Below are 57205 nucleotides of genomic sequence, written 5' to 3'. Positions count from 1 at the left end.
GAAGTTTGCTGATGATACAAAGTTAGGTGGACAGGTAGTACTGAGGAAGTTGGGATTCTGCAGAAGGATCTAGACAGTTTGGAGGAGTGGTCCAGGATATGGCTGATGGAATTCAATGTGAGCAAATGCGAGGTCTTGCATTTTGGAAAAAAGAATAGAAACATGGACTACTTTCTTAACGGTGAGAAAATTCGTTAAGCCAAAGTACAGAGGGATCTGGGAGTGCTAGTTGAGGTTTCTCTAAAGGTAAACATGCAGGTTGAGTCTGTGATTAAGAAAGCGAATGCAATGTTGTCAATTATCTCAAGAGGGTTGAAGTATAAAAGCACTGTTGTGCTACTGAGACTTGATAAAGCTTTTGGAGTACTGTGTCCAGTTTTGGTCCCCACACCTCAGGAAGGAGATACTGGCACTGGAGCATGTCCAGCGGAGATTCACACGGATGATCCCTGGAATGGTAGGTCTAACATACGAGGAACGGCTGAGTATCCTGGGATTGTATTCATTGGAGTTTAGAAGATTAAGGGGAGATCTAATAGAAACTTACAAGATAATACATGGCTTGGAAAGGGTGGACGCTAGGAAATTGTTTCCGTTCGGCAAGGAGACGAGGACCCGTGGACACAGCCGTAGAATTAGAGGGGATAAATTCAGAACAGAAATGCGGAGACATTTCTTCAGCCAGAGAGTGGTGGGCCTGTGGAATTCATTGCCGCAGAGTGCAGTGGAGGCCGGGTCGCTAAATGTCTTCAAGGCAGAGATTGATAAATTCTTGATGTCACAAGGAATTAAGGGCTACGGGGAGAATGTGGGTAAGTGGAGTTGAAATGCCCATCAGCCATGATTGAATGGCGGAGTGGACTCGATTGGCCGAATGGCCTTACTTCCACTGCTATGTCTTATGGTCTAAAAAGAAAATCTAATTTTTAAAAATATGCTTATATTGTCAGGATTGTGTTCTCAAAATAGAAACCCTTGGAAATTAGTTGAGAAACCCTAGCTGAAGTTATGAGATTTTGTTAATTAAGCTAGTTTTTTCAAGCAGGCCTTATCAGTTTGAAAAAACATTGTAGACATTTCGCAAATAAAAGTTAATCTAGGAATGAATTGTTATTGTGATTTACAAAAGAAAATCAAGGCGTAGTGGAGCTGCTCAATACACCTGCTTGATATATAATCCATCAGAGCAAAAGCTACTTTGCCACTTATTTAAAAAGAACCAGGATCTTTCCCTAAGAGGAGTGAACTCTCCTTAAAAACTATGTCTCTGACCAAGCTTTTGGTTAAAGGAGTCCGAATATCTCGTGCAGTTCAGCATCAAATTTTATTCAACAATACTACTCCAAATTGGATACTTTTATCGCTGCAGCTGATGTTACCCCTGGGCAAGCCAGATCCCAGAATTAAAGCTTTCCTGACAAACTGATTCCTATGTACTTCTCAATACAATCACCTAACAATTAATTAAAATCCAGAGAAATTTCTCTTCCCTATCAAATCTGTAGCTTTGACTTAATTACTTTTTCTTGGGCTCCTATTCTGAGCTACAAAGTCTTTTCCTGTATATTCACGTAACCGAGATCTTAGCAACATTCTCTCTAATATTCTTACCAGCAGCATGGATTTCCAAAACCTATGCACAACACTGACTTCTGGATCTGCACAGGCAGCCACACAGCTTACAGGGAGAAAACGCTGGATCTTAGATTTTCTAAGTCCTTCAATAGCCTATGGAGTTCCAATTCAATATTCCTGGTCTAGATGTTTTCACAAACTGAAACCCTTACTGAGATAACTTACTGCTATAACCGTTCTGAACAAATCTTTTTCTCAGAGAAACTATTCTTATATCTGACTTCAGACAGATCTCCAAACTGTCTTTTCTATATTTTCTTTAAAAGAAAATGCTTATCCAAGCTTCTACAAGCTAATGGCTTAAGCAAAACCCCACATTGTCAACAACTTTCAATTAACCTTCCAGGAGGCCTCCAGTTATTGACTTTGACACGTACCAGTTTAAAATAACAGTTCCAAAAAGACAGACCTAAATAATTATTAAACCCCCTTACAAAAAAAATAAAACCAACACATCACCAGTCTGAAGTCCAAACTTTAAAAAGATGTTATTTCTATAGATAAAAATCTCAATTTTCATCATGGTTGCAATGTAAACTGGTGTTAGTAATTTATTATGGACATCAGATGCTGCAAACATCAGAGCATTGCAATGTGGGCATACAAGTTGTTTATTTTTATTCCTTTTGTTACATGGAGTTGTTAGAGGATATCGTTCAGTAGTGACTATTGCTTTCCAGTACTATATTTTTGCTGAAGCAAATCCTTTTAAAGATTCCCTAGAGCATGGAAACAGGCCTTTCAACCCAACAGGTCCACACCGATCCTCCAAAGAGTAACCCACCCAGACTCATTCCCCTACATTTACCCCTTACTAATGCGCCTATCACAATGGGCAATTTAGCATAGCCAATTCATCTGACCTACACATTGTTTGGAATGTGGGAGGAAACCGGAGCACCCAGAGCAAACCCACTCAGACACAGAGAATACACAAACTCCACACAGACAGTCGCCAGAGATTGGAATCGAACCCAGGTCCAAAGCACTGAGGCAGCAGTGCTAACCACTGAGCCACCGTGCCATTCTTCTTTGAATGTAAGCAATATGAGCAAAACAGCATTTATTGCTCAACCTTGATTACCCACAAACCGTTAACTAAAGTTGCAGGACTAGAATCACATTGATAGCAGATTCTTTACTCTGAAGAATGTTTTCTGTAGTCTACAACTCAAACAGGTTGATTGGCTTAATCAGTGCATGTTGCTGTTTATTCTCCATGGCAAGCAGTAATGAAACTCCTTTTGAACCTATTTATTAGTGTTGGCATGGGCTGATTAAACTAATGTGAAAAGTTTTGAGTTTCTAGGCTAGTCCCATCACGACAAATTATTTATAAATAGTGTAGTGGGAGTTTTAATTAAGTCCTTTTCTGTCTATCAATCATCCATGGCTGTAGAAATTAGTGGTCAAATAGATTAATTCTGCAGAAGCGGCTTGCTTTCTAGGTTAAGGATGGTAGCGCTTACCTGTTTGGTAAAAGGCTTACTTAAGGCTCTAATCTAGAATTTTATTTTATGCAAGAAGTGTTTGTAGCTCATGATAATATTTGGTCCAAGTGAGTCATTTCAAGGTATTATAAACTGGAAAATCAGCTACAATTATAATAATTTTTATTCTTTAAATATGGCACAAAACTGAATATCCTTGAAATTTTTTAAATTAACTATAGATAAATGATGCCATCCCCATCGATATGCTCAAAACATTTGATTTGAACCACTTGGAGCAATTACTACATTTCTGTTTATGAACAAGCATAGTTGTATTTACATGCAATATAATTATATATTACAAGCAATATAATTGGGGTATTGATTTTAGCTAAACTATACATCAGTATAAAAGTACTATTGTTGTAAATGAAAATTTATCACACGTTTAGTGTTGTGACTAACTTCACCATTCCAAGGAAATGGGGAAACTGTTCCTTTCAGCTGTAGCTTCCTTTTTTAAGATAAATGTTTAATGTTTTCTTAACAGGCTTTTTAAGATGCAGCAGTCTCACTTGTTTTTCACCTCAACAGTGGAAAACAGATTACCCAATTCTGTAGTTTGCAGCTCTCTGATTAGAGGGGCCATGACTACAAGAAATATTCATGAAATGCAGTTTCTCTGAATGCATTCCCTCAAATCTATTCAGCTGTAATACAGATGATCTGCAGTCTTACCCATCTGGTCTAAATACCTAAATTTCCTAATCAAATAAAACCAATTGATCTTGCAGTCATAGACTTTTTGGGAAAAGGTGAGAGATTTTAACCTAGCTCTATCCTAAAGTTGTGCACATTTGTTCTAAATTTTCCACCAGAGGAAATAATTTCTGTATTCTATGTAATTATCTTTTAAAACACTGCAATAATATCATCCATAAAACTTCAAATTGCAAGGAAATACAAGTTTATTAAACATATCCTCCATGTAACTCTTTAATACTTTGTATTATTCTATTAAAACTGTACTCTACCCTTGTCAAAACTACAAGCTTATGTATGCATAACTCCTCTGCTGTATCTGAACTCTCTCAAAGTCACTTTCATCAATCACCTCTGTACTTGCTAACCTACACTGATTTACTGACCACAAGTTCAAATTTCTTAATTCTCTCCATTGCCTCTTATCTCCTCTCTTTACATTTCTAACTTCTTCCAGCTCCGCAACCCTGTGATAATGGTTATCTCCGGTTCTTTCACAAGTGGTGCTGTGCCTTCAGCTATCTAGCCTTATGCTCCAGAATTCCATCCTGAAAATCTCTTTTCTTTGCACATTTAGGCCAAATTATTGCCAGATTACACTTTTTGCACATTTGGCATCAATGTATATACGTGTACATTTACAGTTAGTGATTTCTGAACCAGTCTATCCAAACCCTCTTTACTATTTCACACAAAAATATTTGGATTGGTTAATCCTGGTTCCAAAGTGGATGACCTCACTCTTAATTCCATCTGCCACTATCTTATCCAATCATCTAATCTGTCTGTTCTCCTATAACCATCTGGAGTCATCTATGTTTCCTGCAATTATCATTTGCAAATCTAGATAAACAGTTGTCTATTCATTGATGCATATTGTGAAAGGGTAATGCCCCAGTACAAACCCCTATTGGACATGCCAATAATTAGAAAATAAATCCTTTATTTCTCACAACATCCACCTCTCAGGATACCTCCAGTTCCATTTAATTTTACTTCAACTCAATCTTCTGCACAGAACTTCTTCAAATGCCTTCTGAAAGTCCACCACAGACAACATCCAGAGACATTTTCCTATCTAGCATACTAAAAAGTTTCTCAAAATAGTTAGCTAGATTATTCAGATATCTAGAATCTCTGATCAGCTCACTAAAGTCAGACTGAAGATTTGAACAAATGATAGATTCCAATTACATTCCTCATAACTGTCATTAATTTAGGTGACTTTTTGGTTTCTGTGAACAAATTGACATTTCCAATCCAAAAGGCACAAAAAAAGGGGAAAACTTTGGAAAATTGATTCTAATATCCCAAAATGGAACCTCTCAGTTCTTGGTGATTTATTGATCTGAAGTTGCATTTATTTACAGTAAATAAATGGGAATGGTGACATCACATTCCTTTCCAGTAATAAAAATTGTTATCCTACTATAAAAATCACATGAATAAACTCATCATTCAAGACACTATCACAGCACAGACTCAGACCTTTACCATTGTCTATCTGCTAGTGTCTCTCTCACTGACCTTCACACACACTCTCTCTTCCCCCTCCCCCCATGTGGCTTTCACTCTCTAACTTACTCTGACCATTATCCCTAATGTGCAATTGCTAGGTTTAAGGGTGAGAGGGTAAATGTTTAAAGGCGTGTGGCAGTTTTATTTTTAAACACATGGTGGTAGGAACCTTGAACACACTGCCAGGGGAGGTGGTAGAAGCAGATACAAGAACAATATTCAACGGACATTTAGACAAACACATGAACGGGCAGGGAATATAGTGATACAGACAGTGTGCAGGCAGACGTAATTCGTTTAGATTGGCATCATGGTCAGTGCAGAAGTGATGGGCTGAAGTGCCTGTCCCTGTGCCATACCATTCTATGTTCTAATATCACATTCTTCAGCCCCAAAACTGATTTTGCATGTACTTAAACAGGTTGGTCCCCCTTTCCAGCCATGACATGCTATACTGACATGAGTAGCACTCAGCCTTAAATATTTCATCCCACAAATGCACATTTTCTTTTACTGGTATCTTTTCCCTGGGCATAACCAGACAATGTTGCAAAGACACTTGGAAGTTTAAGTCATGCCCGCTGCATTAAATGCCAATCACATTTGAAAATGACCACAACCATGCTCGCAGTTTAATTATACTTTGGGCATACAAGTCAAACCCACAATTTTGAAGCTTCAAGGTTGACCTACACCCCAAAATGTACAAATTATTAAGTGTGTACCATTTAATTCCTTTATTAAATAAATTACAAAGTTTGGAAATTGTAGATGCTGTTTGATTTCAGCACAAAATTTACACCATTAAAATGTTTACCTCATTCATGTAATTTTAAGTTCCGTTATACCATTATTCTTTATAGTTTATCCTAGTTTATGTGGAAAATATATAATATTTGTTTAATAATTCTACCTGTCTAATTTCTTTCATATTCCTTTATTTCCCCAGTCTTGCTTTTTCTAGTTCTCCCTGTCTACTGGATTTCCACTTTATGTCTGTGCAGGGTTTTTCTTTTAGCTTGATGCCATCTTTCTCTTCAGTTTACTGGTCTGAATCTATCATGATAGCATACAGTTGGATGCATTGTTTGATTATCAATATACAAATTGGACTGTACTTGACACAAATGTGGGTTTCACAATGACAGTCTTAAAATTAAAGGCAGTGTTATTTCACAATGATTCTTGTCATCAGGAAATCCATTTGATCAGTAAGTTAAAGGACCAATCTGGTCATTGTTATAAATGCAAGACATCACATTTTATACCAGGAACAAAAATTGATATCTAACCATGGTCAGCATGAATAGTTGGACCAAAAGATCTGTTTCCATGTTGTATGACTATAACTCTATAATAATGACTAAATAGATGATTTTTCACTAATAGTCTATTTTATTCCTTTATTAACCAATTTATGGACAGTTTCGAAAGTTGTACATGTTCAGTTTCAGCATTTAAAATTTGCACAAAAATACTTTGTTAACTTTTTTTAAAGTAGAATTCATGGATTAAGCATGATAGGGGGATACAATTAGATAATCTGCTAACTATTGTTGGCAGTAAGAAAAGAAAAGATCAGCAATGTAAAGGACAATGAGTAAGTCCAGGTCACATGGCAATATAACAATGGACAGAGGCACTTTTAGGTCACATGATTTAAGTACAAAAGGTCACAGGCAAAATATTTAGTTATTAATTGCCCAAGACTGGATTTCACCTTTTCCAAAAATGGTGAAAAACACAGCACCAAATATATCAATAGCAGCAGCAATGTAGAATACAGTTCGCCATTGTGCAATTGTATGCTGTGGAGTAAAAGAGAAAAGCAAAAATAAACACTAATTCTGATTAAGAAAGCATCTGCAGAATCTATTAAATTTAAAATGAACAGGCAAATCCTCTTGTCATTAGCAATGTTAGTTTGTGAGAAGACAGCAGCATAATCCTTATAAGATAAATATATTATAAACTAATTTTGTGAACAGTTTGATTTCATAACAGTGTAACAGTGACTTCATTAAATACAAAGGAAATTTCACTGGATGGTCTTGCATATTATCAAATTAGAAGCATTTCTTTATGATAAATCATGCTGCTTTATTCAGGACAGTTCTACTTAACAGACAAATATGATTTTCTAGCTCAGTGACTCAGCATTTCAAACTGCTAAATTGATAACATTATACAATAATTTCCACGACTCGAACTAAATTCTAAAATTATGTAAATAATATTTATTTGAAAGAAGATGCGATGTTTTGTTTGCCCTGTGATTTATTTGAAACAACTGTTTATTTCATTGTTTTCAAACATACAAATACAGGCCAAAATAGTTTGCTGAACGTGGAAGTTCACAGTGCAAGATTTCTCACTTGGTAAGCATACAGAAATTTATACTTACACTGTATGTCAAGGTTTTGGCAATAACTGGTCCTACCATTCCTGGTATAGTAGCAAACGTATTTGTGATTCCAAGTAAAATTCCTGCGTACCTGGTAATTATTAAGTATCAAATTTAATTTCCATAATAAATGTGTATTCAAAAAACTGCAAAAGTTAAAGATTTTCTGTTCCCCTCCAAAACATTACTCAATAATATATTTGATGACTGGAGAAAAAGATTCCAACGCCAGATTGGTTCTGTGTTCAACCAACAACAAACTCTGGACTGGGTAGTACAATGGTAGTGAACACTGGAACACTAATCACAATGATCAAAGTGGTAGTGTAAATCTTATTACTTCAATCAGCTCCTAATATATGCGATGCTGAACAGTGAATAACTAAGTGACGGCGATTTGGTCATCCTAGAGAGAGAGAGAAGCTTGCGGAACTATAAACTATAAACACAAGCAGGCTCTGTCCTAAACTCTTATCACAGAAATCAGAATAAAGTCATCCACCTCAAATATTTATTCAGTTTTCCTTAGACAGATACATGTATAATTGTCTGTCCCTCAATTGCCCTCCCTCTTCCCCCCTCTACCCACCTTCCCCCATTTCCCTGGAAAGGAAAATAATGCATAAAGAAGCTTGAGGTTACAAATGTTCCAAAGTGCAGATACTACAATGTCTCTTCAAGTGGAATTTTAAGACAATATATTGAAAAATTATCATATAGTCTATTTTTGGGCAGCCTTATAGCAACAAACAAAGGTAGGGAAGAAACAGCAGTTGTGTTTTTTTATTAAAAATCTTAGAAATTTCAAAAAAGTTATAGGTTTGGGGCATTTGTTGAAAATGGAGAGGAGAGTTTTCAATAGCTCATTGAAGTGGTTGATACCTAGGCGTTGTATTGGATGAAAAAATTGCCATATTCGAGATATTTTGGGAATATCAATGACATTAATGAGAGCCTGGCAACTATATTTTCTACAGGTGTATCTTCTAAATGGTGTGATCACTAATCCTTGTGTGCAAATATGTACCTTCCTGTTAATAATCAACATCCAGCTTAACGATCTCAGCCTCTTTCAGGTAAAGTGAACAATAATCAGGTTGAAAATGGCAAAGACAAAAACAAAAAAGCGTAAAAGTTGAGAGTTTAGGGATTATGTAGTTACAGCATTTGTCTATAATGAAATACAAATGCATTTGGGCAATTTCAAATGGGATAGTTATACACTAAGCGGGTCGAGATGTTAATTTTCCCTTTGTTTGCCTATTACCATCATAACGGTGTACCAATGCATTCATAATAAAATCACTCGTGACCTCAGCATTTCAGCATTCAATGCAGAGAGAGTGCAAGTAGTACAGGATGAAGAAAACATGACCTTGCTGGTTTACGTACATGCAAAGTAAAGCAAAAGGCTATGGAAAATTGTTTGCAAAGCATTGTCAATGTGACCCTATTTTAACTCACCATCAGCTTTAAGAGCAATTTGGGATGGGTAGCAAAGGTTGGCCTTACTAATAATAAACATTTGTTAATGGGATATAGCTAAGGAACTTGCACAAAAAAATATTGTTTTTAAATAACAAACATGACCACCCGTTGCCAGCAAAAAAGTGGTGCAGTAAAGTTTGATCTGTATATTATAGATTAACACATGCAATACATAATTTAAATATGAAAATCTGTATGTAATATACTTAGTAAAAACTTTATGTATTCACACAGGTTTCAACCAAACTGTTCATTATTCCATGGTGATGGACTTAGTGAAGCCTTCCTCTGCTACAACCAAACATACCCCTCTACCCAACCAACTTCTCCTCCCCTGCCCCACATGCCCACACTCACATCCCATCAGCTGTACAGACTGACTCATATGCTGTTTCTCTCATCACCACTCAGCAAGATACACCAGGACAGAGAGATGATTCGTAGGAAAGGCAAAGTTACAGTGATCATGGGGGATTCAAAATGTAGGTGGACTGGGAAAATCAGGTTGGTAGTGAATTGCAATAAAAGGAATTTGTGGAATGTCTGCAATATTTTTGGAGCAGCTTGTGGTGGAGCCCACTAGGGAACAGACAATACTGGATTTAGTGTAGTGCAACAAGGCAGACTTAATAAGGGAGCTTAAGGTGAAGGAACCCTTCGGGGCAGTGATCATAACATGATTGAATTTACTCTGCAATTTGAGCAGGAGAAGATAGAATCAGAGGTAACAGTATTACAGCTGAATAAAGGCAACTACAGAGGCATAAGGGAGGAGCTGGGTAGAATTGACTGGGAGAGGAGCCTAGTACAAAAGACAGTTGAACATCAATGGCAGGAGTTTCTGGAAGTAATTCAGGAGACACAGCAGAGATTCATTCCGAGGGGAAAGCAGCACGGTACAGGAAGGACAAGGCAACTGTGGCTGACTGGAGAAGTCAGGGATAACATAAAAGCAAAAATAGAAAGCATATGTGGTGAAGGGCAGTGGGAATCCAGAGGATTGGGAAGCCTACAAAAACCAACAGAGAGCAACAAAAAAAAAAGAGGGAGAAGATTAAATGTGAGGGTAAGCTAGCCAGTAATATAAAGGAAGACTGTATATCTAAAGAAACTCTAACAAAGGGCAAAAGAGAGGCAAAAGTGGACTTTAGACTGCTGGAAAGTGACACTGGAAAGATAGTAGTGGGGAGCAAGGAAATGGCTGAAGAACTGAAGAATTACTTCACGTCAGTCTTCACTGTGAAAGACATGAGTAGTAGCCCAAAAATTCAAGAGAGTGAGGGGGCAGAGTGAAATATGGTGGCCATCAAGGAGAAGATGCTAGAAAAACTGAATGGCCTGAAGGTGGATAAATCATCTGGACCAGATGGACTACACACCAGAGTTCTAAGGGAGATAGCTGAAGAGATAATAGTGGTGTTAGTGGTGATCTTTCAGGAATCGCTAGAATCAGGAAGGATCCCAGAGGACTGGAAAATGGCTAACATGACACCCCTGTTTAAAAAGGGAGTAAGGCAAAAGACAGAAAATTATAGACAGATGAGCCTAATCTCAGTCATGAGTAAGATCCTGGAATCCATTGTGAAGGTTTAGATTTCTGAATATGTGGAAGTGTACAATAAAATAGGGCAAAATCACCATGGTTTCTAGAGGGATGTTGTGCCTAACAAGTCTGTCAGAACTCTTTGAGGAAGTAATAAGCAGGTTAGACCAAGGAGAGCCAATGGGTGTTACCTACCTGGACTTCAAGGAGGCCTTTGACATGTGCCGCACAGGAGGCTACTGAGTAAAATAAGAGCCCAAGGTGCCAGAGGCAAGGTGCTAGCTGGATAGACACTTGGCTGTCTGGCAGAAATCAGAGAGCAAGGATAAAAGGGTCCTTTTCAGGACAGGAGCTCGTTCTGCAAGGCTCAGTGTTGGGACCACAAATTTTCACTTTATACGTTAACAATCTAGATGAACGAACTGATGGTATTCTGGCTAAGTTTGCCAACAATACAAAAATAGGTAGAGGGACAGGTAGCAATGAGGTGGTGGGGAGGCTGCAGAAGGATTTGGACACTTAGAAGAATGGGCAAAGAAGTGGCAGATAGAGTACAAGTGAGGAAGTGTGAAGTCATGCACTTTGGTATAAAGAATAGAGTCACAGGCTATTTTCTGATGGGGAGAAAATTCAGAAGTGCAAAGAGACTTGGGAGTTCTAGTCCAGGATTCTCTCAAGGTAAACTTGCAGGTTGAGTCATTAGTTAGGAAAGCAAATGCAATGATGGCATTTACTTTGAGAAGACTTGAATATAAAAGCAGGGATGTACTCCTGAGGTTCTTTTCATATCATATTTGTAGTATTATACAGAGTTTTGGGCTCCATATCTCAGGAAGGATGTACTGGCCCAAGAGTGTTCAGAGGAGGTTCACAAAAATAGTCCCAGGAATGAAAAGCTTAGTGGAGTGCCACAAGGATCAGTGCTGGGTCCTCTACTTTTTGTCATTTGCATAAATGATTTGGATGCGAGCATAAGAGGGACAGTTAGTAAGTTTGCAGATGACACCAAAACTGGAGGTGTAGTGGATAGCAAAGAGGGTTACCTCAGATTACAACAGGATCTGGACCAGATGGGCCAATGGGCTGAGAAGTGGCAGCTGGAGTTTAATTCAGATAAATGCAAGGTGCTGCATTTTGGGAAAGCAAATCTTAGCAGGACTTATACACTTAATGGTAAGGTCCTCAGGAATGTTGCTGAACAAAGAGATCCTGGAGTGCAGGTTCACAGCTCCTTGAAAGTGGAGTCACAGGTAGATAGGATAGTGAAGACGGCGTTTGGTATGTCTCCTTTATTGGTCAGAGTATTGAGTACAAGAGGTGGGAGGTTACGTTGCGGTTGTACAGGACATTGGTTAGGCCACCGTTGGAATATTGCGTGCAATTCTGGTCTCCTTCCTATCGGAAAGTCAGGCCACTGTTGGAATATTGTGTGCAATTCTGGTCTCCTTCCTATCGGAAGGATGTTGTGAACTTGAAAGGGTTCAGAAATGATTTACAAGGATATTGCCAGGATTGGAGGATCTGAGCTACAGGGAGAGGCTGAACAGGCTGGGGCTGTTTTCCCTGGAGCGGAGGCTAAGAGGTGACCTTATAAAGGTTTACAAAATTATGAGGGGCATGGATAGGATAAATAGACAAAGTCTTTTCCCTGGGGTCGTGGAGTCTAGAACTAGAGGGCATATGTTTAGGGTGAGAGGAGAAAGATATAAGAGAGACTTGAAGGGCAACTTTTCACACAGAGGGCGGTACGTGTATGGAATGAGCTGCCAGAGGACGTGATGGAGGCTGGTACAATTGCAACATTTAAGAGGCATTTGGATAGGTATATGAATAGGAAGGGTTTGGAGAGATAGGAGCCGGGCGCTGGCAGGTGAGACGAGATTGGATTGGGATATCTGATCAGCATGGACGGGTTGGACCGAAGGGTCTGTTTCCATGCTGTACATCTCTATGACTCTATGAGGAACATTTGAGGACACTGGGTTTATACTCAATGAAGTTTAAAAGCATGAGGGGGACATCTGATTGAAACATACAAAATACTGAATTGCTTGGACTGAGTGGATGTTAGGAAGATGATTCCATTGGTTGGACAGACTAGGATCCAAGGGCACAGCCTGAGAGTAAAGGGAAGACCATTTAGAACGGAGACAAGGAAAAACTTCTTCAGCCAGAGAGGGTGAATCTGAGGAATTGATTGGCACAGAAGGCTGCGGAGACCAAGTCATTGAGCATATTTAAGACTGAGATAGATAGGTTTTTGATTATCAAGGGATCAAGGATTATGGGGATGAGAAACTTAACAGCCATGATTGAATGGCAGAGCAGGTTTGATGGGCTGAATGGCCTAACTTCTGCTCCTTTATCTTATGGACTTAAATCCGAATCTTATATTGGTGTTTTCATAGACAGATGAACAAATTCTGATTTAACCTAAATATCAACAAATCAGACATTGTTTCTGCATTAAAAGCAGAATAAATACATTTAAACGATTGAAAGGATGGCTGATGCTGCATGTGATTTATGCACCTCACTCCATTGAGTGATTGATCATTATTGTTAGAAATCTGCTAATAAGATCATAAGATATCAGAGCATAATTAAGCCATTCAGCCCATTAACTGTGCTCGACCATTCGATCATGGCCATTATATTTCTTAACCCCATTCTACTGCTTTTTCCCTGTAACCCTTGATCCTTTTACTGTCAAACAACTATCTCGGTCTTAGATACACTCAATGAGTGCCTCCAAAGACTTCTGCAGCAGTGAGTTTCACAGATTCATCATGCTCTGGCTGAAGAAATTCCTTCTCATCTCAGTTCTAAAAGTTCTTTCACTATGAGGCAGTGCCCTCCGGGTCCTTATCTCTCCTACTAGTGGAAACATCTTCTCAATGTCAACTTTATCTTGGCCTTTAAGCTTTCTGCAGGTTTCAATGAGATCTCTCTTACCCTTCTAAACTGGATGGAGTGCAGACCTAGAGGCCACAAGTGCCCATATGGCAAGTCCTTTATCCCAGGATCATTCTTCTAAACCTCCTCTGGAACCCCTCCAATGTCAGCACATTCTTCTTTAGATACGGGCCTCAAAATCTCTCATAATATTCGAAATACGGTCTCACCAGAATGTTATACAACCTCATCAGTACATGTCTGCTCTTGAAATAAATGCTAACATTGCATTTGCTTTCCTAACTGCAAACTGAACATTAAGAGAATCCTGAACTTGGACTTCCAAGTCCCTTTCTGCTAGAGATTTCCAAAGCCTTTCCCAATTTAGAAAATAACCTTCACTTCTGTTCTTCCTAGCAAAGTGCATGATCTCACTTTCCTACATTGCATTCCATTTGCGACTTCTTTGCCCACTCTCCAAACCTGGTCAAGTACTTCTGCAGCCTCCCTGCTTCCTCAACACTACCTGTCCCTCCACCAATCTTTGTAACGTCTGCAAACTTCACAACTATGCCCTCAGTTCCTTTATCCAGGTTGTTAATGTATAACATGAACAATGAATAAAGATAAAAGAAAATAAGATGGACCGCTCACTTGGGTAACTCATGCTCATGTTCAAACTGGAGAGAAGGCAATTTCAAAAATTATTTTTCAGAGATTTCTTCATATTAAAAGGAGACACTGAAAGATTAATTTATTTTTCAGCAGAAGATTGAAAACACAGGGTCAATAGTTTCAAATAGTTCACTTACGATGGTGCAATATCCAAATGATTAATATTGAAACCAGATGTGCTGAAACCACCCAAGGCAGAAGATATTGAGAGAAATAGCACGGCCATTGTATAGTTACACCCCACATATCCTGTAGCAACTAGGAAAATTGCAGGTCCGACCATACCTAAACAAAACAAAAAAGATTGTTATTGTAATTATACCTACTTGCTGAAAAATGTGTTGCTGGAAAAGCGCAGGTCAGGCAGCATCCAAGGAGCAGGAGAATTGATGTTTCGGGCATAAGCCTTCCTGAAGAAGGGTTTATGCCCGAAATGTCGATTCTCCTGCTCCTTGGATGCTGCCTGACCTGCTGCGCTTTTCCAGCAACACATTTTTCAGCTCTGATCTCCAGTATCTGCAGTCCTCACTTTCTCCTAGTTGATTATACCTACTTGCCAAAACCCCTTACATGAAGGTCTTGATTTAGTTATATAGTGGATAATCTTATTGGATCGAAAAGGAAGCTGGTGTTAGCTGAATTGGTTCAGTCATTCCATTTGATTGAAGGCTGACAGCTCATGATGAAATTTCCCATTGTGATGAAAGCTGCTGGATAGCATTACCTTGGTTAGGCATAGATTCTGTGCTCTCCAACCCAATTGGATTTAAATATCTCAATTAAATCAGCGGTTCTCAAACCGACCCCCAGGAACCTGTGGAAACTTTCCAGGAGTTCTTCAAAATATTAAAATCTTTGCCTAATAGGGTTAACATTAGGGGTTAAGGACCATCCATAATACCATGACTAAGAGTTGGTGAATGGGTGCTGTTTCTAGATGTTGGTTGCAGAGTGCAACTGCAACGTATACAGCGTTAAGTGGGTAGGTTCCTTCATAGGAGGACATCGATAGAGGATTGAAACAGAAACAGAAATTGCTGGAGAAACTTAGCAGGTCTGGCAACATCCGCAGAGAAAGCAGCGTCAACATTTCGGGTCCAGGGACCCCCGACAGTGTCACAGATGTACAGCACGTAAACACACTCTTCGATCCAACTCATCCATACCAACCAGATATCCTAAACTAATCTAGTCCCATTTGCCAGCACTTGGCACATATCCCTCTAAACCCTTCCTATTCATATACCCATCCACAAGTCTATTAAATGTTTTTAATTCTAACAGCCTCCACCACTTTCTCTGGCAGCTCATTCGATACATGCACCATTCTGCATGAAAATGTTGCCCCTTAGGTCCCTTTTAAATCTTTCCCTTCTCACCCTAAACCAGTGTCCTCTAGTTCGAGACTCCCCCACCTCAGGGAAAAGACCTTGTCTACTTACCTTACTCATGCGCCTCATGATCTGATAAACCTCTAAAGATTACCGCTTAGCTCTGGTGCTCCAGGGAAAACAGCCTCAACCTATTCAACTTCTCCCTATTGCTCCAACCCTGGCAACATCCTCGTAAATCTTTTCTGAACCCTTTCAAGTCTCAACATCTTTCCTATAGAAGGGAGACCAGAATTGTATACAACACCGGTAGACCTGCTATCCAAAACTAGAGGGTTCCCAGGAAACCTTTTGTAAGCCAGAAATGGCATAAAAGCGAAGATGCACAATTTATTTGGCAAAAAGTACACAGTTTTTCTTAAAAGCAAAACTCTTCAGATTCGCAAAAACTAATGTAGGGCTTTTCTAAAATCAAAATTGCGTAAAGCGAATGTTTGAAAAGTGTGGGTTACCTGTATTCCAAGTGGCCAACCAACATCCTGTACAGCTGCAACATGACCTCCCAACTCAATGCACTGACCAATAAAGGAAAGTATACTAAGCACCTTCTACACTATGCTATCTACCTGCGACTCCACTTTCAAGGAACTATGAACCTGCACACTTTTTTAGCTACACTTCCCAGGACCTTACCATTAAATGTAACAGTCCTGCCCTGATTTGCCTTTCCAAAATGCAGCGCTTCACAATTATCTAAATAAAACTCCATCTGCCACTCCTTGGCACATTGGCCCATCTGATCAAGATCCCTGTGTACTGAGGTAACCTTCTTTGCTGTCCACCACACCTTCAATTTTGGTATCATCTGTAAATGTACTAACCACACATCCTACGTTCACATCCAAATAGTTATATCAATGACAAAAACCAATGGCCCAGCACCAATCCTTGTGGCATACTACTGGTCACAGGCTTCCAGTCTGAACAGCAACCCTCCACCACTACCTTCGGTCTTCACTCTTCGTCCCAGTTCTGTATCAAATCGGCTAGTTCTCCCTGTGATCAACCTTGCTAACCAGTCTACCATGAGAAGCCTTGTTAACTGCCTCAAGTCCATATAAATCACGGCCATCGCTCTGCCCTCATCAATCCTCTTCATCACTTCTTCCAAAAACTCAATCAAGTTTGAGAAACATTATTTCCCACACACAAAGCCATGTTGGTTATCCCCAATCAGTCCTTGCCTGTCCGAATAAGTGTAAATCTTGTCCCTCAGGATTCCCTCCACAACTTATCCAATGTCAGGCTCACCAGTTTAAAGTTACCTGGCTTTTCCTTACCACCTTTCTTAAATAATGGCACCAGGTTAGCCAACCTCGAGTCTTTCAGCACCTCACCTGTGACTATCAATGATTCAAAAATCTCAACAAAAAACCCAGCAATCACTTCATCTTCCAGGTGAATCAACAATTTACTGCAATTGACTCCAAATTCACTGCTCACAATGTGGTCCTTGCTACACTGGGTAGATGAACCACAAACTGGGTGACTACTTTGCAGAACACCTACAATCTGTCCACAAAAATGACCCCAAGCTTCGAGTTCTCTGCCATTTTAACAGATTGCTGGTGTTCCCTGGCCCACATTTCTGTCTTGGACTCACTGCAGTGCTCAGTGAGGCTCGGTGCAAGCTGGAAGAACATCTAATTTTCCACTTGGGGACCTTGCAAGCTTCAAGACTTAATATGCAGTAATTTTAGGGCCCGAATACCTCACTCCATAGCCTTTACCCCAGTCCCATACCATGGCCCTGTCACCACATGGGCTACCTTCATCATAGCCAACCCATTCTCACTCCCTAATAGTCCCTATTATCAGCTTTTCTTTCTCTCCAGCTCACCATTATTCATCTCTTTGTCAGACCAATTATTGTTCTCTCCTTGTAGGCTCCATCTATCGTCTACTCTTTTACTCCCACCTGTTACTCCTCCTTTAGTATATATACTTTTTGAGCAAATAGTTTTGAAGGTCACTGGACCCAAAATGTAAACTCTGCTTGCTATCCACAGATGCTGCCAGATCTGTTTGTTTCTCCAGCAATTTCTGTTTTGTTTCAGATTTCCAGCATCCACAGTTATTTATCTTTTTGTTTATATTTAGAGGAGTGTGGAGAATGGCACCAAGACCTCTAAGCAGACCTGCAATTAGCTGGTAGCAGACACCAAGTGAGTTTAAATTTGTTTGAGAGGATATCTTTTAAAAAAATTAAATACCACATAGTTAAACACTGGGAAAGGATGCCAAAGTACAAGTTTAAACAGAAAGCCATTTTTTCTTAATTTAGTGATTTTCAATCCATTCAAATAAGAGGCTTCTGAACAAAGACTGTTTGAGAATCATTGAATCAGAATATCCCACAGCCTTCTAAATTTAAAAGCAATACAAGCTAAAATTATATAAACCATCCTACAGTTACACAGAAGCAAAGAAAAGAGGAGTAGGCCATTCAATCCTTCAAGCCTACACCTCCATTCAATATGGTCATGGCTAAACGTTATAAGTATACACTTTCATCCAAATCCCCTTTGATGTCTTTGGCCTCAAGAACTAAATGTAACTCCTTGAAAACATTCAGTATTTGGCCTCAACTGCTTTTGGTGGCAGAGAATTCCACAAGATCATCACACTGGGTGACAAAATTTCTCATCTCAATCCTAAATGGCTTATCCTATATGCTTAGACTGTGATTCCTGGCTCTGGATTCTCTGGTCATTGGGAACATACTTCCTGCATTAATTCTGTTAAAGTTTTATAGCTATTAGATTCCCTCCATTCTTGTGAACTCCAGTGAATATAATCCTAACCAATCAGCCTCTCTTCAGTCCTACCATCCCAGGTATCAGTCTAGTAAACCTATGTTGCACTCCCTCCATAGCAAGAACATCCATCCTCACATAAGGTGATCAAACCCCCACACAATACTCCAAATGTGATCTCACCAAGACCCTGTATAATTACAGCAAGATATCCCTGCGCCTGGGCTCTAATCCTCTTGCTATGAAGGCCAATATACCATTTGTCTTCTGCACCGCCTGTTGCACCTGCATGCATACTTTCTGCGACTTATGTACAAGGAAATTCAGCTTTAGTTTACCTTCCTTTTTCCCAATTTATCATCTGCCTCTTTTGCTTGCTATCAAAGTAGATAACCTCACATATATCCACATTATACTTCATTTGCCATGCATTTGCCCAACTTGCCACTCAAGTCCAAACTTAACTCTTTAAAAACTTGTATCTTACACATGTATTTGCAACCATGTGATATCAATCATGGATGTAGGTATGTCACCATACTAGGTAATATCAGTGAGCCTCCGGATGAAGCACTGGTGCTATGGCCCACTTTTATTGGTGTTTAGGTTTTCTTGGGTTGATGACATCATTTCCTGTGGTGACGTAATTTCCCGTTCTTTTTCTCAGGGGGTGGTAAATGGGATCGAAGTCAATGTTTGTTGATTGAGTTCCGGTTGGAATGCCAAGCTTGTTGGAATTCTCGCATGTATCCCTCTTTGGCTTGTCCTAGGATGGATGTGTTGCCCTAATCAAAGTGGTCTCCTTTCTCATCTGTATGTAAAGATTCTAGTGAGAGAGTGGGTCATGTCTTTTTGTGGCTAGTTGATGTTCATGTATCCTGGTGGCTAGTTTTTGGTATCAATCATGCAAATTGTTCTACTGGATCAAAAAGAGACAGTGAATGGGTCATCCCTGCCCATTCTCAACATCTGTTGATCCAAACCTTCCCAACTTCACCAAATTGCTGCAAACTAATTTATGTTTTTAATTTACAAGTTTTCCTAGATAGTTTAGTCCACAGATTTATGATTGCTGGTAAAGTTTCAGCTGAGTTCTTTTCCAGTTCCTAGTCAATTCTGGTCAAAAAGCAACCAAATGGGACCTGACCAGTGTCATATAGAGAAACAATATTTACTTTTTTTCATCAATACTTTTAAAAAACGCTTGCTAATGCCAAATTCTTTTACTTATAAAGAAAACCACAGCCTAACAATGCTTAACCAATTTTACTCACAATAAACCCGTGATCTCTGCTGAATTACTGCTTGTAATTATTTGCTTCTTCACTTCCTTGCTCAAGCTACACACTGAAATCCAACTCCAACCAATGACCAATCATCTCAAAGATCCAAAATGTGGTCTTTGTTATGCATATACACTATCTTCTATTTATGTAATTTCCTATTTTAAATCAATTACCTAACCAATAACATCCTTTGCTTCGTTTTACCAACTAACTGTCAATGTGGAATCTATCTACATACCCATCCATATAGCTATTGCATTTCTACTGACACTGTATATCTCAACTTTACCTCCAAATCCCATAAAGCTTTGGTGAAGTCCCCAATACCATTACATTCTAAACCAATACGTTTACACTATCATGGATTTCTACATCAGAATTTAAAAGTATATTTCTCAAAAGTGTTTTCAGCCACAACAAATTAAAATTTAAAACATCTTACCTATAATGGTAAACATTTTACGCACAGCAGATGTAGTAAAATTGTGATTTTTTATCAGGCAATCAGCAATGAACCCAGTAGTAATCATCACCATCCAACAGAAGAAATACGGTAGGGCAGATAAAATGCCATTCTACATAAACAAAGTAATTAGCTATATTGCAGTACAAACTTCTGCACAAATTAAAGCATGAGCACAAGAATATAACAATAAATAATGTTTATCCATTGACCATTGAAAATTTACCCACTAATGGACTTCACCCCTAACAATCTTTGAAGGGAAACTATTTCTGAGAAGCAAAAGTCTGGAATTGTAACTCAAATTACACTACTCAACACAGACTGAGATGAAGGGGCTATATAAATTGTTTATGTAGCAAAATGTCTCAAGGCACTTCAAGATTGTTAATTAAATTTGTCACCATGCCATAGAAGGAACTATGGGGACAGATGACTAAAAACTTGGTCAAAGTAGTAGATTTTAAGGACTGCCTGAAAGGTGGAGCAAGCTGGAGAGTTTCAGAGAAGGAATTTAAGAGTTTAGAGCCCAATCAGCTAAAAACACAATTGTCAATGATCAAGGCAACTAAGACGACAGATGTGCAAATATTGGTGGATCTCAAAGACTTTAGGTATAGAGAAAGTAAAAAGGTGGCGAAGGGTGGAGGCGCCATGGAAAATTTTGAAAGAAAGATGAGTATTTTAAAAATCAGGCAATTGTCAGGCTGGAAGACAACATAGGTCAGCTAGTACCAGAGAGTGACGCATGAATAGGATTTGATGATAATATGAGCAGAATTTTGGATAAACACAAGTTTACGTAGAGATGTTGTTCCATGAAGAATTATTTGGATAGGTGTATGATCTAATTTTCAAGCATCAACTGCCTTTTGCTCAGTAAGAGAGTGTGGGCAGCAAGCTGGCATAGTGGTTAGCACTGTTGCCTCAGCGCCAGAGATCCGGGTTCAACTCCTGCCTCAGGCGACTGCCTGTGTGGAGTTTGCACATTCTCCCAGTGTCTGCGTGGGTTTCCTCCGGGTCCTCCAGTTTCCTCCCACAATCCAAAAATGTGCGTAGTGTTAGGTGAAGGGGTAAATGGGTCTGGGTGGGTTGCGCTTCAGTGGGTCAGTGTGGAATTGTTGGGCTGAAGGGCCTGTTTCCACACTGTAAGCTATCTAATCTAATCAAAGAGCTTGCTGATTTAGCACGTGCATCTTTCAGTTCCATGATCATTTAAAAAGCTTTGTTACATTTCCAATATGAGGCTAGTCCCGTTTAGGATCAAAGTCATTAAGCTTATTTCCTTTAATTGCCCAGCCAATTTAATTTTGAAATCACTGATCAAGTCTCACTCATGGACAGAGTTCCAGATCACTGCCATTCAACTATCTTACAAAGTTCTTCCTCTCATTCTCTGTATCTCTACCCCAAAGCTTCTCCTTTGTCCTTACACCACCAACTAATATAAATAGCTTCTCTTCATCAACTTCACCTAAGCCTGTCATAAACTCATATACTGCTATCAGATCCCCCAATCTCTGTTGCTCAAGAACAAACCATTATCCCTAGAATCATTCTGGTAGATCTCCTATACATCCTTCCAAAAGTCTCTCAACTAGACATGACCTTCTAGTTGTGTTCTAACCAGTACTTTATTCAAGGTCCACCAAAGCCTCCCTGACTTTGAACTCAATTCTATTAATGAAGCCCAAAACCCACATGCTTTGCTAACCATTCTCTCAATATACTCCATCACCTTCATAAATAATTGAATTTGAAACACCTTAGATCTCTATATTCTACAGAATTATGCCATAAAACTGCCTCTCCCTAACCTTTCTGCCAAAGTTCATCACCTCACACCTCCATTTTTACAATTTGTACCCATTCTGCCTAACAATGCCACCTTGTAATTAATGGGTATTCTCACTGTTTACCACAACTCCAAGTTCAGCATAATCAGCAAATTTTGCAATTTTATTGTATTCCAATATTCAAGTTGTTCACATCGTATCTGTCATTAGAAAAGGACTTAAAAAGATAACAAAAAATACTAACAACTGCAGATGCTGGAAATCAGACTAAACCAGAAATTGCTGGAAAAATTCAGATCTGGCAGCATCTGTATAGAGAAAACAGAGTTAACATCTCAGATCCAATGACCCTTCTGCTGAGTTATTTTCAGCAATTTTTGGTTTTGTTTCTTAGAAGTAATTGCGCTTTCCAAACTTGAAATGCTTTTAATAAAAGGATATTCTTTACCATTGATATTAATTACTCACAGGATATTAAAATATCATGGATAGGCACAGAATTCACAAGGAGACTAATGTCATGTAACACTTTTTATCTAGAGGACTAGAACACAAGGGGTAGAAGTTAAACTAGTTATACAAAGCCCTGGTTGTGCCACAGCTAGAGTACTTAGTAATTTTGGGCACCATACCTTAAAAATATACTAGCCTTGGAGAAAGGGCACTATAAACTTAATCAAAATGATATCTAGACTTTAAGTCTGAGTGTGATTTTCTTTTTCCTCACTAGTTATATGTATTAAGGGGTATGGAACAGGGATGGGTATAAGTCTTAGATTAACTTGGCAGAACAGGTCCTGGGTCTTAGTACCTACTCACATTGTGTTTTTTTTGTAAACTGAATACCCTAAGAAATCACTTAATTTTTAAAATGTAAAATTATTCTGTATCTACAGTGACATCTTAAATGTGGCAGAATCAAAAATTTCAAAATCATAATATAACCAAATGAAAGCTCAAAGCAGGAAAATTATGATACGGACAACCAACGATAGGTAAAGGCATTCAAACAGCGCCGGGTTAGTGGTGAACTGAATTAGTGTGTCTATGGTATGATTATAGATGTTTAGATGATGGATTAAAAACAAATTAGTCTTGGATACAACAAATGCCACATGATTAGGAATGTTTTAGTATGGGCTCTTTGTTGTTCCAGCCTATTCTTCTGTTTATAAATCTTTAAGTTCTTTTTTGAAAAATATGTTTATGGCTTGTGTACATGGACACACAGAGGTCTCTCTGCTCATCTGCACTTTTCAAAATCTTGCGATTTGTGGTATATTGTTATCCCATATGTTATCCTACTCTGAAAGTGCAGTACGTCACATCTCTGCATTTAAGTCCATTTATCAGCTTCTGCACATTTCACCACCCTAAAATTTCCTGACATTTAGCCAAGTTTTAGACAAGATGATTTCAAATTACAGCTACACCCTGCACTAAATCTAAGTTAATTTAAAAAAAAATCTGAGTCAAGAAATTGCCATTCACATGGCAACATGCAAGTTAGATCCGAGACTGAAATCTGACTTAATAGATATTTCGTGTGGTTTCTATTTAACACGTGGTCTTTCACTGAAATAAAACTAAAATTAATGAAATAACAATTAAGCAATTAAACAGAAGTTTATTATGCAAAAGCACACAAAGAAATAAACCTGAACTATTTACATAGAACACAAATGGAAAAATTTTGAAATTCAGTAAGAAGTGGAATCCCAATCATCTCAACACTTTACAGTACTCAAAATCGAGAGGGATTTCTGCTCTACCACGTCTATAGGACTAACTGTTTCTTTCAATTCCAAGTCTTGACGGTTTGGTAGCCACTTCCTTAAACTGTATCACAACTGAGCTTAGACTCTCTCAACTTCAAATAATTCCTTCACTTCAGAATTCTAATGAGTTCCAGTCCAGAATTTTCAAACTAAAATCCTTCCATTGAGGTAAGTTATTTCCTGGCAATTCTATTCTATGTCCTTTCTTCAGGAGAATCTGTTTCTTGGATCCAAGTTCCACCTGGACCACTGCAAACTAAAATACACAAGTTTTCCAAGCTATGGGTCCAGCCTCACCCCAACACCTACATGTACACAGGCAAGCACAAAAGAATTCCTATCCTTCCAAACAGAAAGGAAGTTCATGCTTCTCAATGTTTACTATGTCCAATTGAAAAACACACCCAATACAAACAAATCCGTATCACTACAGGACTTTTTCTTCTTTATCTGAGTTTTTAAAAAAGATCTCAGCTCCAGAAATTAAAACTTCTCACATATAGACCAGATGTCACTTGTTCACAAGGAGGAATTTCTTCACTCAGTAGTGAATCTGTGGAATTCTTTATTACAGAGAGCTGTAGAGGCTGTGTCATTAAGTGTATTTGAGGCTGAGGTAGACAAAGTTCTAATCAGTAAAGGAATCAAGGTTTGTGGGGAAAGAGCAAAAAAGTTGAGGATGATCAGATCTGCCATGATCTCATTCAGTGGCAAAGCAAACTTGATCGGCTGAATAGCATACTTCTGCTCTTATACAAGTCAATTTGCAGAAGTAATTGATGACACTGAACTAAGAATAGTATCTGGTGCAAATCCTGAAACTCTATGAGGGGGAACAGCCCCCAAATTATAAGCTTCTAATATTTGCCAGCCGGTGTTGGAATGATCTAAGGTAAATAAATAATGAGCATTATTACTGGCATTGAAGAGTGGTCATGATCATATTTTTAGCAATAGCATGATTAAAAATAATTTTCATGAAGCCACAATCTGCAACATATTCTAATATTTTACAAAGCAACTTAAAAAGACTGGGATAGACTATTTAGTTCCAATTTGATGGTTTCTTTCAAAGTTATCGTAAAAAAAAGACTAAGTTCTCAATAAGCGAAAATAACAACCTTGTCAGACTTACCTCTTTAATGTCAAATTGTAGAATTTCTTCCATGTATGTTGGCAGTAGGGTTAATAATGTGTAAAAAGTCCAGTTGTAGCAAAAATGAGGAACGATTATAGCCCAAAGTGGCAAAGATTGCCATAGAGATCTCCAGGGTACATTATTATTTAAAGAATGCTACAGAAATGAAACAAAACAAAATGCAGACGTTATTAAAGGAGAAAGCAACCCAAATGCTAATGCTAGCAGAAAATGCTACAAATAAATCAAACTGAATGTTATTTTTGTCTATGTCCTTATGTTTTATCAAATAAGTTTTACTGTTAAGTTTAAACAATGTTGATTATTTTAAACCTTGTTTTGTATTTTTACATATCATTTTAAAACTACTCTTAAAGAACAATTAAAATTTAATTAAGTTTCCCCACTTCATGATAAGCACAAAAGCCTCATTTCAATCTTAGAAAGATTGTTCAACTACCTGTTCAAAACAAAGTACACTTTGGCTTGTCTACTTTACTCTTCAGGATCAATAGCGAACAAATTATTTCCAAATGAAGGAACTTACTATATTGAGGAAGCAAGCTTATTTGGAAATGTAATTTGAAAAGCCTGAAAAATTATGCAGATGTGTCCTGACAAAGAGTCAATCAAGTTCATTTCAGTCAAATATTCCCAATAATCACCATGGTGGTGGAAGGAATTGTCCACAGTGCTAACAAGCACTCACTCAACAATAATCAGCTCACTTATTTCAACTTTAGGTTTTGCAGGTACTACTCAGCTTCAGACTCCATGATAAACAAAATAGCTGAATTCCATAACCACTACCCTGGTCATCAGGCCTGACACAAAGACAGACAATTGTGATTGTTGAAGTTTAATGACCTCAGTCCCTGTAATTCAATGCAGGGTTTCACAGGGCAGCATCTATGTCTGAACAATTTTCAGCTGCTTTACCTTACCTCCAGCATTAGATCAGAAGTGGGATTATTAAAGAATTTGATAGGGCACGTACATAAACATGAGTGAGAAGGGGAGTCAAACCAGAATAATATTAAAATAAAAGCTAGGATGTTTACAGAGGTATTTTCTGACCATGGTAGTGAAAATGTCCCTTCCAGAGTCTGTGAATGTTGAGTCAATTGAAGTTTAAGATGGAAAATAGTAGGCTTTTGTTTGGTACTAGTTCAATCAATTACCTTTGACTGTCGTCATCTTACCTGGCCACAAAGTGAATTCATTATATACACTCTCTCAGCCCTGGATATAGTTTTGTGGGTTTCCGGTGTGTCACTAATCATCACAAACCATATCAGGCACCAGGCCACTCCAAATGCACCTGATTTTTTAAAAAAAACAAGCTATTAAAAGGCAAAATGCAGAGATTTATACAGCAGAATAAGTTATATCTTAAAATTCTCACAAATTGGTATGCATAATTGTGAAAACTATTTCTACATACAATAATTGATAATGGCCTGGTTTATGCAATGCAGTAAAATTAAAATCATCAGTTGTCCATGATTTCTTCAGTAATTAGCAGAATTGCAGATTAATGCTGAAACTAAAATTTGCGGTAAATGATGGCAGTCTTCCCTACAAGTGTCCTGCTGAGGCATCCCCACACTGCAACTAAAGATTTTTGTAAAATGCTGAGAATAGTTCACTCAAAACAGTTTAAGGATCATTCACGTGGAGTTCAAAGTTACAGTCAGTTGGACAGTGCAACAGAGAAAGAAGCAGGATTGATGCAGAAAAGTGGTGTGGTTAAGCTGTGTTCCTCAGAAGGCTGTGTCAGTGGGACTCAGGAAGAGGTTGGATAGCTTTGTGCAGTTACGACTCAGGGGAAGCCTAGGAGCCAGGGCTCTCAAACTTTCTGGAAGCTGTGAGGGGCTCAGAAGAAGTCTCTAATTCTTTAGTGTAACTGTCTATGGGAATTGAAAAGCCCACAAGCAATACTGTTGGTACAGTTGAGCAAGACGAAAAACAATGGGTAGTACAGGTTCAGTGAAGCTAGCAGTCTGTGGAAGGCTGGAGTTGTAGCTAAGTAATGGATTACAGTTTCCAGAATTCACAGCAGTCTAGACCTAGAAAAGGAAAGTGAGCTACCAGATGAGCACTGAAGTGATCTGAAACAGTGGCATTTGAAGGAATTACAAAGCTACATCTTCTAAAAGAAAGGAATTGGAATTCCTTGTACCGTCATTAATGTTGGTCTGTATACAGTATATGCATTGGGTGATGCCATTTGTCTTAACCGCATTCACTTTTGAAATGCTGAGAGAGATGTTCTACCATAGTTTGTCTCTTACCCACATCAGCCTCAACAAACAAAAAGTTTGTTTAATCAAAACAGTGGAATATTGTGGCTTGATTCTTTTAATAAGTCCCTGGAATCTAATACTTACTTTAAAAAAAAAACTGATCCCAAAACAAAACCAAATTTGGCAGTCTTCCGGTAAGATGTTGACAGGGTAGGGCTGCTGTGGCCAGGGGCTCGTCCAGTCCATCCACTTTTCTTTTCTTTCCTGCTTTTTTCCCCTTGAGCCTGTGCTGCTGGGCCCACTCGAGCCACTGCACAGGCTCGAGTGGGCCCAGCAGCATGGACTTGTGGCAGTGGTAGGTTTGGATTATCAGGGCTTCTACTTCATCAAGATGGTCCCAGCGCCAACTCATGGCTGCTGCTGCAGAGGCAAATTTAGTTTCCTGACTATGTCTACATCCAGTGTAGATCCATGGAGGCAGTGGATTTGGACCCAGTACGAGACCTGGCGTTATCAGCAGCATTAGTGACGTGGGCCCAAAGTGGACTCATAGCAGCAACAGAGTTGAGATTAGTCCAGTGGTGTTTGCACTGGCAAGGACCAGCAAGAAGTAAATGGCGAGGGTGTTAGTGGAGGAAAGATGGCACCTAAGAGTGAAAACTTTCATTCCAGCAGCAATGGCTCAGCAAAGGGGACTCAAACCTGGCCACCAGGCCCATGATGGAACACTTAAGAAGGTCAGTAAAGTTGGACACTTTCTTTATTCATTTTCCTGCCTTTATATTTGATGTTTTAGTTTATTTTTGTTTTAAGATGGCATTAGAGAGTGGTGATAGTATACAACACTTTTCATTGTACTTTGTGACATGTGACAATAAATAAATCAAAACAAATCAATAATACATCCACCAAATGGATTTAGTTCTATGTTTACATAGCTTGACACAATGAGACACCCATGGAAAAACCATTGGTCCCTACTGTATGGGGCCACCTCAACAGGCAGCTCTGGATATGTTCAGGATGAAATTTAATGACAAACAACCTTGTAGCTAATTTAATTTTAATTTGCTGGTAGATATCCAAAGCTATGAATAGGTAAGCCTCCACAATTATCAAAATGATATTACAAGCATTTGCATCCAAAAACAATGGTTACATATGAGAATTTGTCATAAAGTATGGCATTGCTTCTCAATGTCCTGTATGCAATTAACAGCATTTTAATCAGACTAAAGGTCTGAAACCAGCTGCAGAATTATATGCACCAATAATGAACTTTCTACACGTGGCCTTTCTCCTATGATAAAGATTACTCATCATTTTAATTACCTTTACTACAAACAAAGCACTTGTATCCATATTCTCAAAAAAAAGCATAGCCACATAATTACAGGTGTCAAGGTGTGTCACGAGAGAATTTAAATTTTCACCAAGGATTATTAGAACTCTTGTTAGGACAAGAATAATAATTTCATTTCACATTGTACAGCAGCATACAGACCAGCAATGTCCTGAGTGTAACCCCCAAAGATGGCTGCTTCTGACAAGGGCTGCAAAGGGATACTACCAGTGTCAATGGGGGATAAAACTGAGTGGGTTCTCCTGGACAACGTACAATGAGATCAGCAAAAATGGCAACTGAGGTTAAATATTTACAAACACAGTGGCCTTTTTACTGATAATTGCACCAGCTTCCTTCTCTCAAGATTATTAAGAAATGAACAGGGAAAATAAAATATTCCTTCCTACTTCACACATGCATATTCCTAACTAAACAGGAAATATCAGTAGACATTTGAGATAAGAGTGTAGAAGGAAAGCAAGACAAATAAAATATCGGAGAATACTTTGCATGTTAGACAGTTTATAGTCATCAATTAGAAAATCTTACCAAATATGTAGAATACATATGACCAATCTAAGTAATAGCAAATCATTCCAGACAATGGGAGGGAAACGACTGTTCCAAATTGAGCACCTAGAAAGTAATAAGATTCCAGACTTAGAAACCACCCCACTACTTGATAAGTATTTTGGGTACTAAATGGATACCCATATCCAAATTAGTATTCAGTTTCAATAGTCATTTAAAACAGCCCATCAAATGAGAGTGGACATCTACCCCACAAATCTCACTGTAATTTTACATAAATTGGACACAATATTTCCCTACAAATCAACAAGTTTATTGTAATGGCACTAGAAAAGTTCAAAACTTTCTTGTATATTCCAAGAACAAATACTGACATAAAGAGGTTAAAACCAGATGCAGATCATTACATTTTCATTTAGAAACACATGCAACATGTGAAACATAACTGAACATTGTAGATCAGATAATGAATGCAACTTGATCCAAGAACGGACTGGGCAGAAAACAAGAGAGGAACCTCTGAAGAATAGTGTTTCACAATCAGGATCCCTTTTAATACACAAACCATTGCAAAAAACAAATGTCAATGATTTTGTTTTGAGATTTGTTTTGTTTAAACACCAAATGTTTATATTATCAGGATATTGATTTAAAAAAAGGTGAATAAATCAATGAGTGGGTTGAATATGAAACTGACAATGACACTTTTATTAAAAAATATTATAACTAATGTTGAATCCACTCACTCAGCACCACCTTTGGTAGGTTCTATACAATGGGCAGCACAATGGCTCAGCGGTTAGCACCATGGACCCAGGTTCAATTCCACCCTCAGGCAATTGCATGCGGAATTTGCACGTTTTCCACGTCTGTGTGGGTTTCCTCCAGGAGCTCCTGTTTCCTCCCACAGTCCAAATATGTGCAGGCGAGGTGGACTGGCCATGCTAAATTGCCCATTGTGTCCAGTGATGTGCAGGCTGAATGGATTAGCCATGGGAAGTGCAAGGTTACAGGGGTGGCATGCTCAGTGGCAGTGTGAACTCAATGGGCCAAACGGCCTGCTTAGACATCAGAGATTCTATGAATGAACTCACCTGCATATGATAAACTGAGGAGTGTACTCCGTTCAAGAGGGGGTGCCCATTTAGCCCACATTGCATGCATGGCAGGGAAGGTCACACCCTATTACATAATCAGAATAGACACAAGAAAAAGTTTAATCTTAAAAGCTAGTGACAGCCAAATTGGAGGGAAACTCCATTTCTTTAAACTCTACTCACTTGTCAACAATTTTATTCACATCCCCAGCCAGTCAGGCTGAACTAGGCCCATTCAAAACCTTGTCATTCTGTTAGACCAAACTGTGTTCGTAACCCCATATTGACCCATCACCAAAGCAGCCTTCTTCTGCTTTGGTAGTATTGCTCACTGCTACAACCCACCTGTTGCTGAAATATTCAGTGATGTCTTTCTTATCACCAGACTCAACAATTACAAATGTTAGCGATGTAGGAGTCCAGAGAATTCAGTTTTGCTCAGATTCAGCTTCTCCCACCCAACCATTCATGGCAGTATCTTCATGTATTGAATTCCCGAGCCATTTTCACCTTAAATCTCTCTGCTTCTCTCGTTTAAGATCAACCTGTTTGAAGAAGCTTTATTGTTTTTCTGTATCTTTGGCTTGATTTTCTTTTTTTTAAAATGGTGTTGGAGAATATTACAATGTTTGCTGTTCTTACTATGTATGTAGTTATAATTAAAACGGCGAGTAACCTAAAACATTAACTGTTGTTTCTGTGTCTCCACAGATGCTGTCAGATGTGAGGATTTCCAACACTTTCAGTTATTTTAGAAAGCAAAGATTTTTTCTAAACATTGCATATTTACACTTATCAAATGCTACTTTTCAATACTATATATCAGTAAACATTAAAATCATAAAACTTTATGACAATAATATTTCTAATGACAAAGGTTTACACTTTCCAAAGCATTCTGATTAGGGAATTTTTTTCTGTAGTTATAGGTGTTCAAAGTTCTATCATTAGATAAATTCTATATTAGGGGAAGCCCATTTGTCATTTCTTCATATGAAAGCTTAACTAAATAAGTACAAAAAATATTAACTTGAAAATCCAATATTTGCACAGAACCAGGAGGCCTTCAACCTAAAATGTTAACTCTTCTTCTCAACCCACAGACGTTGCCTGACCTCCTCAGTTCTTTCAGTACTTGTTCGTATTTCAGACTTCCAGCATCTACACTATTTTGTTTTTGGACATGGCGAGTACTAAATCAAGGCTGTCCAAGGATATATTCAAATAATTTCCATCATTCAAAAGGATACACTTTGTAATATGCTGCAGCTTGGAACTTTCTTTCCTCATCCTCAACTTTTATGTCAATATGACCTTATCAACAGTCATACGTAATTTGGACAACAATGATTAATTATTGACAGCAGATAAACGAGTAGAAATTCAGTAAACTAGTTACAGCTAAATAACTACAGAAAATTCAAAACCATTCATCACAATTTAAAAACCATGATGTTTTAAAATAAAAACTCAAATTGTGCCAATTTCACGGTCTTCCTTCCCAGTGAAGATCTATACTTCCTGGAATCATGTAATCCAAATAGTCAAAAACAGTTAGTCACTATTGATTTATAACCACACCTGAATGTTTGAATTAAGTAAAATGCTTAAACGTTTGGAAAGGAAAACTTACACCATACCTCTCCCAGACCTTCAAGAACCCTCAATATAATTACACAGTAAGCACTCAATGCTGCTGCTGGAGGGGTCAGGAGGGTCAAAACTGAAGTGCCCAGTATGCCAAAGCCAAGTAACAGCTTCCCTCCAAATCGACCTGCCAGATATCCACCTGGTATCTGAGTAACGATGTAACCAAAGAAGAAAGAGCTAAGGATCCATCCCTGTATGTCTGAATTCCATTTATATACCTTGCCCTGTTAGAAACAGAAAAATTTCCAGTAAAAATAGTACCTCTCAAAATTGACCTTATTTCAAAATTAAGAAAAACATCCTTAGGCCAGTTGTGTTATAAGTGCATAATGTGTAAAACATTTAAACTTCTATAAATCAATAACACATGAAAAGGTCCAACATCTAGTTAACATACACATCATTTGGAAGAAATATTTCAACTATCCAATTTCCATTGAACGTGCAAATTTCTGTCCAGACTTAGGATATGGTTAACACTGGCAAGACGACACATTCGTTACCAATTGAAGTTGCACTGAGAAGGTAGGTGGCCCTTCTTGAACCTTATGCTAACGTTGCCATCATATGGTTAGCTAAGGTATTCCAGTGATAATGAAAGAAAAACATTAATGTTCTTTTTTCATGATACTCAGTGTCAGAGACATACAGCATAGAAACAGACCCTTCGGTCCATGCTGACCAGATATCCAACCCAATCTAGTCCCACCTGCCAGCACCCGGCCCATATCCCTCCAAACCCTTCCTATTCATACACCCATCCAATTGCCTCTTAAATGTTGCAATTGTACCAGCCTCCACCACTTCCTCTGGCAGCTCATTCCATATATGTACCACCCTCTGCGTGAAAAAGTTGCCCTTCAAGTCTCTTTTATATCTTTCCCCTCTCACCCTAAACCTATGCCCTCTAGTTCTGGACTCCCCGACCCCAGGGAAACGACTTTGCCTATTTACCATATCCAAACCCCTCAATTTTGAAAACCTCTATCAGGTCACCCCTCAGCCTCCGACACTCTAGGGAAAACAGCCCCAGCCTGTTCAGCCTCTCCCTATAGCTCAAATCCTCCAACCCGGGCAACATCCTTGTAAATCTTTTCGAACCCTTTCAAGCTTCACAACATCTTTCACAACTCAATACTCTGACCAATAAAGGAAAGCATACCAAACGCCTTCTTCACTATCCTGTCTACCTGCGACTCCACTTTCAAAGAGCTATGAACCTCCACTCCAAGGTCTTTGTTCAGCAACATTCCCGAGGACCTTACCATTAAGTGTATAAGTCCTGCTAAGATTTGCTTTCCCAAATGCAGCACCTCGCATTTATCGGAATTAAACTCCATCTGCCACTTCTCAGCCCATTGGTCCATCTGGTCAAGATCCTGTTGTAATCTGAGGCAACCCTGTTCGCTGTCCACTACACCTCCAATTTTGGTGTCATCTGCAAACTTACTAACTGTACCTCTTATGCTCGCATCCAAATCATTTATGTAAATGACAAAAGTTAGAGGACCCAGCACCGATCCTTGTGGCACTCCACTTGTCACAGGCCTCCAGTCTGAAAAACAACCCTCCACCACCACCCTCTGTCTTCTACCTTTGGGATACTGTGCAACTTAAGAGAAAAACTCAATGTTCCTATAACATTGCTAGTTTTTTCTCTTCTTGTTCAGACAGGCCAGATGGCAGGGAGCACAAAGAAGAATGAAGAAAGCCAAATTTGATTACCTGTTAGCACAGGATTGAAAAATTCTGATTGAATTGAAACCTGTACTGCAAAAACTCTGAATCATAGAGTGATAATAACCGGGCAATGTCACTTGACTGGGGCAAAATTATGTTAACTTTAAAGTGGGTTATTTGGAATGCTTAAGTCTGGTATGTGATCAATGGAAAAAGTTTTAAATTTTTAAAATAGCCTCAAGTTGCTTGATTAATTTTATACTTACAAAAATTATCTTAAAAAAACTTTGAAGTAAAATTCAATAATAAACCTGTGACGGAGTACAACAATCCATTATGATGGAGAATTTCCTGATTCATATTGCTATGCCTTTGGATTTCTCCTTTTCAGGGTGTTATTCTAACTTGTGTGACATAGATACCCTTAATGAAATGTACATACTATTCAAATTAATATTAAAGTACATTCAATTTTCAAATCAAATTACAGCTTGCAAAGCACAGAATCGCTAGCGCAGGAGGAAGCCTTCACATCTACATCTGTTCTCAGCACTTTAAATGAATGCCATTCTCATGATTTTTTTTCAAAACCTCTGCACGTTGCTTCCATTTTGAAAATTTGATTATTTTGTAAACTTATTAGATTTTTTCTTAGCTTTCTCCACTCCAAGAAAAACAGTTGCAATTTCTTCAATCTTGTCTCATCCCTCGAACCATTCTCCAATGCACTAATTCCTTCCCAAGTGTGCCATCATGTGGTTAACTACGGTATTACAGAGTATTGATCCAATGATAAATGAAGGAAAAAAACATTAATATTCTTTTTTCAAGAAACTGTGCAACTTAATAGAAGAACTTGGTCTTCCTTAACACTGCTGGCTTCTCTCTTCTTGGTGGGAAACCTGTTCCTTTTATTCCACGACCTATAACTTTCCTGACAAGTCTGTTGTGTTGCACTGTATCGTGTCTTTTGCAAGTTATGTACACTATATAAATTGGCTTGCCTCATCAACCCTCTATATTGCCTTTATGAAAAGCTCCAGCACATTAGTTAGACTCAATTTTCCCTCAACAAATCCATGTGGAATTTTCTGAATCAATTCACATTTTTCCACGCGATTATTAAATTTTATCCCAAATAATAGTTTCTAGAAGTTTCCCTACCGCTGAAGTTAAACTGACTAGCCATCCAGCCTGGATCTATAAATCTTACCACCTACTCCAAATATGAAATTAAATTTCAACAAGACACTCCCAGAAGTATACCAGTCCCAAAACTAGTTTGACTGCCAATGGAATGGAGGTAGGGATGGGGGAAGCTGAGTTCATGTCTGAGGGAGGCAGAGCACTTCTTTAAAGTGGGTATCCTTTGAAGAGATTTCACAGTGGTGTAGATTTATTTAGAGTCAAAAAAAAACTGCAGATGCTGAATTCCAAAGTAGAAAAGCATGAAGCTGGAAGAACACAGCAAGCCAAACAGCATAGGGAGATGGAGAAGTCGACTTTTTGGGTATAACCCTTCTTCAGGAATGGTGGTGGGGGTAGGGGGAGCCAAGTTCGCATCTGAGGGAGGCAGATAATTTCTTCAAAGTGGTCAAAACTAAACATTTATGTTTATTGAGTGACTGACTAATGGTGTCGGCACCTCTTCTCCCTAAATTCTTGAACTCCCTTCTCTGCTGACTCTCCATCTCTGAAGGTTGAATTGCATTTTTTTTTAAACTCTTTTACAGAATGTGGTTGTCAAGCCCAGCATTTATCACTTATTCCAAACTGCCCTCATGGTGTTACTGGTGACAACGGAATCCTTACTCGGCCATTTCAAACAGCAACTAATCCACAGCAGTCATTGGACTGTCATGTCCAAATGTTAAGTGAAAATAAGGAACACACCTTCTCCTTTCATTAGGTAGTTTAATTTTGAAATGTTTGTTAACATACTAAGCTGAAGAGGAGATGCTATTTTAGGTTCCACACTGCTGTTTCAGTTTTTTTTTGTTACTAGAACAATGAACACACTACCTGCTCTATATCTCTTCTTTGAGATGCAAAGTTCTTGAGGGCTGGTCACAGAACTTTGACCTTGATCTGCAAAATCAACTTTCAGCAAAAGAAAGCAATATAATGTGCGAATAGTTAATTAGCCTGTTAGCCAAAAAAGGTAGCTGAAAATGTGTTGCTGGAAAAGTACAGGTCAGGCAGCATCCAAGGAACAGGAGAATCGACGTTTCAGGCATGAGCCCTTCTTCAGGAATCAGGAATCAGAAATTCCTGATTCCTGAAGAAGGGCTCATGCCCGAAACGTCGATTCTCCTGTTCCTTGGATGCTGCCGGACCTGCTGTGCTTTTCCAGCAACACATTTTCAGCTCTGATCTCCAGTCCTCACTTTTTCCAGCCAAAAAAGGAAGGCAAATTATCTGAATGATGCAAGATTAACAATGTGGGAGGTGCACAAGATCTGGGTGTCATTGTACACTAGATGCTGAAAGGAAACATGTATATGCAGCTGGTGGCGAAAGCGGCAGATAGTGTGTTAGCCTTTATAGCGAGAGGATTTGAGTACAGGAGCAGGGATATCTTGCACTTGTTCAGGACTTTGGTGAAACCCCATCTGGAGCACAGAGTGCAGTTTTGGACTCCTTACCTGCTCTGACTTTAGGCATGGAACATAGGTTTACTAGACTGATTCCTGGGATGACTGACATAGGAAGAGAGTCTGGATCAGTGGTGCTGGCAAAATCAAAATCCGAGGACAGGCAAAATCAAAATCCTCGGATGCTGCCTGAATTGCTGTGCTCTTCCAGCACCACTGATCCAGAATCTGGTTTCCAGCATCTGCAGTCATTGTTTTTACCTCATAGGAAGAGAGTCACAGAGTCATAGAGATGTACAGCATAGAAACAGACACTTCGGTTCAACTCATCCATGCCGACCAGATATCCCAACCCAATCTCGTCCCAACTGCCAGCACCTGGCCCATATCCCTCCAAACCCTTCCTATTCATACATCCATCCAAATGCCTCTTAAATGTTGCAATTGTACCAGCCTCCACCACTTCCTCTGGCAACTCATTCCATACAACCTCTGTGAAAAGGTTGCCCCTTAGGTCTCTTTTATACCTTTCCCCTCTCACCCTAAACTTATGCCCTCTAGTTCTGGATTCCCCGACCCCAGGGAAAAGACTTTGTCTCTTTACCCTATCCACACCCTTCATGATTTTTTAAACCGTTATAAGGTCACCCCTCAGCCTCCACCATTCCGGGGAAAACACCCCCATCCTATTCAACCTCTCCCTATAGCTCAAATCTCCAACCCTGGCAACATCCTTGTAAATCTTATTTGAACCCTTTCAAGTTTCACAACATCTTTCCTATAGGAAGAAGACTAGAATTGTACGCAATGTTCCAACAGTGGCCTAACCAATGTCCTGTACAGCCGCAATATGACCTCCCAACTCCTGTACTCAATACTCTGACCAATGAAGGAAAGCATACCAAATGCCTTCTTCACTATTCTATCCACCTGCGACTCCACTTTCAAGGAGCTATGAACCTGCACTCCAAGGTCACTTTGTTCAGCAACACTCCAGAGGACCTTTCCATTAAGTATATAAGCCTCGCTAAAACTTGCTTTCCCAAAATGCAGCATCTCACATTTATCTGAATTAAATTCCATCTGCCACTTCTCAACCCACTGGCCCATCTGATCAAGAACCCGTTGTAATCTGAGGTAACCTTCTTCACTGTCCGCGAAACCTCCAATTTTGATGTCATCTGCAAACTCACTAACTATACCTCTTATCCTCACATCCAAAGCATTTATATAAGTGATGAAAAGTAGTGGACCCAGTACCGATCCTTGTGGCACTCCACTGGTCACAGGCCTCCAGTCTGAAAAACAACCCTCCACCACCACCCTCTGTCTTCTACCTTTGAGCCAGTTCTGTATCCAAATGGCTAGTTCTCCCTGTATTTCATGAGATCTAACCTTACTCACCAGTCTCCCATGGGGAGACTTGTTGAACACCTTTCTGAAGTCCATATAGATCACATCTACTGCTCTGCCCTCTTTATTACTTCTTCAAAAAACACAATCAAGTTTATGAGACATGATTTCCCATGCATAAAGCCATATTGACTATCCCTAATCAGTCCTTGCTTTTCCAAATCCTGTCCCTCAGGATTCCCTCCAACAACTTGCCCACCAACGTCAGGCTCACCACTCTATAGTTCGGTGGCTTGTCTTTACCATCTTTCTTAAATAGTGGCACCTCGTTAGCCAACCTGCAGTCTTCCGGCACCTCACCCGTGACTATCGAGGATACAAATATCTCAGTAAGAAGTCCAGCAATCACTTCCCTCGCTTCCCACAGAGTTCTCAGGTAAGCCGGATAAGGTCCTGGGGATTTATCCACCTTTATGCGTTTCAAGACATCCAGCACTTTCTCCTCTATTATTTGGAGATTTTTCAAGATGTCACCATCTATTTCCCGACATTCTATATCTTGCTTCTCCTTTTCCACAGTAAATACTGATGAAAAATACTTGTTTAGTATCCCCCTCATCTCCTGTGCTCCACACAATCAGCCTTGCTGATCTTTGACGTACCCTATTCTCTCCCTAGTTACCATTTTGTCCTTAAATGTATTTGTAAAAACCCTTTGGATTCTCCTTAACCCTATTTGCCAAAGCTATCTCTTTTCCACTTTTTGCCCTCCTGATTTCCCTCTTCAGTATACTCCTACTGCCTTTATACTCTAAGGATTCACTCGATCTATCCTGTCGATACCGGATATATGCTTCCTTCTTTTTCAATTTCTTTAGTCATCCAGAATTCCCTATACCTACCAGCCTTTCCTTTCACCCTAAACAGGAATATACTTTCTCTGGACTCTCGTTATCTCAGTTCTGAAGGCTTCCCATTTTCCAGCCTGCGAACATTTGTGCCCAATCAGCTTTTGAAAGTTCTTTACTAATACCGACAAAATTGTCCTTCCTCCAATTTAGAACTTCAACTTTTAGATTTGGTCTATCCTTTTCCATCACTATTTTAAAACTAATAGAATTATGCTCTCTGGCCCCAAAGTGTTCCCCTATTGACACCTCAGTCACCTGCCCTGCCTTATTTCCCAAGAGTAGGTCAAGGTTTGCACCTTCTCTAGTAGGTACATCCACATACCGAATCAGAAAATTTCCTTGTACACACTTAAGAAACTCCTCTCCATCTAAACCCTTAACACTATGGCAGTCCCAGTCTATGTTTGGAAAATTAAAATTCCCTACCATAACCACCTTATTATTCTTACAGATAGCCGAGATCTCCTTACAAGTTTGTTTCTCAATTTCCGTCTTACTATTAGGGGGTCTATAATACAATCCCAATAAGGTGATCCTCCCTTATTTCTCAGTCTCACCCAAATAGCCTCCCTGGATGTATTTCCACGAATATCCTCCCTCAGTACAGCTGTAATGCTATCCCATAAAAACGCCACTCCCCTCCTCTCTTGCATCCCTTTCTGTCCTTCCTATAGTATTTGTATCCTGGAACATTAAGCTGCCAGTCCCGTCCATCCCTAAGCCATGTTTCTGTAAATGCTATGATATCCCAGTCCCATGTTCCTAACCATGCCCTGAGCTCATCTGCCTTCCCTGTTAGGCCCCTTGCATTGAAATAAATACAGTTTAATTTATTAGTCCTACCTTGTTCTCTGCTTTGACTCGCCTTTGTTCTCTAATGTACCAGTTTCAGACTGATCTCTTTCCTCACTATTTCCCTGGGTTTCTCCTACCCCCCCCCCACCCACCTTACTAGTTTAAATCTTCCTGAGCAGCTCTAGCAAATCTTCCAATTTAGGTGCAATCCGTCCTTCTTGTACAGGTCACTTCTACCCCAAAAGAGCTTCCAATTATCCAAAAATGTGAATCCTTCTCCCATACACCACCTCCTCAGCCATGCATTCATCTGCTCTAACCTCCTATTCCTGCCCTCAATAGCTTGTCGGACCGGGAGTAATCCAGATATTACTACTCTCAAAGACCTCCTTTTTAAAATTCCTGCCTAACTCTAATCTCCCTTCAGAATCTCAACCTTTTCTCTTCCTATGTCATTGATTCCAATGTGCATAATGACCTCCTGATGGCCCGTCCCCCTTCAGAACATTCTGCACCGTCTCGGAGACAGCCTTGATCCTGGCACCAGAGAAGCAACACACCATTCTGAATTTTCGCTGCTGGCCACAGAAACGTCTGTCTGTACCTCAGACTAGAATCCCCTAACAAAGTCCATCGCTTGGAACCAGATGTACCCCTCATTACATTAAAGCCAGTCTCAATGCCAGACACTTGGCTGTTCGTGCTACATTCCCCTAAGAATCCATCACCCACTAAAGAGTCTGGCTTAGTGGTCTATATTCACTGTCATTTAGAAGACTATAAAATTCTAACAGGACTAGGCAGGGTAAATGCGGGAAGGATATTCCCAATGACCATGAAGTCTAGAACAAGTGATCACAGTTTAAAAGTATGCAGTCAACTACTGAAGATAAGAGGAGAAATTTCTTCACCCAAAGAGTGATAAACCTGTGCAATTCTCTGCCATAAAAAGTGGTTAGGACCAAAACATCAAAATGTTCTCAAAGAGTTAGATACAGTTTTTCAGACTAAAAGGGACCTAAGGATATGGAGAGAAAATGGAAATAGGATACTCAGCTGGACATTCAGTCATGATCATACTGAATGTCAGAGCAGGTTTGAAGGGACAAATGGTCTATGTTTCTCATATCCAAATTTGCAATGATCAGTTACAGAAGCTTACACAACTAGTGTTCCCACTCTGCTATAAGCTCCAACAGCAGCCTCCACTTTTCCCACTCTGTTCCTAATCCTCTCCAATTGCATCTTCCTACCACTGGAACCATATGATACAAGTGGGATCATGCTAAATATACCTGTGCAAAACTTCCAAAGTTACATAACCACTAATTAAATCATCAAATTCTAGGCACTGTCACACATTTCAAATAAACTAAACAAACAGTCAGTTGCATTAAGATTAGGACTTAGTATCATTTTAAGTAAATTTCGGACAGAGCTATCTGTACAGCAAATTCCATTTGAAAGCACTGGTGCTATTTTATAAGGCACTAGATGTTTTGTCCTGCAGACTTCACTCAAATAGTTTTATTCTGTCAAGAGTCAAAGCATTAACTGGAAATCATGAACAGCTGCCCAGTCCAACAGTCAAAATACTTTTGAAAAATTGTACAGGCAGTCATTTCAATGCTACTGTTGTGATTCTCCTCCCTGATCAACAATATAACGAAAGGGAATTCAAAGCACTAGTATCTTAAATTGTACATTGCATCAGTCACCAGTTAAAAATCACAACACTGGGCTATAGTCCAACAGGTTTATTTGGAAGCACTAACTTTCATAGCGCTGCTCCTTCATCAGGTGATTGTGGAGTACAAGATTGTAAGACACAGCATTTATAGCAAAAACGTTGATAGAAATCATCAGTCACCAGAAATGCCAAGTTAAAAATGCAGCCAAAGACACCTACATAATAGCATCAGGTTTGAGCATCAGCTCATATACAAAAAGAAAAAAGTTAACTAAACACACTAAAAATATTTTGTGCTAAAAGGTTTTTTTTTCCACTACCTTTCACAAATACTGATTAGCTCATCTGAATGAACAAATCAGCGACAGTTTATCTTACCTTTTTCACATAATTTTGTTGAGTAGAATTGGAATGTGGTGGACATGCCTCAACACTCCCATTCTTCAATGATGTTGCATTATTATCTAACATCTCGACCATTGCTACACTGAGATTCACACGTAGTGCGTACACAACAAAAAATCCCCAAAAGGCCAAAATCGCCAAGTTGCATCGAGCTGAGCAGCATGCTGAAACTGAAGGGAATATTGAGAATAGAATATATCAATCTAACATTACATACAGTCTCAAATTTAATAATAAAACTAGAGATTTCGGCAGAAACGTGAAATGGTGGCACATTTCCATAGAACAACAGCGTTGAAAAAATAAATTAATCAGTGAACTAAATATGCTTTCCTACTTCATCTGTTGGTCTTTTAAATGCTTTTCACTCAATGCTTTTCTAACCCCTTCAGTCTCTTTTTTTAGTAGTATAAACTATTAAGGGCACATTGCTTCCATTCACAGCTACACACCCTGCTGAAAAGATAAAGAAAAACCATAAAAATTCACCCAATAAGTAATAGGTTGGAAATATACACACTGCTACCTTTGGAGACTAGAGCAAAGTTACATCACTGTAACTCTAGTGTTTCAGAATCAGCCATTCTAATTCTTGCAACTTTTAACAATGAATCTGGTTTTGTTCACTGACACACCATTACTGCTTTCAATATATGAAAATAAATTAATGTATGCTGCAATTTCTTAATTCAAATCCTGTCTTGAGACTTACATCATGAAGACAGAAGCCAAAGGATAATTTGTCTACAAAATATTTTACAATATGAAAAACCATGACGGCAAAGCCTTTGCACAATGAGATCATTTGTCATTGAGGTCAATCAGATTTATTAAGCATAATTTAAAAAGTAATTAAGCATAATTAGAAAACTTAGAGACTACGATTTCTTCATTTAAACATTAACTAGCGATTCAGACACATTGAAGTTCAGAGCTCAGCATTTTAGAACTTAATGATTTCAAGTACTCATTACAAACTGTTGCCATTTATAAATTTGCCAATCCACCAACTGCATTTACTAATAACTCCCCTATCAATAAGGAAAAAGTGTGTTAAAAGGTTCGTTATTATTGGGCTGAGATAGGTGTATGGTGAAACCTTTAATTACGTTTTTTTCTGTAACATTTAGTATTCATAAATCTCCCAAATTTACAAAAAATGAATTGAAGATGGCAAGACAAGTTTTATTAAAAACATAATGAACCTTTGACTTTGCAATGCAAGAGAATATGTACACGAGGACATTATGTCAAGCTTTGAAATGTCAAATAAAACAAATATGGAAAATTGTATTCAAGTTTGAGCAATAGACTGCATGGATGTCAAAACCTGGGAAATGCAATGGAGCTTGAATCGTATGTGGCCATGGATTGGGGGGCCTTAGTCATAGGACAACATAGAATAGTACAGTACAGGCATAGGCCCTTCAGCCCACCAGGTCTATGCCAACCATGGCAACATTCTAAACTAATCCCACCTCCTGCATGTGCTTATATGGAAAGATTGGAGAAATGGTGGTTATTTTCTCTTGATTGGAAGTTGAGAGATTAAGTGTTTTTAAAAATCATGAGATTTTGATTGAGTTGTGCAAATTATGACTTTTAGTGAAATGACTTTCAGTGAAAAATGACTTTAGAAATCAATGTTCAAGCCAGACTTAGGTTCCTGAGAACATGTTTTGTCCAAAAAGTCAATGTAAAATTGGGGCAGCACTCCTGCCTCACTGCACCAGAGATCAAAGTTAGATTCCACCATTGGAAAAACTGCCTGTCTGGAGTTTGCGGTCTCAGTGTCTGAGCGGGTTTCCCCCAAGTGCTCCAGTTTCCTCTCAGTCCAAAGATGTGCAGGTTAGGTGAACTGGCCATGCTAAATTGCCTATAATGTCCAGGGATGCGTAGGCTAGGTAGGTTTGTTAGGGAATTATTGGGATAGGGCGAGTCTGGGTGGGATGCTCTTGGGAGGATTGGTATGGATTTTATAGGCCAACTGGCCTGCTTCCACACAGTAAGGATTGTATGCATAAAATATTGCATATTGTGCCATACAAGTACAGCACTGCATTCCTAGGTTAAATAATTTGTAATGCAAAACAATGAATACACACAGGAAAGTACCTACAGATGGCATAGAGATTTATGGTTAGGGGCCAGAGAGAATGTGAAGAGAAATGTTTTCACTCAGTAATAGTAATGTGGACCTCACTGCCTGTATGAGTAATAGAAACATTTTAGTATTATTTAGATATGCACTTGCGTTGCCAAGGCATACAAGGCAATAGGCCAAGCGCTGGAAAATGGGATTAGAGTTGTTAGATGGTTGATTTTGACCCAAGTAGATGCGTCGGGGCGAAGGGTCCTTCTCTGCGCTGTAGACCTCCACGACTCTATGAGCAGTGAATTCTCTAAAGAAAATGTCCACAGCAGTTCTAATCCAAATACAGATGCAAATAACAGATAAACGTAAAAGAATGTTAAAACCCAAGTTTACCTCAGCACCTGAGCAGGGAACTTAAAACAAAAGCTCTTCCATTGCAGGGCACAGCCTCCGAGGAGATAATCTGACAATGCTGGTGGAGAAATGAACCAACGATGCGAGAGATCAGGAAGTAAAAGGTAATTAAAATGGGGAATGGCATATTGAACGACGAGGGGACACGTATAAAATATATATTTTGAAAGGGGGGGGGATGACCTCAAATGAGGACAGAGGGGAATCGTTCCGGGGATGAGAATGCTTTCAAAGAGCCAGCACATCTAGGACGGGGCGAGCAGACGTTTCGCTTTTTTAATGACTACGCTGTAGTCAGTGACAAAAACAGTTGCAGTCTTTCCGAGGGGGAGGGAGGAGAGAAGATGTTTGCGGCCGGGACACATCTTAAGAGAATGGTAGCTACAGGGCAGCCCTGGGAGTCGGGTGACAGCACCCACCGACACTGTCCAACAAGCCGCGGTCACGCACCTTTCCTCCGCTCCCTGTCAAGGAGCGGCTGGATATCCTCATCCCCGGAACCCTCCATGTCGCAGACACCAGCAACTCCCCTCACACTCGGATCGCCTCCTGCCCTGGGCCCGGACTTCCCATCACGCGCACGTCTCCATAGCACCCGCCGCGTGCCCGCGCCCAGGGAGACGTTGGTCAGGTGACGTCCTCGTGCACGAAGGAACTCGAGCCTTCCTCTGAGTGTCTCGTGCCAGTTAACCCAATCATTTGTGGAAACTAGAAAGAGTCCGCAATTTGATCAGGTAGCGGGATGCAAAGTGAACAGAATTTGTGACTGCGACCCTAAGATTATGTCTTTGCTCTTCCCAAAGTTGAATTGAAGGAAACTGAAGCTCCCTCAGAAATGGACATTGAACAATTTGGCTTACAATGTTGGTGGGGGTCAAGATAAACAGTGGTAAGGTAAAACCAGGCTTTTAGAATCCGTGTGGAGCTCTCATATTTAGAGATAATGTCAACTAGGGGTAATATGTATAGGAAATCGAATGCTAGGTTCAGAGGCAGTAGACAAGCCATTCCTGAAGAAGGGCTTATGCCCGAAACGTCGATTCTCCTGTTCCCTGGATGCTGCCTGACCTGCTGCGCTTTTTCAGCAACACATTTCCAGCATTGCAGAAGATAGTCCGGCCAGGGTTGGAGTGAGACCATTTGCAACATCACTTTGTCATGAGTGACCTTAGTGCATTTTTGAACAATGCTTGTCCATCCCCTGTGATATTGCATGTAATAAATCAACAACAATGAAAGACACAAAGTGAAAGAATTTAAGTAACAAGTCCTGAGAATGGACATCTCGGCTTATTGTAAAATGTCCTTGTATAACCAATACTAGCAAACATATTTTAATCTTTTGTAAATATGCTAATACCTATTATATGAAACTCATACATCATTATGTTTCAAGCACTTGTGTTCAAGTAATTTAATATTTAATTTCCTCTTACAGGCTTAAAGTTGTTTTTTTCTTCAGATCTTCATTTCAAATAACTTCCTAAAGAAAGAAGTGACAGTGTGAGATAATTAGATTTTAAATACAGGCATATATAGTGAAGAAAGCATTTGGTATGCTTTCCTTTATTGGTCAGAGCATTGAGTTACAGGAGTTGGGAGGTCATGTTGCGGCTGTACAGGACATTGGTTAGGCCATTGTTAGAATATTGCATGCATTTCTGATCTCCATCCTATCGGAAAGATGTTGTGAAACTTGAAAGGGTTCAGAAAAGATTTACAAGGATGTTGCCAAGGTTGAAGGATTTGAGCTATAGGGAAAGGCTGAACAGACTGGGGCTGTTTTCCCTGGAGCATTGGAGGCTGACTTTAAAGAGGTTTACAAAATTATGAGGGGCATGGATAGGATAAATGGGCAAAGTCTTTTCCCTGGGGTGGGGGAGTCCAGTACTAGAGGCCATAGGTTTAGGGTGAGAGGGGAAAGATATAAAAGAGACCTAAGGGGAAACATGTTCATGCAGAGGGTGGTACGTGTATGGAATGAGCTGCCAGAGGAAGTGGTAGAGGCTGGTACAATTGCAACATTTAAAAGGCATTTGGATGGATATATGAATAGGAAGGGTTTGGAGGGATGTGGGCCGGGTGAAGGCAGCTGGGACTAGATTGGGTTGGGATATTTGGTCGGCATGGACAGGCTGGACCGAAGAGTCTGTTTTCATGCTGTACATCTGTATGACTCTATGAGTTCATTTGACTACAGAGCACAATCTTTTTTAACAATATTTTGGCAATGATGTACCCATATTAAAATTATCCTGTGCATAGGTCCATAACATCCGACTTCACATATTCCTATCTTTTGTTATCACCAATAGCTTCCATCCCAGTTACTGTAGTCTTTTATCCTGATTATTCCCTTACCTGATCACTCCTTTTAAGTACTTAACTGAAAGATGCTACAGACAATAATGATTCAATCACAGAGTCCTCTTTCCCAGTGAGCCACTTGTGGAGATATATCTAAGGGGAGAAAGTGAGGTCTGCAGATGCTGGAGATCAGAGCTGAAAATGTGTTGCTGGAAAAGCGCAGCAGGTCAGGCAGCATCCAGGGAACAGGAGAATCGACGAATCGAAGGGCTTATGCCCGAAACGTCGATTCTCCTGTTCCCTGGATGCTGCCTGACCTGCTGAGGTATATCTAAGCACAGGCATACATCCTCTAAGAATGTCATAAATAATGAAGCAGGGTTTGGTGAAGATGGAATAGTGGTAATATCACTGGGCTAGTAATCCAGAGACTAAGACTATTTTTTATGGTGATGGGAGAGGAAAAATTCAGTAGTGTGTACGAGCATTTTTGGATGTAGGGTAAACAAAACAAAAAAAATTAATGACGTATGGATCTGAAACCAGTATGAAGATGCAAAAGTTTGATTAATTTTAGACTGCCAGTAAGGACCAGCAGCTAGGTTACCAAACATACACAAACCATGATGCAGGGTGACTCGATTAAGAAATAGGAGACACAAACAATGCACAGGAACACATTTATGCAGAATACATATACATTCTTTACTGTCTCTTGAAAGATCAATACCAAGTATAGGAACACAGTTACCAGTCAACGAGAAGCCATTGTGCTATGGCCTTTGCCAATATAATACTATTGAATTGTAACTGATGATGAAATCATATATAAACTCTGCTCTTTTGAACCTTGGTGGAGAAGAGTCTGGACTGTCCAGCATTGGCCATGTGTAATAAACACACTACTTGAATATTGCAACTGAATTCCAAGTGCTGAAGTTTTATAAGAGTATTTCTCAGACCTTTCAAGTGTCGATGACAAAAATCTTAAACCTAACACCAAGCTCATGGTCTACAGGCTGGTTGTAGTGTTAACAGCACCCCTGTACGTTTATAGACACAGACTTGTACGATCTACATCTCAAAACCCTTGAGAAATATCACCAACAATAATACTCCTATTTCAGTGTCCTCTCTCAGGACAATATCAATGAATTGGTTATAGTCAATCAGTATTAGAGTCACAGAGTTGTACAGCACGGAAACAAACCTTTTGGTCCAACTCGTCCATGCCGACCAGACATCCCAATCCAATCTAGTCTCATCTGCCAGCACCTGACCCATTTCCTTACAAACTCTTCCTATTTATATACCCATCCAGATGCCTTTTAAATAACAATTGTACTAGCCTCCACAACTTCCTCTGGCAGCTCATTCTATACACGTACCACTCTCTGTGTGAAAATGTTGCCCCTTAGGTCTCTTTTATATTTTTCCCCTCACCCTAAACCTATGCCCTCTCGTCTGGACTCCCCACCCCAAGGAAGAGACTTTGTCTATTTATCCTATCCTTGTTCCTCATGATTTTACAAACCTTTTTAAGGTCACCCCTCAGCCTCTGACGCTCCAGGGAAAACAGCCCCAGCTTACTCAATATCTCTCTATAGTTCAAATCCTCCAACTCTGGCAGCATCCTTGTAAACCTTTTCTGAACCTTTTTAAGTTTCACAAAATCTTTCCGATAGGATGGAAACCAGATATGAGCGCAATATTCCAAAAGTAGCTTTTACTCAATATCTCTCTATAGTTCAAATCCTCCAACTCTGGCAGCATCCTTGTAAACCTTTTCAAGTTTCACAACATCTTTCCGATAGGATGGAAACCAGATATGAGCGCAATATTCCAAAAGTAGCTTAACCAATGTCTTGTACAGCTGCAACATGACCTCCCAACTCCTGTACTCAGTACTCTGACCAATAAAGGAAAGCATACCAAACGCTACCTTCACTCTCCTATCTCCTGAACCTCCACTTTCAAGGAGCTATGAATCTGCACTCCAAGGTCTCTTTGTTCAGCAACATTCCCTAGGACCTTACCATTAAATGTATAAGTCCTGCTAAGATTTGCTTTCCCAAATGCAGCACCTCATTTATCTAAACTAAACTCCATCTGCCACTTCTCAGCCCATTGACCCATCTGTTCAAGATCCCGTTGTGACCTGAGGTAACCTTCTTCGCTGTCCACTATACCTCCAATTTTGGTGTCATCTGCAAACTTACTAACTATACCTCTTATGCTCACATCCAAATCATTTATATAAATGACAAAAAGTAGTGGATCCAGCACCAATCCTTGTGGCAGTCCATTGGTCACAAGCCTCCAGTCTAAAAAGCAACCCTTCACTACTACCGTCTGCCTTCTACCTTTGAGTCAGTTCTGTATCCAAATGGCTAGTTCTCCTTGTGTTCCATGACATCTTTGCCATAGTTGGGGCACATCCTCCACATGCCTGACACATGATTTCCAAAACAAGCTCTCTGTTCTCAGCTCCACCACCAATACATGGTCTTTGGAACTCCCAATCTCTCTTCAATCTTGTGCATTCCCTCAGAGTGAAGGACTACTTTCTTCCACTCCAGTATAGTGGTCCTAAGGTGACTAAATAGTCCAGCACTGTATCCACAAACCCACAGATGGGCACATGATGTTTGCTGAAGCAGGTGTGTGCAACACTTGGGTTTTTGCGCACTGTTTGCTTTTGGCCTCCATGTGGGTCTGTCGGAAATGCTCAAGAAGGATGGCATTCTTCAAGGATGCTTCTCTAGTTTAGGTGTTTTGGTCAAAGAGATATCCACAAGTTTTCAGAAGGCTTTGAGGACACCATTGAAGTCTTTTCTCTGCCCTGTTAGTAATGTCTTACTGTCTCTTTGGTGCTATATTTTATTTGATATATTGTGAAGTCATTAGAAGAGGTAGAGTGGGACTGGAGAAAGACATCCTGCAGAAAATCTTAGAATTTTGCTTTATTTGTCGATAATGTAACATACACCTAAAATGTTGCTGGCAAATCTCCTATCGAATAATTTCAGTGAGACTATAATGCTATTATCAAATTGATGTCAGAGTGCCTGATCAAAATTATAATACCAATGCAGAAAAAAAGTTGTATAATGGTTCCCCCTTTCTTCAGCTGCAAAGAGCTGGTCGTTGTTGGAATGCAACCACTCCAGATATGCTGTACCAGGGACAACCAGGAATCAATACAACTTTTAGGGACACCACCTCTTTAAGAAAAAAGGCAATTCACCTTTCTCTGCATTGCACTACTATTCATCTCTTCATAGGCCCTCACACTTTGATCACCCTGTCCCTTATTCTTTGCTCATCCTGAACCTCATACCTCTGCCTTCTACACACAATCCTATGCTATTCTTTTACAGCCCTTAATCTTGCCTTTTATCCATTTCCATTCTCCTAGCCTTCTGTATCAGAAATGCTAGGTTGTACATAAGTAACCTGACTAAGTAATCTGATAAAATTTGATCTTCACCATATGGTAGCAATATGATGGGATGGGGGATGAATTGTAGAATCTGCCCAGTTTTATTTTAATTATTTCAGCTTTGCCCTTTGTCTAAATGTGTTATGTGCAGTGTGCAGCTACATGGTGTAAGCAGGGTGCCAGTTTGCTATGTTGAAATAGGGTGTAGATATATGCTGCATCTTGCCAGAAATGTTGAATAGCAAAAGAAAAGCATGCCAGTGCATTTGAAAAAAACATTTGAGTGCTTGGCAGGTGACTCTGTCTGAAGCAATACAAGCTTTGTGATCTGCTAGTTACATTCAGAATGCTGATTACAATCTTTTTAAACTAATAAATCGACAACAGCACTTACTTGGTGACAATCATGAAGCTAAAAATCACTTTACGGGTTCTTAAACTGATTCAGCATTGACAGAAAATGAACCTTGCTTTTAAAAGGAGTTTTCCTTCTTTAAATGAACCTCATGTAGGTGCATCTAAAAGCAGCTTCATTATTAGTACTTTAAATTGTGACTTTAAATTAGTACTTTAAATTAGTACTTTAAATTGTACTTTAAATTAGTACTTTAAATTAGTACTTTAAGTTGCTCACAAAATCCCACCTTGTGAATCCCCAACACATGTACTATGGTCCAAGAGTGTCACGCTAAAACACTTTCAACATGGTTAGCTTTCTGGATTACCATGACTATACTCTATGATTCTGTTTTATCAATCCCATACACTATGATTTCCTTCACAGTTTAAAACAAATGAGAGAATCTGGGTCAATACTCAACTTTTTGCAGTCATTCTCAATTTGCCACTACCAAATGTTTGAAGTTGGTTACAATGTAAAATAATTAAAATGAGGCTTTAATAACCAGCTAATTATAATAAGCTTATCAATATTTCAAAAGAAAATATGTGACTGTCAAATATATCCAATTTTTACATTAGGAAATAGTTATGTTGCTAGATTTGAAAACTGTGCTTAATGTGACCCTGATTAGAGGATCAGATTTGGGGTCGATACACTTGATTGAAAATGACGCTGATCATTTTGAAGACCTGCATCTGGGAAGGTACCCCAACTCTTTTAAAATTCTTGTTAACACTCATATCAAAAACATCTCCAAGTGCCAGGAACTTCGCTGGAAAATCTGTCCCTTAATTCTTTTAGGAGGATATTTCTAAAAGTTTATTTATGTGAAAACATTTTTCTTTGAGTGATGCAGTGATTGACAAGTTTAAACTGGTTTCCAGCTCTCTATTAACAGGGACCAGAGATAAAATAATGGACTGTTTCCTCTTGAGTTTGCCCTTGCCGCTATTGAGTGGTGCTGAAGCCTGATTTCCAACTTGCCATGGTTCACAGTACGATCAGCAGACAATGGAATTTGACTTTATCTAACAAAATAGAATCATTCACAATACAAAGGGAGGCCATTCAGTCCATCACATCCACACTGGCCAATGCAAAGCCATGTAATCTAATCCCATTTTCTAGCACTTGGTTACTGTAGCCTTGTCAATAACAGAATTTCAAGTTCAAATCCCAACTACTTTTTCAATGTTATAAGGGTTTCTATCTATACCTTTCAGGCAGCAAACGTTGCCCCTCATCACCCTTTCTTTCTTATTCTTTCCATTTTTTGCCCATATTTATCCCTCCTGGTTATGGATCTCGTATTCAAGGGAAAAGGAGTGAATTGTTTAAAAAAACTTTACCTAAAAGCTTGGCTCTATTGCTGTACCTAGTCCCAACAGCGATCACTGTTTTTGGCGGCACTGTTGGGACCAGAGAGATACTGGTCTTTCATTGGCTGATAACTCTCAAGAGGTGGGACTTCCTTCTCGATTGTGGGAATTCCAGCCTTAACCCAATGGCTGTTTAATGGCTGAGGTGAGAGTTGGCCCTCAAGAAGGGTCTACTCTAATGCAGTGCCATAAAACAATAAGATATCGGGGCAGAATTAGGCCATTTGGTACATCTGTCTACGCTGCCATTTGACCATGGCTGATATGTTTCTCAACCCCATTCTCTCCTTTTCCCCATAACCTTGATATTCCTACTAGTCAGGAACCTAGTCTTAAATACATTCAATGATTTGGCTTCCATAGATTTCTATGGTAATGACCTCCACAGATTAACCACTCTCTAGGTGAAGAAATTCTTCCCCATTTCAGTTCTAAAGGGTTGTCTTTCAATGTGAGGCTAGGCTGTTGGGTCCTAGTCTCTCCTATTAGTGGAAACATCTTCCCCACATCCACTTTATCCAGGCCTCTCAGTATTCTGTAAGTTTCAACCAGATTCCCCCACCCCGCACTGCGTCCTTCTCAACTCCATCATGTATGGATACAGAGTCCTCAGCTGCTCCTCATATGAAAAGCCCATCATCCCTGGGATTATTCTTGCAAACTACCTCTGGATCAGATACAAGGCCCAAACTGCTCAAAATATTACAAATGTGATCTGACCAGACCCTTTTACAGTCTCCAGGATACATCTCTGCTCTTGTATTCTAGCCCTCTGAAAAGGAATGCTGTCATTGCATTTGCCTTCCTAATTGCCAACTGAATCTGCATGTTAACCATGAGAGAATCCTGAGTTAGGACTCCTAATTCCCTTTGTGCTTCAAATTTCTGAAACTTTTCTCCATTTAGAAAGTAGACTACACCTTCCTAACAAAGTGGATTACCTCACACTATATCACATTACATTCCATCTATCACTTCTTTGCCTTACTCTCTAGCTTGTCTTATTCTTTCTGCAGCCTCCTCATTTCCTCAACACTACCTGTCTGTCCCTCAACCTATCTTTGTGTCATCTCCACCAATGCCATCAATTCCTTCGACCAGATTATTAATGTATAATGTGAATAGATGTGGCCCCAACACTGACTCCTGCAGAACTCCACTAGTCACTGGCTGCCATCCTGAAAAAGAACCCTTTATCCCTATTCTCTGCCTTCTGCCAGTGAGCCAATCCTCTATCCATGCCAGTGTCTTGCCCTAAAACCGTGGGCTCTTATTTTGTTAAGCAACCTCTTGCACAGTACCTTGTCAAAGGCCTTCTGGAAATTGAAATAGATCATGTCCACTGGCTCGCCTTTGTCTAATTTGCTCATTAACCTCCTCAAAGAATTATAACAGAATTGATAGGCATGACCTCCTCTTGACAAAGCAGTGCTGACTCAGCCCTATTTTACCATGCCCTTCCAAGTACTCCGTAATTTACTTCTTAATAATGGATTCTAAAATCATACCAACAACCGAGGTCAGGCTAAGATTTCCTGGCTTCTCCTTCACCCTCCTCTTTTAAACTAGGGTGTTACATTAGCCATTTTCCAGTCCTCTGATACCTTCCTTGACTCCAGTGATTCCTGAAAGATCACCACCAATGCATCCACAATATTTTCGGCTATCTCCTTCAGCACTTTCTGCCTAGTGATGGCCACTCCTCTCACTTCTGCCCCTGACTCTTTAAATTCAGGTATGCTGCTGGTGTCTTCCACCATGAAGATCTCAGTTCACTCTTCCACAACCTCTTCAGTTCCAAAAAATAACCATAGTCTATCCAATGTTTTCTCATTGCTATCACTCTTCAGCCCACACAACAACTTTTTCAGCATCTCTGAACTACAGCCTTTTGTTTTAATTTTTTAGTCAGACACACACAAAAAGGATGGAAGATTAAAATTATGTCACAATAATTTGAAGTTAAAGGCATCTGCAGCCACAAAACAGAGAACATATTTAATCCAGACATAAATCAATAGAAGAATACCAATCATTTTAATCCCAACATACCATGAAAAATTGGTGTTCTCACCATATCTTCACCTGTACTGGTAAATCTTTACATTGTGATGGTAGCAATCAGCAACAGCTAAATACCCTTCCTGCATCAGACACAATCCACAAGGTCCTTGAAGATCCTGCTTCACAACCATTGCAGAAAGAGATAGGTCTGGATTAAACATCACCACACAGTTTTTTCCTTTATCAGCAACAAGAATATTTCCACTTTCATCCACGCATATTCCAGAAGGATTAATGAAATTTAATTTACTTCCATACGTCGGTCCAATTTTCTTTTGGATTGTTTTGTCTTTGCCAATAACCTTTATGCATCTCCCCTCAAATGGTCCAAAGAGTTGCCCTTCAGTAACTAGGACATCGTCATCCTGGTAAAGAAATAAGCATCACAGCATTTGTCAAAATGTGATATGTTTATTTTAAAGAGACAGAGAAAAAAGATTATCATATAAAAATGAGCTATGTTTAAATAGCAAAAAAAGTCCCAATATTTTTCTAAAGCAAAATTCTGATGATACTAAAATACTGAGCTGCAGGCAGCATCTATGGCAAGAGAAACAAAGCTGAGGGACCGAAATCTTAAGGGCAGCTGGGGATGGGGAATAAAGGCTGCCCCAGCCAGCAATACCAACATCCCATAAGTGAGTTTAAAAATAACCTTGCCTGCCAAGGTTAAAAATCATGGGCAAGCCACAGCAATTGGGTCAGCTTACGCTCGACCCATTTAACATTAGCCCAGTTGAGTTGGAAGTTCTACCTCTTGACAGCAACCAGTCAGCATTTATCTGATGCCAGCAGTGCCACCAAAAGCAATGCTCACTGTTGGGACTGTGTACAGCCAAATTTCAAGGTGTCCAAGGTCTCCCAGATAACAGTTAGCAGGTGGTCTTGTTGCTGCCAGGATGAAAGAGAATAACACAAGCAGAATTCCTGCTGCTCAGTATTTGTGACTAATCGGTCAGTATGTGTTTTGTTAGCATGTGTCTTTTTCATGGAATGAAAACAAGCTTGGAGTTTTCCATAAGTTTCTGATGACTGTATATCCTGCAAACACCTGATAAACATGAAATTGTGTAATGTTTCAACTGTATTCCATCGCAAATCCACCAAGAGATCCCAAAGAGTATGTGTAATAGACATTATGAACTATTTATGACATATCTCCAAGAGAAAAGCTGTCCAACAGTCATAGAATCCGACAGCTAGGAGACAGGCCTTTTGGCCCAAACTGGTCCATGACAACTGTTGGGGAAATTTCACTGGGGTGTTTAATGTAGGGCTAGGGAGGGTGACACTAGTTCTGCAACAGACACTTCTAGTTCCAGCCCTGAAGTGGTTAACAACAGCCAAGCGAGCTGCTGCTGGCGACTGCATGACTACCTGGCTGGAGCTTGTAAGGGATATGCATAATGTTAATTAAATCTTGGAGCCTGTAAATACCAGCCAGTATCAATTGCCCCATCGAAACTCGGGATTAATAAAGAAACCGATCGGAATCTGTAACTGTTAGACAAGTGTGAATTGCTCTATCGGAACCTGTAACTGTTAAGTGTGAATGGCTCTATTTAAGTCTAAAGTGGATAAGTGTAATTGTCAATTTAGTTAAACTGAAACTATTGAAAATGGCTAGCCTGTCAGACACATAGTAATTCCTTGAAACAATGAACTATTGAATACGGGATCGGAACCGCTCCCAGGGATGGCTGAGCCATTGTCAAGCACAGCAGGAGCTGGACAGGCACTTCGATGCGGCCAATAGGAGGACAGATCCCCAGCGCGCGCAGATGAATGGACCAATGGGGAAGGCGAACTGACCGGGGACTCCAGGCAGCGCGAAGTATAATTGTGTCAAGTTTGAACGAGAAGGGAGAACGCCTTCTCCAACGAATGCATGCTTGTAGATTCGTTGTACCAGTTAAGATTCTGTGAATAAACTGCTATCTGCGTCTAACCGTAGTTGCTAGTATGAGTCTCTCCTTCCGAAAGAACACGCAAAGACGGGACCCCGCGGATCCGTCTTAACACAACCAAAATGTCCATTCATGCTAACCCCATTTTCCTGCACTTAGCCCATAACCTTCTAAACCTTTCCTATCCATGTATTTGTCCAAATGCCTTTTAAATGTTGTGAATGCACCCATCTCAACTACTTCTGTTGGCAGCGCATTCCGTACGCGTACCACCCTCTGGGTAAAAAAGTTGCCCCTCAGGTTCCCTTTTATCCTTTCCCCTCTAACCTTAAACTAATGGCCTCTAGTCCTCAATTCCCCAACCCTGGGGAAAAAAACCTGAGTGTATTCACCCTATCCATGCCATTCACAATCTTATACACTTCTCCGCCCCCCCCCCCCCCCACCCCAATCTTCTATGCTCAAAAGAAAAACCTCTTAGCTTGACCAACCTCTCCCTATAAGTCAGACTGGTAACATCATTGTAAATTTCTTTTGAATTTTTTCCAGTTTAATCACATCCTTCCTTTTAACAAGCTGACCAAAACTGAACATAATACTCCACGTGCGGCCTCACCAATGTCTTGTACAACTAAAACATAACTTTCCAACTTCTACACTCAAAGCCCTGACTGATGAAGGCCAGAGTGTCAAAAGCCTTCTTCACTGCCCTGTGTACCTGTAACTCCACTTTCAGAGAACCATGCAGCCGAACCCCAAGGTCCCTCTGTTCCACTACACTCCTTAAGGCCCTATCATTCATGTTGATTTGATTTTCCAAAATGCAACACCTCACACTGATCTATATTAAACTCTATTTGCTATTTCTCAGTCCCCTTCCCCAGGTTATCAAGGTCCTGCTGTAATTTCCGATAACCATCCTTATTGACCACAATACCCCCTATTTTAGTGTCATCTGCAATCTTACTAATTATGCCTTGTATATTCTCATCCAAATCATTGATATATATAACAAATAGTAATGGGCCTAGCTCCAACCCGAGGCACACCACCAGTCACATGCCACCAGTCTGACAAGCACCCTTCCACTACTTTCTCTGCTTCCTACCATCAAGCCAAATCAGAGCAGGATTTATATACTTGATGGTAAAGTCCTGGGGAGTGTTGCTGAACAAAGAGCTCTTGGCTCTTGGAGTGCAGGTTCATATTTCCTTGAAAGTGAAGTTGCAGGTAAATAGGATAGTAAAGAAAGCGTTTGGTATGCTTTCCTTTATTGGTCAAAGCATTGAGTATTGGAGTTGGGGGGTCATGGGAGGACATATCAGAAGGATGTTGTGAAACATGAAAGGATTCAGAAAAGATTTACAAGGATGTTACCAGGGTTGGAGGATTTGAGCTAGGGAGAGGCTGAATAGGCTGGGGCTGTTTTCCTGGAGTATTGGAGGCTGAGGGGTGACCTTATAGAGGGTTATAAAATGTTCAAAGTTTGTGAGAAGATTTGTAGCTCGGGTGCTCGTTGCTGTGGTTCTGTTCGCCGAGCTGGAAGTTTTTGTTGCAAACGTTTCGTCCCCTGTCTAGGTGACATCCTCAGTGCTTGGGAGCCTCCTGTGAAGCCGTTCTGTGGTGTTTCCTCCGGCATTTATAGTGGCCTGTCCCTGCCGCTTCCGGTTGTCAGTTTCAGCTGTCCGCTGTAGTGGCCGGTATATTGGGTCCAGGTCGATGTGTTTGTTGATGGAGTTTGTGGATGAGTGCCATGCTTCTAGGAATTCCCTGGCTGTTCTTTGTTTCGCTTGCCCTATAATGGTAGTGTTGTCCCAGTTAAATTCATGTAGCGCTTCACAGGAGGATCCCAAGCACTGAGGATGTCACCTAGACAGGGGACGAAACATTTGCAACAAAAACCTCCAGCTCGGCGAACAGAACCACAGCAAACATT

General features: G+C 39.7%; 2 protein-coding genes across 3 annotated transcripts in view; both read right to left on the bottom strand.

The window, feature by feature from the left end:
• Positions 1-6723: 6723 nt before the first annotated feature.
• slc17a5 (solute carrier family 17 member 5) lies at positions 6724-44459 on the bottom strand. 2 transcript variants are annotated; one of them, XM_043680479.1, is made up of 11 exons: positions 44218-44459; positions 41232-41428; positions 31821-32054; positions 30178-30265; positions 29102-29188; positions 26164-26282; positions 24959-25117; positions 20229-20361; positions 14491-14638; positions 7753-7843; positions 6724-7156 (listed from the first exon to the last, which is right to left on the bottom strand). In XM_043680479.1, the coding sequence occupies exons 1-11, from the start codon at positions 44273-44275 to the stop codon at positions 7037-7039; spliced, it is 1434 nt and encodes a 477-aa protein (XP_043536414.1). In that variant the 5' UTR covers positions 44276-44459; the 3' UTR covers positions 6724-7036. The 2 variants fall into 2 exon arrangements, with proteins under 2 accessions (XP_043536414.1, XP_043536423.1); XM_043680488.1 differs by lacking the exon at positions 31821-32054.
• Positions 44460-53359: 8900 nt separating this feature from the next.
• The window catches only part of LOC122548633 (E3 ubiquitin-protein ligase TRIM32-like), a 9676-nt gene continuing 5830 nt past the window's right edge, over positions 53360-57205 (bottom strand). The window contains exon 3 of the mRNA XM_043687467.1: positions 53360-53727. Within this exon, the coding sequence (XP_043543402.1) occupies positions 53380-53727 (348 nt within the window). The 3' untranslated portion in view covers positions 53360-53379. The remainder of the gene's footprint in view (positions 53728-57205) is intronic.

Source organism: Chiloscyllium plagiosum, chromosome 3 (genome assembly GCF_004010195.1).
Source record: "Chiloscyllium plagiosum isolate BGI_BamShark_2017 chromosome 3, ASM401019v2, whole genome shotgun sequence".
Lineage (NCBI taxonomy): Eukaryota > Metazoa > Chordata > Chondrichthyes > Orectolobiformes > Hemiscylliidae > Chiloscyllium > Chiloscyllium plagiosum.
Note: the sequence above shows the minus strand (reverse complement) of the source record. Positions and strands in the feature narration are given on the sequence as shown.

Bases quoted from the DNA above. Each gene is read 5' to 3' on its own strand.
- slc17a5 (XM_043680479.1), bottom strand. From the start codon at position 44,275: ATGGAGGGTTCCGGGGATGAGGATATCCAGCCGCTCCTTGACAGGGAG. The intron at 32,055-41,231 runs GTAAGATAAACT...TGTTTCTAACAG, and splicing joins AACAAAATTATGTGAAAAAG to GGCAAGGTATATAAATGGAA. The intron at 29,189-30,177 runs GTGAGTTCATTC...ATTACTTTCTAG, and splicing joins CCTCAGTTTATCATATGCAG to GTGCTCAATTTGGAACAGTC.